Source organism: Cyanistes caeruleus, chromosome 2 (genome assembly GCF_971803275.1).
Source record: "Cyanistes caeruleus chromosome 2, bCyaCae1.hap1.1, whole genome shotgun sequence".
Taxonomy (NCBI): domain Eukaryota; kingdom Metazoa; phylum Chordata; class Aves; order Passeriformes; family Paridae; genus Cyanistes; species Cyanistes caeruleus.
The window spans coordinates 84,594,902-84,665,818 of NC_141702.1; positions in this window are offsets into that span (position 1 = coordinate 84,594,902).

Here is a 70,917-nt window from a genome sequence, read left to right on the forward strand (position 1 = left end):
GAATTTTGTGGAAATTGTTGGAGATTTTGTGAGATGTTGCAGGAGTTTGTTTGGGTTTTGAGAAGATGTAGGGAATTTTGTGGCATTTTTCTGGAATTTTGAGGGGCTTTCAAGAACTTTGTGAGAGTTTTCTTGAATTTAGTGGAAATTTGTTGAGATTTTGTGAGATGGTTCTGGAATTTGGTGGGATTTTTGTGGGATTTTGAGGATTTGTCTTGAATTTTGTGGGATTTGGAGGAGACTTGAAGAATTTTGCGTGATTTTTCTTGAAATGTTTGGAAATTGGTGGAGATTTTGTGAGATGTTGCAGGAATTTGTTTGGGTTTTGAGAAGATTTAGGGATTTTTGTGGGATATTCGTGGAATTTTCAGCAGCTTTCAAGTATTTTGTGAGAGTCTTCTTGAATTTTGTGGAAATTTCCGGAAATTTTGTGAGACGTTGCAGGAATTTTGTGGGATTTTTGTGGAATTTTGAGGAATTCTCTTGAATTTTGTGGGATTTGGAGGAGACTTGAAGAAGTTGGAGGGATTTTTCCTAAATGTTGTGGAAATTGGTGGAGATTTTGTGAGATGTTTCAGGAATTTGTTTGGATTTTGAGAAGATGTAGGGAATTTTGTTGGATTTTTGTGGAATTTTGAGGATTTCTCTTGAATTTTGTGGGATTTGGAGGAGACTTGAAGAATTTTGCGGGAATTTTCTTAGATTTTGTGGAAATGTGTGGAGATTTTGTGAGATGTCTGTAGAATTTTGTAATGTTTTGAGAAGATGTAGGGAATTTTGTGGCATTTTTCTGGAATTTTGAGGGGCTTTCAAGAACTTTGTGAGAGTTTTTTTGAATTTTTTGGAAATTTGTTGAGATTTTGTGAGATGGTTCTGGAGTTTGGTGGGATATTGAGGAAATTCAGTGAATTTGGAGGGAATTTTCTTGAATTTTGTGGTAATTGTTGGAGATTTTGTGGGATGTTGCAGGAATGTGGTTGGGTTCTGAGAAGATTTAGGGAATTGTGTGGGGCTTGTACAGAATTTGGTGGGATTTCTCTTGAATTTTGTGGGATTTCTATTGAATTTAATGGGATGTTTGTGGGATGTTTGTGAGATGTTTGTAGGATGTTTGTGGTATTTGGAGGAGACTTGAAGAATTTTGCGTGATTTTTCTTGAAATGTTTGGAAATTGGTGGAGATTTTGTGAGATGTTGCAGGAATTTGTTTAAGTTTTGAGAAGATGGAAGGAATTTTGTTGGATTTTTGTGGAATTTTGAGGATTTCTCTTGAATTTTGTGGGATTTGGAGGAGACTTGAAGAATTTGGAGGGAATTTTCTTAGATTTTGTGGAAATTTGTTGAGATTTTGTGAGATGGTTCTGGAATTTGGTGGGATATTGAGGAAATTCAGTGAATTTTGAGGGATTTTTCTTGAATTTTGTGGAAATTGTTGGAGATTTTGTGGGATGTTGCAGGAATTGGGTAGGGTTTTGAGAAGGTTTAGGGAATTTTGTGGCATTTTTCTGCAATTTTGTGAGGCTTTTCCAGAATGTTTGGTGATATTGAGGTGATTTGGTGGGATGTTTCTGGAATTTTGTGGGATTTTTCTGGGATTTGTACGAGACTTGAAGAATTTTGCGGGATTTTTCTTGAATTGTTTGGAAATTGTTGGAGATTTTGTGAGATGTTGCAGGAGTTTGTTTGGGTTTTGAGAAGATGTAGGTTATTTTGTGGCATTTTTCTGGAATTTTGAGGGGCTTTCAAGAACTTTGTGAGAGTTTTCTTGAATTTAGTGGAAATTTGTTGAGATTTTGTGAGATGGTTCTGGAATTTGTGGGATTTTTGTGGGATTTTGAGGATTTGTCTTGAATTTTGTGGGATTTGGAGGAGACTTGAAGAATTTGGGGGGAATTTTCTTGAATTTTTTGGATATTGGTGGAGATTTTGTGAGATGCTGCAGGAATGTGGTTGGGTTTTGAGAAGATTTAGGGATTTTTGTGGGATTTTCGTGGAATTTTCAGCAGCTTTCAAGTTTTTTGTGTGAGTCTTCTTGAAATTTGTGGAAATTTCCAGAGATTTTGTGGGATGTTGCAGGAGTTTGTTTGGGTTTTGAGAAGATGTAGGGAATTTTGTGGCATTTTTCTGGAATTTTGAGGGGCTTTCAAGAACTTTGTGAGAGTTTTTTTTGAATTTTTTGGAAATTTGTTGAGATTTTGTGAGATGGTTCTGGAGTTTGGTGGGATATTGAGGAAATTCAGTGAATTTGGAGGGAATTTTCTTGAATTTTGTGGAAATTGTTGGAGATTTTGTGAGATGTTGCAGGAATGTGGTTGGGTTCTGAGAAGATTTAGGGAATTGTGTGGGGCTTGTACAGAATTTGGTGGGATTTCTCTTGAATTTTGTGGGATTTCTATTGAATTTTATGGGATGTTTGTGGGATGTTTGTGAGATGTTTGTAGGATGTTTGTGGTATTTGGAGGAGACTTGAAGAATTTTGCGTGATTTTTCTTGAAATGTTTGGAAATTGGTGGAGATTTTGTGAGATGTTGCAGGAATTTGTTTGGGTTTTGAGAAGATGGAAGGAATTTTGTGGGATTTTTGTGGAATTTTGAGGATTTCTCTTGAATTTTGTGGGATTTGGAGGAGACTTGAAGAATTTGGAGGGAATTTTCTTAGATTTTGTGGAAATTTGTTGAGATTTTGTGAGATGGTTCTGGAATTTGGTGGGATATTGAGGAAATTCAGTGAATTTTGAGGGATTTTTCTTGAATTTTGTGGAAATTGTTGGAGATTTTGTGGGATGTTGCAGGAATTGGGTAGGGTTTTGAGAAGGTTTAGGGAATTTTGTGGCATTTTTCTGCAATTTTGTGAGGCTTTTCCAGAATTTTTGGTGATATTGAGGTGATTTGGTGGGATGTTTCTGGAATTTTGTGGGATTTTTCTGGGATTTGTACGAGACTTGAAGAATTTTGCGGGATTTTTCTTGAATTTTGTGGAAATTGTTGGAGATTTTGTGGGATGTTGCAGGAATGTGGTTGGGTTTTGAGAAGATGTAGGTTATTTTGTGGCATTTTTCTGGAATTTTGAGGGGCTTTCAAGAACTTTGTGAGAGTTTTTTTTGAATTTAGTGGAAATTTGTTGAGATTTTGTGAGATGGTTCTGGAATTTGGTGGGATTTTTGTGGGATTTTGAGGATTTGTCTTGAATTTTGTGGGATTTGGAGGGGACTTGAAGAATTTGGGGGGAATTTTCTTGAATTTTTTGGATATTGGTGGAGATTTTGTGAGATGCTGCAGGAATGTGGTTGGGTTTTGAGAAGATTTAGGGATTTTTGTGGGATTTTCGTGGAATTTTCAGCAGCTTTCAAGTTTTTTGTGTGAGTCTTCTTGAATTTTGTGGAAATTTCCAGAGATTTTGTGGGATGTTGCAGGAGTTTGTTTGGGTTTTGAGAAGATGTAGGGAATTTTGTGGCATTTTTCTGGAATTTTGAGGGGCTTTCAAGAACTTTGTGAGAGTTTTTTTTGAATTTTTTGGAAATTTGTTGAGATTTTGTGAGATGGTTCTGGAGTTTGGTGGGATATTGAGGAAATTCAGTGAATTTGGAGGGAATTTTCTTGAATTTTGTGGAAATTGTTGGAGATTTTGTGGGATGTTGCAGGAATGTGGTTGGGTTCTGAGAAGATTTAGGGAATTGTGTGGGGCTTGTACAGAATTTGGTGGGATTTCTCTTGAATTTTGTGGGATTTCTATTGAATTTTATGGGATGTTTGTGGGATGTTTGTGAGATGTTTGTAGGATGTTTGTGGTATTTGGAGGAGACTTGAAGAATTTTGCGTGATTTTTCTTGAAATGTTTGGAAATTGGTGGAGATTTTGTGAGATGTTGCAGGAATTTGTTTGGGTTTTGAGAAGATGGAAGGAATTTTGTGGGATTTTTGTGGAATTTTGAGGATTTCTCTTGAATTTTGTGGGATTTGGAGGAGACTTGAAGAATTTGGAGGGAATTTTCTTAGATTTTGTGGAAATTTGTTGAGATTTTGTGAGATGGTTCTGGAATTTGGTGGGATATTGAGGAAATTCAGTGAATTTTGAGGGATTTTTCTTGAATTTTGCGGAAATTGTTGGAGATTTTGTGGGATGTTGCAGGAATTGGGTAGGGTTTTGAGAAGGTTTAGGGAATTTTGTGGCATTTTTCTGCAATTTTGTGAGGCTTTTCCAGAATGTTTGGGGATATTGAGGTGATTTGGTGGGATGTTTCTGGAATTTTGTGGGATTTTTCTGGGATTTGTACGAGACTTGAAGAATTTTGCGGGATTTTTCTTGAATTTTGTGGAAATTGTTGGAGATTTTGTGGGATGTTGCAGGAATGTGGTTGGGTTTTGAGAAGATGTAGGTTATTTTGTGGCATTTTTCTGGAATTTTGAGGGGCTTTCAAGAACTTTGTGAGAGTTTTCTTGAATTTAGTGGAAATTTGTTGAGATTTTGTGAGATGGTTCTGGAATTTGGTGGGATTTTTGTGGGATTTTGAGGATTTGTCTTGAATTTTGTGGGATTTGGAGGAGACTTGAAGAATTTGGAGGGAATTTTCTTGAATTTTTTGGATATTGGTGGAGATTTTGTGAGATGCTGCAGGAATGTGGTTGGGTTTTGAGAAGATTTAGGGATTTTTGTGGGATATTCGTGGAATTTTCAGCAGCTTTCAAGTATTTTGTGAGAGTCTTCTTGAATTTTGTGGAAATTTCCGGAGATTTTGTGAGATGTTGCAGGAATTTTGTGGGATTTTTGTGGAATTTTGAGGAATTCTCTTGAATTTTGTGGGATTTGGAGGAGACTTGAAGAAGTTGGAGGGATTTTTCCTAAATGTTGTGGAAATTGGTGGAGATTTTGTGAGATGTTTCAGGAATTTGTTTGGATTTTGAGAAGATGTAGGGAATTTTGTTGGATTTTTGTGGAATTTTGAGGATTTCTCTTGAATTTTGTGGGATTTGGAGGAGACTTGAAGAATTTTGCGGGAATTTTCTTAGATTTTGTGGAAATGTGTGGAGATTTTGTGAGATGTCTGTAGAATTTTGTAATGTTTTGAGAAGATGTAGGGAATTTTGTGGCATTTTTCTGGAATTTTGAGGAGCTTTCAAGAACTTTGTGAGAGTTTTTTTGAATTTTTTGGAAATTTGTTGAGATTTTGTGAGATGGTTCTGGAGTTTGGTGGGATATTGAGGAAATTCAGTGAATTTGGAGGGAATTTTCTTGAATTTTGTGGAAATTGTTGGAGATTTTGTGGGATGTTGCAGGAATGTGGTTGGGTTCTGAGAAGATTTAGGGAATTGTGTGGGGCTTGTACAGAATTTGGTGGGATTTCTCTTGAATTTTGTGGGATTTCTATTGAATTTAATGGGATGTTTGTGGGATGTTTGTGAGATGTTTGTAGGATGTTTGTGGTATTTGGAGGAGACTTGAAGAATTTTGCGTGATTTTTCTTGAAATGTTTGGAAATTGGTGGAGATTTTGTGAGATGTTGCAGGAATTTGTTTGGGTTTTGAGAAGATGGCAGGAATTTTGTGGGATTTTTGTGGAATTTTGAGGATTTGTCTTGAATTTTGTGGGATTTGGAGGAGACTTGAAGAATTTGGAGGGAATTTTCTTAGATTTTGTGGAAATTTGTTGAGATTTTGTGAGATGGTTCTGGAATTTGGTGGGATATTGAGGAAATTCAGTGAATTTTGAGGGATTTTTCTTGAATTTTGTGGAAATTGTTGGAGATTTTGTGGGATGTTGCAGGAATTGGGTAGGGTTTTGAGAAGGTTTAGGGAATTTTGTGGCATTTTTCGGCAATTTTGTGAGGCTTTTCCAGAATTTTTGGTGATATTGAGGTGATTTGGTGGGATGTTTCTGGAATTTTGTGGGATTTTTCTGGGATTTGTACGAGACTTGAAGAATTTTGCGGGATTTTTCTTGAATTTTGTGGAAATTGTTGGAGATTTTGTGGGATGTTGCAGGAATGTGGTTGGGTTTTGAGAAGATGTAGGTTATTTTGTGGCATTTTTCTGGAATTTTGAGGGGCTTTCAAGAACTTTGTGAGAGTTTTTTTTGAATTTAGTGGAAATTTGTTGAGATTTTGTGAGATGGTTCTGGAATTTGGTGGGATTTTTGTGGGATTTTGAGGATTTGTCTTGAATTTTGTGGGATTTGGAGGGGACTTGAAGAATTTGGAGGGAATTTTCTTGAATTTTTTGGATATTGGTGGAGATTTTGTGAGATGCTGCAGGAATGTGGTTGGGTTTTGAGAAGATTTAGGGATTTTTGTGGGATATTCGTGGAATTTTCAGCAGCTTTCAAGTATTTTGTGAGAGTCTTCTTGAATTTTGTGGAAATTTCCGGAGATTTTGTGAGATGTTGCAGGAATTTTGTGGGATTTTTGTGGAATTTTGAGGATTTCTCTTGAATTTTGTGGGATTTGGAGGAGACTTGAAGAAGTTGGAGGGATTTTTCCTAAATGTTGTGGAAATTGGTGGAGATTTTGTGAGATGTTTCAGGAATTTGTTTGGATTTTGAGAAGATGTAGGGAATTTTGTTGGATTTTTGTGGAATTTTGAGGATTTCTCTTGAATTTTGTGGGATTTGGAGGAGACTTGAAGAATTTTGCGGGAATTTTCTTAGATTTTGTGGAAATGTGTGGAGATTTTGTGAGATGTCTGTAGAATTTTGTAATGTTTTGAGAAGATGTAGGGAATTTTGTGGCATTTTTCTGGAATTTTGAGGAGCTTTCAAGAACTTTGTGAGAGTTTTTTTGAATTTTTTGGAAATTTGTTGAGATTTTGTGAGATGGTTCTGGAGTTTGGTGGGATATTGAGGAAATTCAGTGAATTTGGAGGGAATTTTCTTGAATTTTGTGGAAATTGTTGGAGATTTTGTGGGATGTTGCAGGAATGTGGTTGGGTTCTGAGAAGATTTAGGGAATTGTGTGGGGCTTGTACAGAATTTGGTGGGATTTCTCTTGAATTTTGTGGGATTTCTATTGAATTTTATGGGATGTTTGTGGGATGTTTGTGAGATGTTTGTAGGATGTTTGTGGTATTTGGAGGAGACTTGAAGAATTTTGCGGGATTTTTCTTGAAATGTTTGGAAATTGGTGGAGATTTTGTGAGATGTTGCAGGAATTTGTTTGGGTTTTGAGAAGATGGAAGGAATTTTGTGGGATTTTTGTGGAATTTTGAGGATTTGTCTTGAATTTTGTGGGATTTGGAGGAGACTTGAAGAATTTGGAGGGAATTTTCTTAGATTTTGTGGAAATTTGTTGAGATTTTGTGAGATGGTTCTGGAATTTGGTGGGATATTGAGGAAATTCAGTGAATTTTGAGGGATTTTTCTTGAATTTTGTGGAAATTGTTGGAGATTTTGTGGGATGTTGCAGGAATGTGGTTGGGTTTTGAGAAGATGTAGGTTATTTTGTGGCATTTTTCTGGAATTTTGAGGGGCTTTCAAGAACTTTGTGAGAGTTTTCTTGAATTTAGTGGAAATTTGTTGAGATTTTGTGAGATGGTTCTGGAATTTGGTGGGATTTTTGTGGGATTTTGAGGATTTGTCTTGAATTTTGTGGGATTTGGAGGAGACTTGAAGAATTTGGAGGGAATTTTCTTGAATTTTTTGGATATTGGTGGAGATTTTGTGAGATGCTGCAGGAATGTGGTTGGGTTTTGAGAAGATTTAGGGATTTTTGTGGGATATTCGTGGAATTTTCAGCAGCTTTCAAGTATTTTGTGAGAGTCTTCTTGAATTTTGTGGAAATTTCCGGAGATTTTGTGAGATGTTGCAGGAATTTTGTTGGATTTTTGTGGAATTTTGAGGATTTCTCTTGAATTTTGTGGGATTTGGAGGAGACTTGAAGAAGTTGGAGGGATTTTTCCTAAATGTTGTGGAAATTGGTGGAGATTTTGTGAGATGTTTCAGGAATTTGTTTGGATTTTGAGAAGATGTAAAGAATTTTGTTGGATTTTTGTGGAATTTTGAGGATTTCTCTTGAATTTTGTGGGATTTGGAGGAGACTTGAAGAATTTTGCGGGAATTTTCTTAGATTTTGTGGAAATGTGTGGAGATTTTGTGAGATGTCTGTAGAATTTTGTAATGTTTTGAGAAGATGTAGGGAATTTTGTGGCATTTTTCTGGAATTTTGAGGGGCTTTCAAGAACTTTGTGAGAGTTTTTTTGAATTTTTTGGAAATTTGTTGAGATTTTGTGAGATGGTTCTGGAGTTTGGTGGGATATTGAGGAAATTCAGTGAATTTGGAGGGATTTTTCTTGAATTTTGTGGAAATTGTTGGAGATTTTGTGGGATGTTGCAGGAATGTGGTTGGGTTCTGAGAAGATTTAGGGAATTGTGTGGGGCTTGTACAGAATTTGGTGGGATTTCTCTTGAATTTTGTGGGATTTCTATTGAATTTTATGGGATGTTTGTGGGATGTTTGTGAGATGTTTGTAGGATGTTTGTGGTATTTGGAGGAGACTTGAAGAATTTTGCGGGATTTTTCTTGAAATGTTTGGAAATTGGTGGAGATTTTGTGAGATGTTGCAGGAATTTGTTTGGGTTTTGAGAAGATGGAAGGAATTTTGTGGGATTTTTGTGGAATTTTGAGGATTTGTCTTGAATTTTGTGGGATTTGGAGGAGACTTGAAGAATTTGGAGGGAATTTTCTTAGATTTTGTGGAAATTTGTTGAGATTTTGTGAGATGGTTCTGGAATTTGGTGGGATATTGAGGAAATTCAGTGAATTTTGAGGGATTTTTCTTGAATTTTGTGGAAATTGTTGGAGATTTTGTGGGATGTTGCAGGAATTGGGTAGGGTTTTGAGAAGGTTTAGGGAATTTTGTGGCATTTTTCTGCAATTTTGTGAGGCTTTTCCAGAATTTTTGGTGATATTGAGGTGATTTGGTGGGATGTTTCTGGAATTTTGTGGGATTTTTCTGGGATTTGTACGAGACTTGAAGAATTTTGCGGGATTTTTCTTGAATTTTGTGGAAATTGTTGGAGATTTTGTGGGATGTTGCAGGAATGTGGTTGGGTTTTGAGAAGATGTAGGTTATTTTGTGGCATTTTTCTGGAATTTTGAGGGGCTTTCAAGAACTTTGTGAGAGTTTTTTTTGAATTTAGTGGAAATTTGTTGAGATTTTGTGAGATGGTTCTGGAATTTGGTGGGATTTTTGTGGGATTTTGAGGATTTGTCTTGAATTTTGTGGGATTTGGAGGGGACTTGAAGAATTTGGAGGGAATTTTCTTGAATTTTTTGGATATTGGTGGAGATTTTGTGAGATGCTGCAGGAATGTGGTTGGGTTTTGAGAAGATTTAGGGATTTTTGTGGGATATTCGTGGAATTTTCAGCAGCTTTCAAGTATTTTGTGAGAGTCTTCTTGAATTTTGTGGAAATTTCCGGAGATTTTGTGAGATGTTGCAGGAATTTTGTGGGATTTTTGTGGAATTTTGAGGATTTCTCTTGAATTTTGTGGGATTTGGAGGAGACTTGAAGAAGTTGGAGGGATTTTTCCTAAATGTTGTGGAAATTGGTGGAGATTTTGTGAGATGTTTCAGGAATTTGTTTGGATTTTGAGAAGATGTAGGGAATTTTGTTGGATTTTTGTGGAATTTTGAGGATTTCTCTTGAATTTTGTGGGATTTGGAGGAGACTTGAAGAATTTTGCGGGAATTTTCTTAGATTTTGTGGAAATGTGTGGAGATTTTGTGAGATGTCTGTAGAATTTTGTAATGTTTTGAGAAGATGTAGGGAATTTTGTGGCATTTTTCTGGAATTTTGAGGGGCTTTCAAGAACTTTGTGAGAGTTTTTTTTGAATTTTTTGGAAATTTGTTGAGATTTTGTGAGATGGTTCTGGAGTTTGGTGGGATATTGAGGAAATTCAGTGAATTTGGAGGGAATTTTCTTGAATTTTGTGGAAATTGTTGGAGATTTTGTGGGATGTTGCAGGAATGTGGTTGGGTTCTGAGAAGATTTAGGGAATTGTGTGGGGCTTGTACAGAATTTGGTGGGATTTCTCTTGAATTTTGTGGGATTTCTATTGAATTTTATGGGATGTTTGTGGGATGTTTGTGAGATGTTTGTAGGATGTTTGTGGTATTTGGAGGAGACTTGAAGAATTTTGCGTGATTTTTCTTGAAATGTTTGGAAATTGGTGGAGATTTTGTGAGATGTTGCAGGAATTTGTTTGGGTTTTGAGAAGATGGAAGGAATTTTGTGGGATTTTTGTGGAATTTTGAGGATTTGTCTTGAATTTTGTGGGATTTGGAGGAGACTTGAAGAATTTTGCGGGAATTTTCTTAGATTTTGTGGAAATTTGTTGAGATTTTGTGAGATGGTTCTGGAATTTGGTGGGATATTGAGGAAATTCAGTGAATTTTGAGGGATTTTTCTTGAATTTTGTGGAAATTGTTGGAGATTTTGTGGGATGTTGCAGGAATGTGGTTGGGTTTTGAGAAGATGTAGGTTATTTTGTGGCATTTTTCTGGAATTTTGAGGGGCTTTCAAGAACTTTGTGAGAGTTTTCTTGAATTTAGTGGAAATTTGTTGAGATTTTGTGAGATGGTTCTGGAATTTGGTGGGATTTTTGTGGGATTTTGAGGATTTGTCTTGAATTTTGTGGGATTTGGAGGAGACTTGAAGAATTTGGAGGGAATTTTCTTGAATTTTTTGGATATTGGTGGAGATTTTGTGAGATGCTGCAGGAATGTGGTTGGGTTTTGAGAAGATTTAGGGATTTTTGTGGGATATTCGTAGAATTTTCAGCAGCTTTCAAGTATTTTGTGAGAGTCTTCTTTAATTTTGTGGAAATTTCCGGAGATTTTGTGAGATGTTGCAGGAATTTTGTGGGATTTTTGTGGAATTTTGAGGATTTCTCTTGAATTTTGTGGGATTTGGAGGAGACTTGAAGAAGTTGGAGGGATTTTTCCTAAATGTTGTGGAAATTGGTGGAGATTTTGTGAGATGTTTCAGGAATTTGTTTGGATTTTGAGAAGATGTAGGGAATTTTGTTGGATTTTTGTGGAATTTTGAGGATTTCTCTTGAATTTTGTGGGATTTGGAGGAGACTTGAAGAATTTTGCGGGAATTTTCTTAGATTTTGTGGAAATGTGTGGAGATTTTGTGAGATGTCTGTAGAATTTTGTAATGTTTTGAGAAGATGTAGGGAATTTTGTGGCATTTTTCTGGAATTTTGAGGGGCTTTCAAGAACTTTGTGAGAGTTTTTTTGAATTTTTTGGAAATTTGTTGAGATTTTGTGAGATGGTTCTGGAGTTTGGTGGGATATTGAGGAAATTCAGTGAATTTGGAGGGATTTTTCTTGAATTTTGTGGAAATTGTTGGAGATTTTGTGGGATGTTGCAGGAATGTGGTTGGGTTCTGAGAAGATTTAGGGAATTGTGTGGGGCTTGTACAGAATTTGGTGGGATTTCTCTTGAATTTTGTGGGATTTCTATTGAATTTTATGGGATGTTTGTGGGATGTTTGTGAGATGTTTGTAGGATGTTTGTGGTATTTGGAGGAGACTTGAAGAATTTTGCGGGATTTTTCTTGAAATGTTTGGAAATTGGTGGAGATTTTGTGAGATGTTGCAGGAATTTGTTTGGGTTTTGAGAAGATGGAAGGAATTTTGTTGGATTTTTGTGGAATTTTGAGGATTTCTCTTGAATTTTGTGGGATTTGGAGGAGACTTGAAGAATTTGGAGGGAATTTTCTTAGATTTTGTGGAAATTTGTTGAGATTTTGTGAGATGGTTCTGGAATTTGGTGGGATATTGAGGAAATTCAGTGAATTTTGAGGGATTTTTCTTGAATTTTGTGGAAATTGTTGGAGATTTTGTGGGATGTTGCAGGAATTGGGTAGGGTTTTGAGAAGGTTTAGGGAATTTTGTGGCATTTTTCTGCAATTTTGTGAGGCTTTTCCAGAATTTTTGGTGATATTGAGGTGATTTGGTGGGATGTTTCTGGAATTTTGTGGGATTTTTCTGGGATTTGTACGAGACTTGAAGAATTTTGCGGGATTTTTCTTGAATTTTGTGGAAATTGTTGGAGATTTTGTGGGATGTTGCAGGAATGTGGTTGGGTTTTGAGAAGATGTAGGTTATTTTGTGGCATTTTTCTGGAATTTTGAGGGGCTTTCAAGAACTTTGTGAGAGTTTTTTTTGAATTTAGTGGAAATTTGTTGAGATTTTGTGAGATGGTTCTGGAATTTGGTGGGATTTTTGTGGGATTTTGAGGATTTGTCTTGAATTTTGTGGGATTTGGAGGGGACTTGAAGAATTTGGAGGGAATTTTCTTGAATTTTTTGGATATTGGTGGAGATTTTGTGAGATGCTGCAGGAATGTGGTTGGGTTTTGAGAAGATTTAGGGATTTTTGTGGGATATTCGTGGAATTTTCAGCAGCTTTCAAGTATTTTGTGAGAGTCTTCTTGAATTTTGTGGAAATTTCCGGAGATTTTGTGAGATGTTGCAGGAATTTTGTGGGATTTTTGTGGAATTTTGAGGATTTCTCTTGAATTTTGTGGGATTTGGAGGAGACTTGAAGAAGTTGGAGGGATTTTTCCTAAATGTTGTGGAAATTGGTGGAGATTTTGTGAGATGTTTCAGGAATTTGTTTGGATTTTGAGAAGATGTAGGGAATTTTGTTGGATTTTTGTGGAATTTTGAGGATTTCTCTTGAATTTTGTGGGATTTGGAGGAGACTTGAAGAATTTTGCGGGAATTTTCTTAGATTTTGTGGAAATGTGTGGAGATTTTGTGAGATGTCTGTAGAATTTTGTAATGTTTTGAGAAGATGTAGGGAATTTTGTGGCATTTTTCTTGAATTTTGAGGGGCTTTCAAGAACTTTGTGAGAGTTTTTTTGAATTTTTTGGAAATTTGTTGAGATTTTGTGAGATGGTTCTGGAGTTTGGTGGGATATTGAGGAAATTCAGTGAATTTGGAGGGATTTTTCTTGAATTTTGTGGAAATTGTTGGAGATTTTGTGGGATGTTGCAGGAATGTGGTTGGGTTCTGAGAAGATTTAGGGAATTGTGTGGGGCTTGTACAGAATTTGGTGGGATTTCTCTTGAATTTTGTGGGATTTCTATTGAATTTAATGGGATGTTTGTGGGATGTTTGTGAGATGTTTGTAGGATGTTTGTGGTATTTGGAGGAGACTTGAAGAATTTTGCGGGATTTTTCTTGAAATGTTTGGAAATTGGTGGAGATTTTGTGAGATGTTGCAGGAATTTGTTTGGGTTTTGAGAAGATGGAAGGAATTTTGTTGGATTTTTGTGGAATTTTGAGGATTTCTCTTGAATTTTGTGGGATTTGGAGGAGACTTGAAGAATTTTGCGGGAATTTTCTTAGATTTAGTGGAAATTTGTTGAGATTTTGTGAGATGGTTCTGGAATTTGGTGGGATATTGAGGAAATTCAGTGAATTTTGAGGGATTTTTCTTGAATTTTGTGGAAATTGTTGGAGATTTTGTGGGATGTTGCAGGAATTGGGTAGGGTTTTGAGAAGGTTTAGGGAATTTTGTGGCATTTTTCTGCAATTTTGTGAGGCTTTTCCAGAATTTTTGGTGATATTGAGGTGATTTGGTGGGATGTTTCTGGAATTTTGTGGGATTTTTCTGGGATTTGTACGAGACTTGAAGAATTTTGCGGGATTTTTCTTGAATTTTGTGGAAATTGTTGGAGATTTTGTGGGATGTTGCAGGAATGTGGTTGGGTTTTGAGAAGATGTAGGTTATTTTGTGGCATTTTTCTGGAATTTTGAGGGGCTTTCAAGAACTTTGTGAGAGTATTTTTTGAATTTAGTGGAAATTTGTTGAGATTTTGTGAGATGGTTCTGGAATTTGGTGGGATTTTTATGGGATTTTGAGGATTTGTCTTGAATTTTGTGGGATTTGGAGGGGACTTGAAGAATTTGGAGGGAATTTTCTTGAATTTTTTGGATATTGGTGGAGATTTTGTGAGATGCTGCAGGAATGTGGTTGGGTTTTGAGAAGATTTAGGGATTTTTGTGGGATATTCGTGGAATTTTCAGCAGCTTTCAAGTATTTTGTGAGAGTCTTCTTGAATTTTGTGGAAATTTCCGGAGATTTTGTGAGATGTTGCAGGAATTTTGTGGGATTTTTGTGGAATTTTGAGGATTTCTCTTGAATTTTGTGGGATTTGGAGGAGACTTGAAGAAGTTGGAGGGATTTTTCCTAAATGTTGTGGAAATTGGTGGAGATTTTGTGAGATGTTTCAGGAATTTGTTTGGATTTTGAGAAGATGTAGGGAATTTTGTTGGATTTTTGTGGAATTTTGAGGATTTCTCTTGAATTTTGTGGGATTTGGAGGAGACTTGAAGAATTTTGCGGGAATTTTCTTAGATTTTGTGGAAATGTGTGGAGATTTTGTGAGATGTCTGTAGAATTTTGTAATGTTTTGAGAAGATGTAGGGAATTTTGTGGCATTTTTCTGGAATTTTGAGGGGCTTTCAAGAACTTTGTGAGAGTTTTTTTGAATTTTTTTGAAATTTGTTGAGATTTTGTGAGATGGTTCTGGAGTTTGGTGGGATATTGAGGAAATTCAGTGAATTTGGAGGGAATTTTCTTGAATTTTGTGGAAATTGTTGGAGATTTTGTGGGATGTTGCAGGAATGTGGTTGGGTTCTGAGAAGATTTAGGGAATTGTGTGGGGCTTGTACAGAATTTGGTGGGATTTCTCTTGAATTTTGTGGGATTTCTATTGAATTTTATGGGATGTTTGTGGGATGTTTGTGAGATGTTTGTAGGATGTTTGTGGTATTTGGAGGAGACTTGAAGAATTTTGCGGGATTTTTCTTGAAATGTTTGGAAATTGGTGGAGATTTTGTGAGATGTTGCAGGAATTTGATTGGGTTTTGAGAAGATGGAAGGAATTTTGTGGGATTTTTGTGGAATTTTGAGGATTTGTCTTGAATTTTGGGGGATTTGGAGGAGACTTGAAGAATTTTGCGGGAATTTTCTTAGATTTAGTGGAAATTTGTTGAGATTTTGTGAGATGGTTCTGGAATTTGGTGGGATATTGAGGAAATTCAGTGAATTTTGAGGGATTTTTCTTGAATTTTGTGGAAATTGTTGGAGATTTTGTGGGATGTTGCAGGAATTGGGTAGGGTTTTGAGAAGGTTTAGGGAATTTTGTGGCATTTTTCTGCAATTTTGTGAGGCTTTTCCAGAATTTTTGGTGATATTGAGGTGATTTGGTGGGATGTTTCTGGAATTTTGTGGGATTTTTCTGGGATTTGTACGAGACTTGAAGAATTTTGCGGGATTTTTCTTGAATTTTGTGGAAATTGTTGGAGATTTTGTGGGATGTTGCAGGAATGTGGTTGGGTTTTGAGAAGATGTAGGTTATTTTGTGGCATTTTTCTGGAATTTTGAGGGGCTTTCAAGAACTTTGTGAGAGTTTTTTTTGAATTTAGTGGAAATTTGTTGAGATTTTGTGAGATGGTTCTGGAATTTGGTGGGATTTTTGTGGGATTTTGAGGATTTGTCTTGAATTTTGTGGGATTTGGAGGAGACTTGAAGAATTTGGAGGGAATTTTCTTGAATTTTTTGGATATTGGTGGAGATTTTGTGAGATGCTGCAGGAATGTGGTTGGGTTTTGAGAAGATTTAGGGATTTTTGTGGGATATTCGTGGAATTTTCAGCAGCTTTCAAGTATTTTGTGAGAGTCTTCTTGAATTTTGTGGAAATTTCCGGAGATTTTGTGAGATGTTGCAGGAATTTTGTGGGATTTTTGTGGAATTTTGAGGATTTCTCTTGAATTTTGTGGGATTTGGAGGAGACTTGAAGAAGTTGGAGGGATTTTTCCTAAATGTTGTGGAAATTGGTGGAGATTTTGTGAGATGTTTCAGGAATTTGTTTGGATTTTGAGAAGATGTAGGGAATTTTGTTGGATTTTTGTGGAATTTTGAGGATTTCTCTTGAATTTTGTGGGATTTGGAGGAGACTTGAAGAATTTTGCGGGAATTTTCTTAGATTTTGTGGAAATGTGTGGAGATTTTGTGAGATGTCTGTAGAATTTTGTAATGTTTTGAGAAGATGTAGGGAATTTTGTGGCATTTTTCTTGAATTTTGAGGGGCTTTCAAGAACTTTGTGAGAGTTTTTTTGAATTTTTTGGAAATTTGTTGAGATTTTGTGAGATGGTTCTGGAGTTTGGTGGGATATTGAGGAAATTCAGTGAATTTGGAGGGAATTTTCTTGAATTTTGTGGAAATTGTTGGAGATTTTGTGGGATGTTGCAGGAATGTGGTTGGGTTCTGAGAAGATTTAGGGAATTGTGTGGGGCTTGTACAGAATTTGGTGGGATTTCTCTTGAATTTTGTGGGATTTCTATTGAATTTTATGGGATGTTTGTGGGATGTTTGTGAGATGTTTGTAGGATGTTTGTGGTATTTGGAGGAGACTTGAAGAATTTTGCGGGATTTTTCTTGAAATGTTTGGAAATTGGTGGAGATTTTGTGAGATGTTGCAGGAATTGGGTAGGGTTTTGAGAAGGTTTAGGGAATTTTGTGGCATTTTTCGGCAATTTTGTGAGGCTTTTCCAGAATTTTTGGTGATATTGAGGTGATTTGGTGGGATGTTTCTGGAATTTTGTGGGATTTTTCTGGGATTTGTACGAGACTTGAAGAATTTTGCGGGATTTTTCTTGAATTTTGTGGAAATTGTTGGAGATTTTGTGGGATGTTGCAGGAATGTGGTTGGGTTTTGAGAAGATGTAGGTTATTTTGTGGCATTTTTCTGGAATTTTGAGGGGCTTTCAAGAACTTTGTGAGAGTTTTTTTTGAATTTAGTGGAAATTTGTTGAGATTTTGTGAGATGGTTCTGGAATTTGGTGGGATTTTTGTGGGATTTTGAGGATTTGTCTTGAATTTTGTGGGATTTGGAGGGGACTTGAAGAATTTGGAGGGAATTTTCTTGAATTTTTTGGATATTGGTGGAGATTTTGTGAGATGCTGCAGGAATGTGGTTGGGTTTTGAGAAGATTTAGGGATTTTTGTGGGATATTCGTGGAATTTTCAGCAGCTTTCAAGTATTTTGTGAGAGTCTTCTTGAATTTTGTGGAAATTTCCGGAGATTTTGTGAGATGTTGCAGGAATTTTGTGGGATTTTTGTGGAATTTTGAGGATTTCTCTTGAATTTTGTGGGATTTGGAGGAGACTTGAAGAAGTTGGAGGGATTTTTCCTAAATGTTGTGGAAATTGGTGGAGATTTTGTGAGATGTTGCAGGAATTTGTTTGGATTTTGAGAAGATGTAGGGAATTTTGTTGGATTTTTGTGGAATTTTGAGGATTTCTCTTGAATTTTGTGGGATTTGGAGGAGACTTGAAGAATTTTGCGGGAATTTTCTTAGATTTTGTGGAAATTTGTTGAGATTTTGTGAGATGGTTCTGGAATTTGGTGGGATATTGAGGAAATTCAGTGAATTTTGAGGGATTTTTCTTGAATTTTGTGGAAATTGTTGGAGATTTTGTGGGATGTTGCAGGAATGTGGTTGGGTTCTGAGAAGATTTAGGGAATTGTGTGGGGCTTGTACAGAATTTGGTGGGATTTCTCTTGAATTTTGTGGGATTTCTATTGAATTTTATGGGATGTTTGTGGGATGTTTGTGAGATGTTTGTAGGATGTTTGTGGTATTTGGAGGAGACTTGAAGAATTTTGCGGGATTTTTCTTGAAATGTTTGGAAATTGGTGGAGATTTTGTGAGATGTTGCAGGAATTGGGTAGGGTTTTGAGAAGGTTTAGGGAATTTTGTGGCATTTTTCGGCAATTTTGTGAGGCTTTTCCAGAATTTTTGGTGATATTGAGGTGATTTGGTGGGATGTTTCTGGAATTTTGTGGGATTTTTCTGGGATTTGTACGAGACTTGAAGAATTTTGCGGGATTTTTCTTGAATTTTGTGGAAATTGTTGGAGATTTTGTGGGATGTTGCAGGAATGTGGTTGGGTTTTGAGAAGATGTAGGTTATTTTGTGGCATTTTTCTGGAATTTTGAGGGGCTTTCAAGAACTTTGTGAGAGTTTTTTTTGAATTTAGTGGAAATTTGTTGAGATTTTGTGAGATGGTTCTGGAATTTGGTGGGATTTTTGTGGGATTTTGAGGATTTGTCTTGAATTTTGTGGGATTTGGAGGGGACTTGAAGAATTTGGAGGGAATTTTCTTGAATTTTTTGGATATTGGTGGAGATTTTGTGAGATGCTGCAGGAATGTGGTTGGGTTTTGAGAAGATTTAGGGATTTTTGTGGGATATTCGTGGAATTTTCAGCAGCTTTCAAGTATTTTGTGAGAGTCTTCTTGAATTTTGTGGAAATTTCCGGAGATTTTGTGAGATGTTGCAGGAATTTTGTGGGATTTTTGTGGAATTTTGAGGATTTCTCTTGAATTTTGTGGGATTTGGAGGAGACTTGAAGAAGTTGGAGGGATTTTTCCTAAATGTTGTGGAAATTGGTGGAGATTTTGTGAGATGTTGCAGGAATTTGTTTGGATTTTGAGAAGATGTAGGGAATTTTGTTGGATTTTTGTGGAATTTTGAGGATTTCTCTTGAATTTTGTGGGATTTGGAGGAGACTTGAAGAATTTTGCGGGAATTTTCTTAGATTTTGTGGAAATGTGTGGAGATTTTGTGAGATGTCTGTAGAATTTTGTAATGTTTTGAGAAGATGTAGGGAATTTTGTGGCATTTTTCTTGAATTTTGAGGGGCTTTCAAGAACTTTGTGAGAGTTTTTTTGAATTTAGTGGAAATTTGTTGAGATTTTGTGAGATGGTTCTGGAGTTTGGTGGGATATTGAGGAAATTCAGTGAATTTGGAGGGAATTTTCTTGAATTTTGTGGAAATTGTTGGAGATTTTGTGGGATGTTGCAGGAATGTGGTTGGGTTCTGAGAAGATTTAGGGAATTGTGTGGGGCTTGTACAGAATTTGGTGGGATTTCTCTTGAATTTTGTGGGTTTTCTATTGAATTTTATGGGATGTTTGTGGGATGTTTGTGAGATGTTTGTAGGATGTTTGTGGTATTTGGAGGAGACTTGAAGAATTTTGCGGGATTTTTCTTGAAATGTTGTGGAAATTGGTGGAGATTTTGTGAGATGTTGCAGGAATTTGATTGGGTTTTGAGAAGATGGAAGGAATTTTGTGGGATTTTTGTGGAATTTTGAGGATTTGTCTTGAATTTTGTGGGATTTGGAGGAGACTTGAAGAATTTTGCGGGAATTTTCTTAGATTTAGTGGAAATTTGTTGAGATTTTGTGAGATGGTTCTGGAATTTGGTGGGATATTGAGGAAATTCAGTGAAATTTGAGGGATTTTTCTTGAATTTTGTGGAAATTGTTGGAGATTTTGTGGGATGTTGCAGGAATTGGGTAGGGTTTTGAGAAGGTTCAGGGAATTTTGTGGCATTTTTTGCAATTTTGTGAGGCTTTTCCAGAATTTTTGGTGATATTGAGGTGATTTGGTGGGATGTTTCTGGAATTTTGTGGGATTTTTCTGGGATTTGTACGAGACTTGAAGAATTTTGCGGGATTTTTCTTGAATTGTTTGGAAATTGGTGGAGATTTTGTGAGATGTTGCAGGAGTTTGTTTGGGTTTTGAGAAGATGTAGGTTATTTTGTGGCATTTTTCTGGAATTTTGAGGGGCTTTCAAGAACTTTGTGAGAGTTTTCTTGAATTTAGTGGAAATTTGTTGAGATTTTGTGAGATGGTTCTGGAATTTGGTGGGATTTTTGTGGGATTTTGAGGATTTGTCTTGAATTTTGTGGGATTTGGAGGAGACTTGAAGAATTTGGAGGGAATTTTCTTGAATTTTTTGGATATTGGTGGAGATTTTGTGAGATGCTGCAGGAATGTGGCTGGGTTTTGAGATTTAGGGATTTTTGTGGGATTTTCGTGGAACTTTCAGCAGCTTTCAAGTATTTTGTGAGAGTCTTCTTGAATTTTGTGGAAATTTCCGGAGATTTTGTGGGATGTTGCAGGAGTTTGTTTGGGTTTTGAGAAGATGTAGGGAATTTTGTGGCATTTTCCTGGAATTTTGAGGGGCTTTCAAGAAATTTGTGAGAGTTTTTTTTTAATTTTTTTGAAATTTGTTGAGATTTTGTGAGATGGTTCTGGAGTTTGGTGGGATATTGAGGAAATTCAGTGAATTTGGAGGGAATTTTCTTGAATTTTGTGGAAATTGTTGGAGATTTTGTGGGATGTTGCAGGAATGTGGTTGGGTTCTGAGAAGATTTAGGGAATTGTGTGGGGCTTGTACAGGATTTTGTGCGATTTCTTTTGAATTTTGTGGGATTTCTCTTGAATTTTGTGGGATGTTTGTGGGATGTTTGTGGGATGTTTGTGGTATTTGGAGGAGACTTGAAGAATTTTGCGGGATTTTTCTTGAATTGTTTGAAAATTGGTGGAGATTTTGTGAGATGTTGCAGGAGTTTGTTTGGGTTCTGAGAAGATGGAAGGAATTTTGTGGGATTTTTGTGGAATTTTGAGGATTTGTCTTGAATTTTGTGGGATTTGGAGGAGACTTGAAGAATTTGGAGGGAATTTTCTTAGATTTAGTGGAAATTTGTTGAGATTTTGTGAGATGGTTCTGGAATTTGGTGGGATATTGAGGAAATTCAGTGAATTTTGAGGGATTTTTCTTGAATTTTGTGGAAATTGTTGGAGATTTTGTGGGATGTTGCAGGAATTGGGTAGGGTTTTGAGAAGGTTTAGGGAATTTTGTGGCGTTTTTCTGCAATTTTGTGAGGCTTTTCCAGAATTTTTGGTGATATTGAGGTGATTTGGTGGGATGTTTCTGGAATTTTGTGGGATTTTTCTGGGATTTGTACGAGACTTGAAGAATTTTGCGGGATTTTTCTTGAATTTTGTGGAAATTGTTGGAGATTTTGTGGGATGTTGCAGGAATGTGGTTGGGTTTTGAGAAGATGTAGGTTATTTTGTGGCATTTTTCTGGAATTTTGAGGGGCTTTCAAGAACTTTGTGAGAGTTTTCTTGAATTTAGTGGAAATTTGTTGAGATTTTGTGAGATGGTTCTGGAATTTGGTGGGATTTTTGTGGGATTTTGAGGATTTGTCTTGAATTTTGTGGGATTTGGAGGAGACTTGAAGAATTTGGAGGGAATTTTCTTGAATTTTTTGGATATTGGTGGAGATTTTGTGAGATGCTGCAGGAATGTGGTTGGGTTTTGAGAAGATGTAGGGAATTTTGTTGGATTTTTGTGGAATTTTGAGGATTTCTCTTGAATTTTGTGGGATTTGGAGGAGACTTGAAGAATTTTGCGGGAATTTTCTTAGATTTTGTGGAAATGTGTGGAGATTTTGTGAGATGTCTGTAGAATTTTGTAATGTTTTGAGAAGATGTAGGGAATTTTGTGGCATTTTTCTGGAATTTTGAGGGGCTTTCAAGAACTTTGTGAGAGTTTTTTTGAATTTTTTGGAAATTTGTTGAGATTTTGTGAGATGGTTCTGGAGTTTGGTGGGATATTGAGGAAATTCAGTGAATTTGGAGGGAATTTTCTTGAATTTTGTGGAAATTGTTGGAGATTTTGTGGGATGTTGCAGGAATGTGGTTGGGTTCTGAGAAGATTTAGGGAATTGTGTGGGGCTTGTACAGAATTTGGTGGGATTTCTCTTGAATTTTGTGGGATTTCTATTGAATTTTATGGGATGTTTGTGGGATGTTTGTGAGATGTTTGTAGGATGTTTGTGGTATTTGGAGGAGACTTGAAGAATTTTGCGGGATTTTTCTTGAAATGTTGTGGAAATTGGTGGAGATTTTGTGAGATGTTGCAGGAATTTGTTTGGGTTTTGAGAAGATGGAAGGAATTTTGTGGGATTTTTGTGGAATTTTGAGGATTTGTCTTGAATTTTGTGGGATTTGGAGGAGACTTGAAGAATTTTGCGGGAATTTTCTTAGATTTAGTGGAAATTTGTTGAGATTTTGTGAGATGGTTCTGGAATTTGGTGGGATATTGAGGAAATTCAGTGAAATTTGAGGGATTTTTCTTGAATTTTGTGGAAATTGTTGGAGATTTTGTGGGATGTTGCAGGAATTTGGTAGGGTTTTGAGAAGATTTATGGAATTTTGTGGCATTTTTCTGCAATTTTGTGAGGCTTTTCCAGAATGTTTGGTGATATTGAGGTGATTTGGTGGGATGTTTCTGGAATTTTGTGGGATTTTTCTGGGATTTGTACGAGACTTGAAGAATTTTGCGGGATTTTTCTTTAATTGTTTGGAAATTGTTGGAGATTTTTTGAGATGTTGCAGGAGTTTGTTTGGGTTCTGAGAATATGGAAGGAATTTTGTGGGATTTTTGTGGAATTTTGAGGATTTGTCTTGAATTTTGTGGGATTTGGAGGAGACTTGAAGAATTTTGCGGAATTTTTCTTGAATTTTTTGGAAATTGGTGGAGATTTTGTGAGATGTTGCAGGAGTTTGTTTGGGTTTTGAGAAGATGTAGGGAAGTTTGTGGCATTTTTCTGGAATTTTGAGGGGCTTTCAAGAACTTTGTGAGAGTTTTCTTGAATTTAGTGGAAATTTGTTGAGATTTTGTGAGATGGTTCTGGAATTTGGTGGGATTTTTGTGGGATTTTGAGGATTTGTCTTGAATTTTGTGGGATTTGGAGGAGACTTGAAGAATTTGGAGGGAATTTTCTTGAATTTTTTGGATATTGGTGGAGATTTTGTGAGATGCTGCAGGAATGTGGTTGGGTTTTGAGAAGATTTACGGATTTTTGTGGGATATTCGTGGAATTTTCAGCAGTTTTCAAGTATTTTGTGAGAGTCTTCTTGAATTTTGTGGAAATTTCCGGAGATTTTGTGAGACGTTGCAGGAATTTTGTGGGATTTTTGTGGAATTTTGAGGAATTCTCTTGAATTTTGTGGGATTTGGAGGAGACTAGAAGAAGTTGGAGGGATTTTTCCTAAATGTTGTGGAAATTGGTGGAGATTTTGTGAGATGTTTCAGGAATTTGTTTGGATTTTGAGAAGATGTAGGGAATTTTGTTGGATTTTTGTGGAATTTTGAGGATTTCTCTTGAATTTTGTGGGATTTGGAGGAGACTTGAAGAATTTTGCGGGAATTTTCTTAGATTTTGTGGAAATGTGTGGAGATTTTGTGAGATGTCTGTAGAATTTTGTAATGTTTTGAGAAGATGTAGGGAATTTTGTGGCATTTTTCTTGAATTTTGAGGGGCTTTCAAGAACTTTGTGAGAGTTTTTTTGAATTTTTTGGAAATTTGTTGAGATTTTGTGAGATGGTTCTGGAGTTTGGTGGGATATTGAGGAAATTCAGTGAATTTGGAGGGAATTTTCTTGAATTTTGTGGAAATTGTTGGAGATTTTGTGGGATGTTGCAGGAATGTGGTTGGGTTCTGAGAAGATTTAGGGAATTGTGTGGGGCTTGTACAGAATTTGGTGGGATTTCTCTTGAATTTTGTGGGATTTCTATTGAATTTTATGGGATGTTTGTGGGATGTTTGTGAGATGTTTGTAGGATGTTTGTGGTATTTGGAGGAGACTTGAAGAATTTTGCGGGATTTTTCTTGAAATGTTTGGAAATTGGTGGAGATTTTGTGAGATGTTGCAGGAATTGGGTAGGGTTTTGAGAAGGTTTAGGGAATTTTGTGGCATTTTTCGGCAATTTTGTGAGGCTTTTCCAGAATTTTTGGTGATATTGAGGTGATTTGGTGGGATGTTTCTGGAATTTTGTGGGATTTTTCTGGGATTTGTACGAGACTTGAAGAATTTTGCGGGATTTTTCTTGAATTTTGTGGAAATTGTTGGAGATTTTGTGGGATGTTGCAGGAATGTGGTTGGGTTTTGAGAAGATGTAGGTTATTTTGTGGCATTTTTCTGGAATTTTGAGGGGCTTTCAAGAACTTTGTGAGAGTTTTTTTTGAATTTAGTGGAAATTTGTTGAGATTTTGTGAGATGGTTCTGGAATTTGGTGGGATTTTTGTGGGATTTTGAGGATTTGTCTTGAATTTTGTGGGATTTGGAGGGGACTTGAAGAATTTGGAGGGAATTTTCTTGAATTTTTTGGATATTGGTGGAGATTTTGTGAGATGCTGCAGGAATGTGGTTGGGTTTTGAGAAGATTTAGGGATTTTTGTGGGATATTCGTGGAATTTTCAGCAGCTTTCAAGTATTTTGTGAGAGTCTTCTTGAATTTTGTGGAAATTTCCGGAGATTTTGTGAGATGTTGCAGGAATTTTGTGGGATTTTTGTGGAATTTTGAGGATTTCTCTTGAATTTTGTGGGATTTGGAGGAGACTTGAAGAAGTTGGAGGGATTTTTCCTAAATGTTGTGGAAATTGGTGGAGATTTTGTGAGATGTTGCAGGAATTTGTTTGGATTTTGAGAAGATGTAGGGAATTTTGTTGGATTTTTGTGGAATTTTGAGGATTTCTCTTGAATTTTGTGGGATTTGGAGGAGACTTGAAGAATTTTGCGGGAATTTTCTTAGATTTTGTGGAAATGTGTGGAGATTTTGTGAGATGTCTGTAGAATTTTGTAATGTTTTGAGAAGATGTAGGGAATTTTGTGGCATTTTTCTTGAATTTTGAGGGGCTTTCAAGAACTTTGTGAGAGTTTTTTTGAATTTTTTGGAAATTTGTTGAGATTTTGTGAGATGGTTCTGGAGTTTGGTGGGATATTGAGGAAATTCAGTGAATTTGGAGGGAATTTTCTTGAATTTTGTGGAAATTGTTGGAGATTTTGTGGGATGTTGCAGGAATGTGGTTGGGTTCTGAGAAGATTTAGGGAATTGTGTGGGGCTTGTACAGAATTTGGTGGGATTTCTCTTGAATTTTGTGGGATTTCTATTGAATTTTATGGGATGTTTGTGGGATGTTTGTGAGATGTTTGTAGGATGTTTGTGGTATTTGGAGGAGACTTGAAGAATTTTGCGGGATTTTTCTTGAAATGTTGTGGAAATTGGTGGAGATTTTGTGAGATGTTGCAGGAATTTGATTGGGTTTTGAGAAGATGGAAGGAATTTTGTGGGATTTTTGTGGAATTTTGAGGATTTGTCTTGAATTTTGTGGGATTTGGAGGAGACTTGAAGAATTTTGCGGGAATTTTCTTAGATTTAGTGGAAATTTGTTGAGATTTTGTGAGATGGTTCTGGAATTTGGTGGGATATTGAGGAAATTCAGTGAAATTTGAGGGATTTTTCTTGAATTTTGTGGAAATTGTTGGAGATTTTGTGGGATGTTGCAGGAATTGGGTAGGGTTTTGAGAAGGTTCAGGGAATTTTGTGGCATTTTTTGCAATTTTGTGAGGCTTTTCCAGAATTTTTGGTGATATTGAGGTGATTTGGTGGGATGTTTCTGGAATTTTGTGGGATTTTTCTGGGATTTGTACGAGACTTGAAGAATTTTGCGGGATTTTTCTTGAATTGTTTGGAAATTGGTGGAGATTTTGTGAGATGTTGCAGGAGTTTGTTTGGGTTTTGAGAAGATGTAGGTTATTTTGTGGCATTTTTCTGGAATTTTGAGGGGCTTTCAAGAACTTTGTGAGAGTTTTCTTGAATTTAGTGGAAATTTGTTGAGATTTTGTGAGATGGTTCTGGAATTTGGTGGGATTTTTGTGGGATTTTGAGGATTTGTCTTGAATTTTGTGGGATTTGGAGGAGACTTGAAGAATTTGGAGGGAATTTTCTTGAATTTTTTGGATATTGGTGGAGATTTTGTGAGATGCTGCAGGAATGTGGCTGGGTTTTGAGATTTAGGGATTTTTGTGGGATTTTCGTGGAACTTTCAGCAGCTTTCAAGTATTTTGTGAGAGTCTTCTTGAATTTTGTGGAAATTTCCGGAGATTTTGTGGGATGTTGCAGGAGTTTGTTTGGGTTTTGAGAAGATGTAGGGAATTTTGTGGCATTTTCCTGGAATTTTGAGGGGCTTTCAAGAACTTTGTGAGAGTTTTTTTTTAATTTTTTTGAAATTTGTTGAGATTTTGTGAGATGGTTCTGGAGTTTGGTGGGATATTGAGGAAATTCAGTGAATTTGGAGGGAATTTTCTTGAATTTTGTGGAAATTGTTGGAGATTTTGTGGGATGTTGCAGGAATGTGGTTGGGTTCTGAGAAGATTTAGGGAATTGTGTGGGGCTTGTACAGGATTTTGTGCGATTTCTTTTGAATTTTGTGGGATTTCTCTTGAATTTTGTGGGATGTTTGTGGGATGTTTGTGGGATGTTTGTGGTATTTGGAGGAGACTTGAAGAATTTTGCGGGATTTTTCTTGAATTGTTTGGAAATTGGTGGAGATTTTGTGAGATGTTGCAGGAGTTTGTTTGGGTTCTGAGAAGATGGAAGGAATTTTGTGGGATTTTTGTGGAATTTTGAGGATTTGTCTTGAATTTTGTGGGATTTGGAGGAGACTTGAAGAATTTGGAGGGAATTTTCTTAGATTTTGTGGAAATTTGTTGAGATTTTGTGAGATGGTTCTGGAATTTGGTGGGATATTGAGGAAATTCAGTGAATTTTGAGGGATTTTTCTTGAATTTTGTGGAAATTGTTGGAGATTTTGTGGGATGTTGCAGGAATTTGGTAGGGTTTTGAGAAGATTTATGGAATTTTGTGGCATTTTTCTGCAATTTTGTGAGGCTTTTCCAGAATGTTTGGTGATATTGAGGTGATTTGGTGGGATGTTTCTGGAATTTTGTGGGATTTTTCTGGGATTTGTACGAGACTTGAAGAATTTTGCGGGATTTTTCTTGAATTGTTTGGAAATTGGTGGAGATTTTGTGAGATGTTGCAGGAGTTTGTTTGGGTTCTGAGAAGATGGAAGGAATTTTGTGGGATTTTTGTGGAATTTTGAGGATTTGTCTTGAATTTTGTGGGATTTGGAGGAGACTTGAAGAATTTGGAGGGAATTTTCTTAGATTTTGTGGAAATTTGTTGAGATTTTGTGAGATGGTTCTGGAATTTGGTGGGATATTGAGGAAATTCAGTGAATTTGGAGGGAATTTTCTTGAATTTTGTGGAAATTGTTGGAGATTTTGTGGGATGCTGCAGGAATGTGGTTGGGTTCTGAGAAGATTTAGGGAATTGTGTGGGATTTTCGTGGAACTTTCAGCAGCTTTCAAGTTTTTTGTGTGAGTCTTCTTGAATTTTGTGGAAATTTCCAGAGATTTTGTGGGATGTTGCAGGAGTTTGTTTGGGTTTTGAGAAGATGTAGGGAATTTTGTGGCATTTTTCTGGAATTTTGAGGGGCTTTCAAGAACTTTGTGAGAGTTTTTTTTTAATTTTTTTGAAATTTGTTGAGATTTTGTGAGATGGTTCTGGAGTTTGGTGGGATATTGAGGAAATTCAGTGAATTTGGAGGGAATTTTCTTGAATTTTGTGGAAATTGTTGGAGATTTTGTGGGATGTTGCAGGAATGTGGTTGGGTTCTGAGAAGATTTAGGGAATTGTGTGGGGCTTGTACAGGATTTTGTGCGATTTCTTTTGAATTTTGTGGGATTTCTCTTGAATTTTGTGGGATGTTTGTGGGATGTTTGTGGGATGTTTGTGGTATTTGGAGGAGACTTGAAGAATTTTGCGGGATTTTTCTTGAATTGTTTGGAAATTGGTGGAGATTTTGTGAGATGTTGCAGGAGTTTGTTTGGGTTCTGAGAAGATGGAAGGAATTTTGTGGGATTTTTGTGGAATTTTGAGGATTTGTCTTGAATTTTGTGGGATTTGGAGGAGACTTGAAGAATTTGGAGGGAATTTTCTTAGATTTTGTGGAAATTTGTTGAGATTTTGTGAGATGGTTCTGGAATTTGGTGGGATATTGAGGAAATTCAGTGAATTTTGAGGGATTTTTCTTGAATTTTGTGGAAATTGTTGGAGATTTTGTGGGATGTTGCAGGAATTGGGTAGGGTTTTGAGAAGGTTTAGGGAATTTTGTGGCATTTTTCTGCAATTTTGTGAGGCTTTTCCAGAATGTTTGGTGATATTGAGGTGATTTGGTGGGATGTTTCTGGAATTTTGTGGGATTTTTCTGGGATTTGTACGAGACTTGAAGAATTTTGCGGGATTTTTCTTGAATTGTTTGGAAATTGTTGGAGATTTTGTGAGATGTTGCAGGAATGTGGTTGGGTTTTGAGAAGATGTAGGTTATTTTGTGGCATTTTTCTGGAATTTTGAGGGGCTTTCAAGAACTTTGTGAGAGTTTTCTTGAATTTAGTGGAAATTTGTTGAGATTTTGTGAGATGGTTCTGGAATTTGGTGGGATTTTTGTGGGATTTTGAGGATTTGTTTTGAATTTTGTGGGATTTGGAGGAGACTTGAAGAATTTGGAGGGAATTTTCTTGAATTTTTTGGATATTGGTGGAGATTTTGTGAGATGCTGCAGGAATGTGGTTGGGTTTTGAGAAGATTTAGGGATTTTTGTGGGATATTCGTGGAATTTTCAGCAGCTTTCAAGTATTTAGTGAGAGTCTTCTTGAATTTTGTGGAAATTTCCGGAGATTTTGTGAGATGTTGCAGGAATTTTGTGGGATTTTTGTGGAATTTTGAGGATTTCTCTTGAATTTTGTGGGATTTGGAGGAGACTTGAAGAAGTTGGAGGGATTTTTCCTAAATGTTGTGGAAATTTCCGGAGATTTTGTGAGATGTTTCAGGAATTTGTTTGGATTTTGAGAAGATGTAGGGAATTTTGTTGGATTTTTGTGGAATTTTGAGGATTTCTCTTGAATTTTGTGGGATTTGGAGGAGACTTGAAGAATTTTGCGGGAATTTTCTTGAATTTTGTGGAAATGTGTGGAGATTTTGTGAGATGTCTGTAGAATTTTGTAATGTTTTGAGAAGATGTAGGGAATTTTGTGGCATTTTTCTTGAATTTTGAGGGGCTTTCAAGAACTTTGTGAGAGTTTTTTTGAATTTTTTGGAAATTTGTTGAGATTTTGTGAGATGGTTCTGGAGTTTGGTGGGATATTGAGGAAATTCAGTGAATTTGGAGGGAATTTTCTTGAATTTTGTGGAAATTGTTGGAGATTTTGTGGGATGTTGCAGGAATGTGGTTGGGTTCTGAGAAGATTTAGGGAATTGTGTGGGGCTTGTACAGAATTTGGTGCGATTTCTCTTGAATTTTGTGGGATTTCTATTGAATTTTATGGGATGTTTGTGGGATGTTTGTGAGATGTTTGTAGGATGTTTGTTGTATTTGGAGGAGACTTGAAGAAGTTGGAGGGATTTTTCCTAAATGTTGTGGAAATTGGTGGAGATTTTGTGAGATGCTGCAGGAATGTGGTTGGGTTTTGAGAAGATTTAGGGATTTTTGTGGGATTTTCGTGGAATTTTCAGCAGCTTTCAAGTTTTTTGTGTGAGTCTTCTTGAATTTTGTGGAAATTTCCAAAGATTTTGTGGGATGTTGCAGGAGTTTGTTTGGGTTTTGAGAAGATGTAGGGAATTTTGTGGCATTTTTCTGGAATTTTGAGGGGCTTTCAAGAACTTTGTGAGAGTTTTTTTGAATTTTTTGGAAATTTGTTGAGATTTTGTGAGATGGTTCTGGAGTTTGGTGGGATATTGAGGAAATTCAGTGAATTTGGAGGGAATGTTGTTGAATTTTGTGGAAATTGTTGGAGATTTTGTGAGATGCTGCAGGAATGTGGTTGGGTTTTGAGAAGATTTAGGGATTTTTGTGGTATATTCGTGGAATTTTCAGCAGCTTTCAAGTATTTTGTGAGAGTCTTCTTGAATTTTGTGGAAATTTCCGGAGATTTTGTGAGATGTTGCAGGAATTTTGTGGGATTTTTGTGGAATTTTGAGGAATTCTCTTGAATTTTGTAGGATTTGGAGGAGACTTGAAGAAGTTGGAGGGATTTTTCCTAAATGTTGTGGAAATTGGTGGAGATTTTGTGAGATGTTTCAGGAATTTGTTTGGATTTTGAGAAGATGTAGGGAATTTTGTTGGATTTTTGTGGAATTTTGAGGATTTCTCTTGAATTTTGTGGGATTTGGAGGAGACTTGAAGAATTTTGCGGGAATTTTCTTAGATTTAGTGGAAATTTGTTGAGATTTTGTGAGATGGTTCTGGAATTTGGTGGGATATTGAGGAAATTCAGTGAATTTTGAGGGATTTTTCTTGAATTTTGTGGAAATTGTTGGAGATTTTGTGGGATGTTGCAGGAATTGGGTAGGGTTTTGAGAAGATTTATGGAATTTTGTGGCATTTTTCTGCAATTTTGTGAGGCTTTTCCAGAATGTTTGGTGATATTGAGGTGATTTGGTGGGATGTTTCTGGAATTTTGTGGGATTTTTCTGGGATTTGTACGAGACTTGAAGAATTTTGCGGGATTTTTCTTGAATTTTGTGGAAATTGGTGGAGATTTTGTGGGATGTTGCAGGAATGTGGTTGGGTTTTGAGAAGATGTAGGTTATTTTGTGGCATTTTTCTGGAATTTTGAGGGGCTTTCAAGAACTTTGTGAGAGTTTTCTTGAATTTAGTGGAAATTTGTTGAGATTTTGTGAGATGGTTCTGGAATTTGTGGGATTTTTGTGGGATTTTGAGGATTTGTCTTGAATTTTGTGGGATTTGGAGGAGACTTGAAGAATTTGGAGGGAATTTTCTTGAATTTTTTGGATATTGGTGGAGATTTTGTGAGATGCTGCAGGAATGTGGTTGGGTTTTGAGAAGATTTAGGGATTTTTGTGGGATTTTCGTGGAACTTTCAGCAGCTTTCAAGTTTTTTGTGTGAGTCTTCTTGAATTTTGTGGAAATTTCCAGAGATTTTGTGGGATGTTGCAGGAGTTTGTTTGGGTTTTGAGAAGATGTAGGGAATTTTGTGGCATTTTTCTGGAATTTTGAGGGGCTTTCAAGAACTTTGTGAGAGTTTTTTTTTAATTTTTTTGAAATTTGTTGAGATTTTGTGAGATGGTTCTGGAGTTTGGTGGGATATTGAGGAAATTCAGTGAATTTGGAGGGAATTTTCTTGAATTTTGTGGAAATTGTTGGAGATTTTGTGGGATGTTGCAGGAATGTGGTTGGGTTCTGAGAAGATTTAGGGAATTGTGTGGGGCTTGTACAGGATTTTGTGCGATTTCTTTTGAATTTTGTGGGATTTCTCTTGAATTTTGTGGGATGTTTGTGGGATGTTTGTGGGATGTTTGTGGTATTTGGAGGAGACTTGAAGAATTTTGCGGGATTTTTCTTGAATTGTTTGGAAATTGGTGGAGATTTTGTGAGATGTTGCAGGAGTTTGTTTGGGTTCTGAGAAGATGGAAGGAATTTTGTGGGATTTTTGTGGAATTTTGAGGATTTGTCTTGAATTTTGTGGGATTTGGAGGAGACTTGAAGAATTTGGAGGGAATTTTCTTAGATTTTGTGGAAATTTGTTGAGATTTTGTGAGATGGTTCTGGAATTTGGTGGGATATTGAGGAAATTCAGTGAATTTTGAGGGATTTTTCCTGAATTTTGTGGAAATTGTTGGAGATTTTGTGGGATGTTGCAGGAATTTGGTAGGGTTTTGAGAAGATTTATGGAATTTTGTGGCATTTTTCTGCAATTTTGTGAGGCTTTTCCAGAATGTTTGGTGATATTGAGGTGATTTGGTGGGATGTTTCTGGAATTTTGTGGGATTTTTCTGGGATTTGTACGAGACTTGAAGAATTTTGCGGGATTTTTCTTGAATTGTTTGGAAATTGGTGGAGATTTTGTGAGATGTTGCAGGAGTTTGTTTGGGTTCTGAGAAGATGGAAGGAATTTTGTGGGATTTTTGTGGAATTTTGAGGATTTGTCTTGAATTTTGTGGGATTTGGAGGAGACTTGAAGAATTTGGAGGGAATTTTCTTAGATTTTGTGGAAATTTGTTGAGATTTTGTGAGATGGTTCTGGAATTTGGTGGGATATTGAGGAAATTCAGTGAATTTTGAGGGATTTTTCTTGAATTTTGTGGAAATTGTTGGAGATTTTGTGGGATGTTGCAGGAATTTGGTAGGGTTTTGAGAAGATTTATGGAATTTTGTGGCATTTTTCTGCAATTTTGTGAGGCTTTTCCAGAATGTTTGGTGATATTGAGGTGATTTGGTGGGATGTTTCTGGAATTTTGTGGGATTTTTCTGGGATTTGTACGAGACTTGAAGAATTTTGCGGGATTTTTCTTGAATTTTGTGGAAATTGGTGGAGATTTTGTGGGATGTTGCAGGAATGTGGTTGGGTTTTGAGAAGATGTAGGTTATTTTGTGGCATTTTTCTGGAATTTTGAGGGGCTTTCAAGAACTTTGTGAGAGTTTTCTTGAATTTAGTGGAAATTTGTTGAGATTTTGTGAGATGGTTCTGGAATTTGGTGGGATTTTTGTGGGATTTTGAGGATTTGTCTTGAATTTTGTGGGATTTGGAGGAGACTTGAAGAATTTGGAGGGAATTTTCTTGAATTTTTTGGATATTGGTGGAGATTTTGTGAGATGCTGCAGGAATGTGGTTGGGTTTTGAGAAGATTTAGGGATTTTTGTGGGATATTCGTGGAATTTTCAGCAGCTTTCAAGTATTTTGTGAGAGTCTTCTTGAATTTTGTGGAAATTTCCGGAGATTTTGTGAGATGTTGCAGGAATTTTGTGGGATTTTTGTGGAATTTTGAGGAATTCTCTTGAATTTTGTGGGATTTGGAGGAGACTTGAAGAAGTTGGAGGGATTTTTCCTAAATGTTGTGGAAATTGGTGGAGATTTTGTGAGATGTTTCAGGAATTTGTTTGGATTTTGAGAAGATGTAGGGAATTTTGTTGGATTTTTGTGGAATTTTGAGGATTTCTCTTGAATTTTGTGGGATTTGGAGGAGACTTGAAGAATTTTGCGGGAATTTTCTTAGATTTTGTGGAAATGTGTGGAGATTTTGTGAGATGTCTGTAGAATTTTGTAATATTTTGAGAAGATGTAGGGAATTTTGTGGCATTTTTCTTGAATTTTGAGGGGCTTTTCAAGAACTTTGTGAGAGTTTTTTTGAATTTTTTGGAAATTTGTTGAGATTTTGTGAGATGGTTCTGGAGTTTGGTGGGATATTGAGGAAATTCAGTGAATTTGGAGGGAATTTTCTTGAATTTTGTGGAAATTGTTGGAGATTTTGTGGGATGTTGCAGGAATGTGGTTGGGTTCTGAGAAGATTTAGGGAATTGTGTGGGGCTTGTACAGAATTTGGTGGGATTTCTCTTGAATTTTGTGGGATTTCTATTGAATTTAATGGGATGTTTGTGGGATGTTTGTGAGATGTTTGTAGGATGTTTGTGGTATTTGGAGGAGACTTGAAGAATTTTGCGGGATTTTTCTTGAAATGTTTGGAAATTGGTGGAGATTTTGTGAGATGTTGCAGGAATTTGGGTTTTGAGAAGATGGAAGGAATTTTGTGGGATTTTTGTGGGATTTTGAGGATTTGTCTTGAATTTTGTGGGATTTGGAGGAGACTTGAAGAATTTTGCGGGAATTTTCTTAGATTTAGTGGAAATTTGTTGAGATTTTGTGAGATGGTTCTGGAATTTGGTGGGATATTGAGGAAATTCAGTGAATTTTGAGGGATTTTTCTTGAATTTTGTGGAAATTGTTGGAGATTTTGTGGGATTTTGCAGGAATTGGGTAGGGTTTTGAGAAGGTTTAGGGAATTTTGTGGCGTTTTTCTGCAATTTTGTGAGGCTTTTCCAGAATTTTTGGTGATATTGAGGTGATTTGGTGGGATGTTTCTGGAATTTTGTGGGATTTTTCTGGGATTTGTACGAGACGTGAAGAATTTTGCGGGATTTTTCTTGAATTTTGTGGAAATTGTTGGAGATTTTGTGGGATGTTGCAGGAATGTGGTTGGGTTTTGAGAAGATGTAGGTTATTTTGTGGCATTTTTCTGGAATTTTGAGGGGCTTTCAAGAACTTTGTGAGAGTTTTCTTGAATTTAGTGGAAATTTGTTGAGATTTTGTGAGATGGTTCTGGAATTTGTGGGATTTTTGTGGGATTTTGAGGATTTGTCTTGAATTTTGTGGGATTTGGAGGAGACTTGAAGAATTTGGAGGGAATTTTCTTGAATTTTTTGGATATTGGTGGAGATTTTGTGAGATGCTGCAGGAATGTGGTTGGGTTTTGAGAAGATTTAGGGATTTTTGTGGGATTTTCGTGGAACTTTCAGCAGCTTTCAAGTTTTTTGTGTGAGTCTTCTTGAATTTTGTGGAAATTTCCAGAGATTTTGTGGGATGTTGCAGGAGTTTGTTTGGGTTTTGAGAAGATGTAGGGAATTTTGTGGCATTTTTCTGGAATTTTGAGGGGCTTTCAAGAAATTTGTGAGAGTTTTTTTTTAATTTTTTTGAAATTTGTTGAGATTTTGTGAGATGGTTCTGGAGTTTGGTGGGATATTGAGGAAATTCAGTGAATTTGGAGGGAATTTTCTTGAATTTTGTGGAAATTGTTGGAGATTTTGTGGGATGTTGCAGGAATGTGGTTGGGTTCTGAGAAGATTTAGGGAATTGTGTGGGGCTTGTACAGGATTTTGTGCGATTTCTTTTGAATTTTGTGGGATTTCTCTTGAATTTTGTGGGATGTTTGTGGGATGTTTGTGGGATGTTTGTGGTATTTGGAGGAGACTTGAAGAATTTTGCGGGATTTTTCTTGAATTGTTTGAAAATTGGTTGAGATTTTGTGAGATGTTGCAGGAGTTTGTTTGGGTTCTGAGAAGATGGAAGGAATTTTGTGGGATTTTTGTGGAATTTTGAGGATTTGTCTTGAATTTTGTGGGATTTGGAGGAGACTTGAAGAATTTGGAGGGAATTTTCTTAGATTTTGTGGAAATTTGTTAAGATTTTGTGAGATGGTTCTGGAATTTGGTGGGATATTGAGGAAATTCAGTGAATTTTGAGGGATTTTTCTTGAATTTTGTGGAAATTGTTGGAGATTTTGTGGGATGTTGCAGGAATTTGGTAGGGTTTTGAGAAGATTTATGGAATTTTGTGGCATTTTTCTGCAATTTTGTGAGGCTTTTCCAGAATGTTTGGTGATATTGTGGTGATTTGGTGGGATGTTTCTGGAATTTTGTGGGATTTTTCTGGGATTTGTACGAGACTTGAAGAATTTTGCGGGATTTTTCTTGAATTTTGTGGAAATTGTTGGAGATTTTGTGAGATGTTGCAGGAGTTTGTTTGGGTTTTGAGAAGATGGAAGGAATTTTGTTGGATTTTTGTGGAATTTTGAGGATTTCTCTTGAATTTTGTGGGATTTGGAGGAGACTTGAAGAATTTTGCGGGAATTTTCTTAGATTTAGTGGAAATTTGTTGAGATTTTGTGAGATGGTTCTGGAATTTGGTGGGATATTGAGGAAATTCAGTGAATTTTGAGGGATTTTTCTTGAATTTTGTGGAAATTGTTGGAGATTTTGTGGGATGTTGCAGGAATTGGGTAGGGTTTTGAGAAGGTTTAGGGAATTTTGTGGCGTTTTTCTGCAATTTTGTGAGGCTTTTCCAGAATTTTTGGTGATATTGAGGTGATTTGGTGGGATGTTTCTGGAATTTTGTGGGATTTTTCTGGGATTTGTACGAGACTTGAAGAATTTTGCGGGATTTTTCTTGAATTTTGTGGAAATTGTTGGAGATTTTGTGGGATGTTGCAGGAATGTGGTTGGGTTTTGAGAAGATGTAGGTTATTTTGTGGCATTTTTCTGGAATTTTGAGGGGCTTTCAAGAACTTTGTGAGAGTTTTCTTGAATTTAGTGGAAATTTGTTGAGATTTTGTGAGATGGTTCTGGAATTTGGTGGGATTTTTGTGGGATTTTGAGGATTTGTCTTGAATTTTGTGGGATTTGGAGGAGACTTGAAGAATTTGGAGGGAATTTTCTTGAATTTTTTGGATATTGGTGGAGATTTTGTGAGATGCTGCAGGAATGTGGTTGGGTTTTGAGAAGATGTAGGGAATTTTGTTGGATTTTTGTGGAATTTTGAGGATTTCTCTTGAATTTTGTGGGATTTGGAGGAGACTTGAAGAATTTTGCGGGAATTTTCTTAGATTTTGTGGAAATGTGTGGAGATTTTGTGAGATGTCTGTAGAATTTTGTAATGTTTTGTGAAGATGTAGGGAATTTTGTGGCATTTTTCTGGAATTTTGAGGGGCTTTCAAGAACTTTGTGAGAGTTTTTTTGAATTTTTTGGAAATTTGTTGAGATTTTGTGAGATGGTTCTGGAGTTTGGTGGGATATTGAGGAAATTCAGTGAATTTGGAGGGAATTTTCTTGAATTTTGTGGAAATTGTTGGAGATTTTGTGGGATGTTGCAGGAATGTGGTTGGGTTCTGAGAAGATTTAGGGAATTGTGTGGGGCTTGTACAGAATTTGGTGGGATTTCTCTTGAATTTTGTGGGATTTCTATTGAATTTAATGGGATGTTTGTGGGATGTTTGTGAGATGTTTGTAGGATGTTTGTGGTATTTGGAGGAGACTTGAAGAATTTTGCGGGATTTTTCTTGAAATGTTTGGAAATTGGTGGAGATTTTGTGAGATGTTGCAGGAATTTGTTTGGGTTTTGAGAAGATGGAAGGAATTTTGTTGGATTTTTGTGGAATTTTGAGGATTTCTCTTGAATTTTGTGGGATTTGGAGGAGACTTGAAGAATTTTGCGGGAATTTTCTTAGATTTAGTGGAAATTTGTTGAGATTTTGTGAGATGGTTCTGGAATTTGGTGGGATATTGAGGAAATTCAGTGAATTTTGAGGGATTTTTCTTGAATTTTGTGGAAATTGTTGGAGATTTTGTGGGATGTTGCAGGAATTGGGTAGGGTTTTGAGAAGGTTTAGGGAATTTTGTGGCGTTTTTCTGCAATTTTGTGAGGCTTTTCCAGAATTTTTGGTGATATTGAGGTGATTTGGTGGGATGTTTCTGGAATTTTGTGGGATTTTTCTGGGATTTGTACGAGACGTGAAGAATTTTGCGGGATTTTTCTTGAATTTTGTGGAAATTGTTGGAGATTTTGTGGGATGTTGCAGGAATGTGGTTGGGTTTTGAGAAGATGTAGGTTATTTTGTGGCATTTTTCTGGAATTTTGAGGGGCTTTCAAGAACTTTGTGAGAGTTTTCTTGAATTTAGTGGAAATTTGTTGAGATTTTGTGAGATGGTTCTGGAATTTGTGGGATTTTTGTGGGATTTTGAGGATTTGTCTTGAATTTTGTGGGATTTGGAGGAGACTTGAAGAATTTGGAGGGAATTTTCTTGAATTTTTTGGATATTGGTGGAGATTTTGTGAGATGCTGCAGGAATGTGGTTGGGTTTTGAGAAGATTTAGGGATTTTTGTGGGATATTTGTGGAATTTTCAGCAGCTTTCAAGTATTTTGTGAGAGTCTTCTTGAATTTTGTGGAAATTTCCGGAGATTTTGTGAGATGTTGCAGGAATTTTGTGGGATTTTTGTGGAATTTTGAGGATTTCTCTTGAATTTTGTGGGATTTGGAGGAGACTTGAAGAAGTTGGAGGGATTTTTCCTAAATGTTGTGGAAATTGGTGGAGATTTTGTGAGATGTTTCAGGAATTTGTTTGGATTTTGAGAAGATGTAGGGAATTTTGTTGGATTTTTGTGGAATTTTGAGGATTTCTCTTGAATTTTGTGGGATTTGGAGGAGACTTGAAGAATTTTGCGGGAATTTTCTTAGATTTTGTGGAAATGTGTGGAGATTTTGTGAGATGTCTGTAGAATTTTGTAATGTTTTGAGAAGATGTAGGTTATTTTGTGGCATTTTTCTGGAATTTTGAGGGGCTTTCAAGAACTTTGTGAGAGTTTTTTTGAATTTTTTGGAAATTTGTTGAGATTTTGTGAGATGGTTCTGGAGTTTGGTGGGATATTGAGGAAATTCAGTGAATTTGGAGGGAATTTTCTTGAATTTTGTGGAAATTGTTGGAGATTTTGTGGGATGTTGCAGGAATGTGGTTGGGTTTTGAGAAGATTTAGGGAATTGTGTGGGGCTTGTACAGAATTTGGTGGGATTTCTCTTGAATTTTGTGGGATTTCTATTGAATTTAATGGGATGTTTGTGGGATGTTTGTGAGATGTTTGTAGGATGTTTGTGGTATTTGGAGGAGACTTGAAGAATTTTGCGGGATTTTTCTTGAAATGTTTGGAAATTGGTGGAGATTTTGTGAGATGTTGCAGGAATTTGTTTGGGTTTTGAGAAGATGGAAGGAATTTTGTATGATTTTTGTGGAATTTTGAGGATTTCTCTTGAATTTTGTGGGATTTGGAGGAGACTTGAAGAATTTTGCGGGAATATTCTTAGATTTAGTGGAAATTTGTTGAGATTTTGTGAGATGGTTCTGGAATTTGGTGGGATATTGAGGAAATTCAGTGAATTTTGAGGGATTTTTCTTGAATTTTGTGGAAATTGTTGGAGATTTTGTGGGATGTTGCAGGAATTGGGTAGGGTTTTGAGAAGGTTTAGGGAATTTTGTGGCGTTTTTCTGCAATTTTGTGAGGCTTTTCCAGAATTTTTGGTGATATTGAGGTGATTTGGTGGGATGTTTCTGGAATTTTGTGGGATTTTTCTGGGATTTGTACGAGACGTGAAGAATTTTGCGGGATTTTTCTTGAATTTTGTGGAAATTGTTGGAGATTTTGTGGGATGTTGCAGGAATGTGGTTGGGTTTTGAGAAGATGTAGGTTATTTTGTGGCATTTTTCTGGAATTTTGAGGGGCTTTCAAGAACTTTGTGAGAGTTTTCTTGAATTTAGTGGAAATTTGTTGAGATTTTGTGAGATGGTTCTGGAATTTGTGGGATTTTTGTGGGATTTTGAGGATTTGTCTTGAATTTTGTGGGATTTGGAGGAGACTTGAAGAATTTGGAGGGAATTTTCTTGAATTTTTTGGATATTGGTGGAGATTTTGTGAGATGCTGCAGGAATGTGGTTGGGTTTTGAGAAGATTTAGGGATTTTTGTGGGATTTTCGTGGAACTTTCAGCAGCTTTCAAGTTTTTTGTGTGAGTCTTCTTGAATTTTGTGGAAATTTCCAGAGATTTTGTGGGATGTTGCAGGAGTTTGTTTGGGTTTTGAGAAGATGTAGGGAATTTTGTGGCATTTTTCTGGAATTTTGAGGGGCTTTCAAGAAATTTGTGAGAGTTTTTTTTTAATTTTTTTGAAATTTGTTGAGATTTTGTGAGATGGTTCTGGAGTTTGGTGGGATATTGAGGAAATTCAGTGAATTTGGAGGGAATTTTCTTGAATTTTGTGGAAATTGTTGGAGATTTTGTGGGATGTTGCAGGAATGTGGTTGGGTTCTGAGAAGATTTAGGGAATTGTGTGGGGCTTGTACAGGATTTTGTGCGATTTCTTTTGAATTTTGTGGGATTTCTCTTGAATTTTGTGGGATGTTTGTGGGATGTTTGTGGGATGTTTGTGGTATTTGGAGGAGACTTGAAGAATTTTGCGGGATTTTTCTTGAATTGTTTGAAAATTGGTGGAGATTTTGTGAGATGTTGCAGGAGTTTGTTTGGGTTCTGAGAAGATGGAAGGAATTTTGTGGGATTTTTGTGGAATTTTGAGGATTTGTCTTGAATTTTGTGGGATTTGGAGGAGACTTGAAGAATTTGGAGGGAATTTTCTTAGATTTAGTGGAAATTTGTTGAGATTTTGTGAGATGGTTCTGGAATTTGGTGGGATATTGAGGAAATTCAGTGAATTTTGAGGGATTTTTCTTGAATTTTGTGGAAATTGTTGGAGATTTTGTGGGATGTTGCAGGAATTGGGTAGGGTTTTGAGAAGGTTTAGGGAATTTTGTGGCGTTTTTCTGCAATTTTGTGAGGCTTTTCCAGAATTTTTGGTGATATTGAGGTGATTTGGTGGGATGTTTCTGGAATTTTGTGGGATTTTTCTGGGATTTGTACGAGACTTGAAGAATTTTGCGGGATTTTTCTTGAATTTTGTGGAAATTGTTGGAGATTTTGTGGGATGTTGCAGGAATGTGGTTGGGTTTTGAGAAGATGTAGGTTATTTTGTGGCATTTTTCTGGAATTTTGAGGGGCTTTCAAGAACTTTGTGAGAGTTTTCTTGAATTTAGTGGAAATTTGTTGAGATTTTGTGAGATGGTTCTGGAATTTGGTGGGATTTTTGTGGGATTTTGAGGATTTGTCTTGAATTTTGTGGGATTTGGAGGAGACTTGAAGAATTTGGAGGGAATTTTCTTGAATTTTTTGGATATTGGTGGAGATTTTGTGAGATGCTGCAGGAATGTGGTTGGGTTTTGAGAAGATGTAGGGAATTTTGTTGGATTTTTGTGGAATTTTGAGGATTTCTCTTGAATTTTGTGGGATTTGGAGGAGACTTGAAGAATTTTGCGGGAATTTTCTTAGATTTTGTGGAAATGTGTGGAGATTTTGTGAGATGTCTGTAGAATTTTGTAATGTTTTGAGAAGATGTAGGGAATTTTGTGGCATTTTTCTGGAATTTTGAGGGGCTTTCAAGAACTTTGTGAGAGTTTTTTTGAATTTTTTGGAAATTTGTTGAGATTTTGTGAGATGGTTCTGGAGTTTGGTGGGATATTGAGGAAATTCAGTGAATTTGGAGGGAATTTTCTTGAATTTTGTGGAAATTGTTGGAGATTTTGTGGGATGTTGCAGGAATGTGGTTGGGTTCTGAGAAGATTTAGGGAATTGTGTGGGGCTTGTACAGAATTTGGTGGGATTTCTCTTGAATTTTGTGGGATTTCTATTGAATTTTATGGGATGTTTGTGGGATGTTTGTGAGATGTTTGTAGGATGTTTGTGGTATTTGGAGGAGACTTGAAGAATTTTCGGGATTTTTCTTGAAATGTTGTGGAAATTGGTGGAGATTTTGTGAGATGTTGCAGGAATTTGTTTGGGTTTTGAGAAGATGGAAGGAATTTTGTGGGATTTTTGTGGAATTTTGAGGATTTGTCTTGAATTTTGTGGGATTTGGAGGAGACTTGAAGAATTTTGCGGGAATTTTCTTAGATTTAGTGGAAATTTGTTGAGATTTTGTGAGATGGTTCTGGAATTTGGTGGGATATTGAGGAAATTCAGTGAAATTTGAGGGATTTTTCTTGAATTTTGTGGAAATTGTTGGAGATTTTGTGGGATGTTGCAGGAATTGGGTAGGGTTTTGAGAAGGTTTAGGGAATTTTGTGGCATTTTTCTGCAATTTTGTGAGGCTTTTCCAGAATTTTTGGTGATATTGAGGTGATTTGGTGGGATGTTTCTGGAATTTTGTGGGATTTTTCTGGGATTTGTACGAGACTTGAAGAATTTTGCGGGATTTTTCTTGAATTGTTTGGAAATTGGTGGAGATTTTGTGAGATGTTGCAGGAGTTTGTTTGGGTTTTGAGAAGATGTAGGTTATTTTGTGGCATTTTTCTGGAATTTTGAGGGGCTTTCAAGAACTTTGTGAGAGTTTTCTTGAATTTAGTGGAAATTTGTTGAGATTTTGTGAGATGGTTCTGGAATTTGGTGGGATTTTTGTGGGATTTTGAGGATTTGTCTTGAATTTTGTGGGATTTGGAGGAGACTTGAAGAATTTGGAGGGAATTTTCTTGAATTTTTTGGATATTGGTGGAGATTTTGTGAGATGCTGCAGGAATGTGGTTGGGTTTTGAGAAGATTTAGGGATTTTTGTGGGATATTCGTGGAATTTTCAGCAGCTTTCAAGTATTTTGTGAGAGTCTTCTTGAATTTTGTGGAAATTTCCGGAGATTTTGTGAGATGTTGCAGGAATTTTGTGGGATTTTTGTGGAATTTTGAGGATTTCTCTTGAATTTTGTGGGATTTGGAGGAGACTTGAAGAAGTTGGAGGGATTTTTCCTAAATGTTGTGGAAATTGGTGGAGATTTTGTGAGATGTTTCAGGAATTTGTTTGGATTTTGAGAAGATGTAGGGAATTTTGTTGGATTTTTGTGGAATTTTGAGGATTTCTCTTGAATTTTGTGGGATTTGGAGGAGACTTGAAGAATTTTGCGGGAATTTTCTTAGATTTTGTGGAAATGTGTGGAGATTTTGTGAGATGTCTGTAGAATTTTGTAATGTTTTGAGAAGATGTAGGGAAATTTGTGGCATTTTTCTTGAATTTTGAGGGGCTTTCAAGAACTTTGTGAGAGTTTTTTTGAATTTTTTGGAAATTTGTTGAGATTTTGTGAGATGGTTCTGGAGTTTGGTGGGATATTGAGGAAATTCAGTGAATTTGGAGGGAATTTTCTTGAATTTTGTGGAAATTGTTGGAGATTTTGTGGGATGTTGCAGGAATGTGGTTGGGTTCTGAGAAGATTTAGGGAATTGTGTGGGGCTTGTACAGAATTTGGTGGGATTTCTCTTGAATTTTGTGGGATTTCTATTGAATTTAATGGGATGTTTGTGGGATGTTTGTGAGATGTTTGTAGGATGTTTGTGGTATTTGGAGGAGACTTGAAGAATTTTGCGGGATTTTTCTTGAAATGTTTGGAAATTGGTGGAGATTTTGTGAGATGTTGCAGGAATTTGGGTTTTGAGAAGATGGAAGGAATTTTGTGGGATTTTTGTGGGATTTTGAGGATTTGTCTTGAATTTTGTGGGATTTGGAGGAGACTTGAAGAATTTTGCGGGAATTTTCTTAGATTTAGTGGAAATTTGTTGAGATTTTGTGAGATGGTTCTGGAATTTGGTGGGATATTGAGGAAATTCAGTGAATTTTGAGGGATTTTTCTTGAATTTTGTGGAAATTGTTGGAGATTTTGTGGGATTTTGCAGGAATTGGGTAGGGTTTTGAGAAGGTTTAGGGAATTTTGTGGCGTTTTTCTGCAATTTTGTGAGGCTTTTCCAGAATTTTTGGTGATATTGAGGTGATTTGGTGGGATGTTTCTGGAATTTTGTGGGATTTTTCTGGGATTTGTACGAGACTTGAAGAATTTTGCGGGATTTTTCTTGAATTTTGTGGAAATTGTTGGAGATTTTGTGGGATGTTGCAGGAATGTGGTTGGGTTTTGAGAAGATGTAGGTTATTTTGTGGCATTTTTCTGGAATTTTGAGGGGCTTTCAAGAACTTTGTGAGAGTTTTCTTGAATTTAGTGGAAATTTGTTGAGATTTTGTGAGATGGTTCTGGAATTTGGTGGGATTTTTGTAGGATTTTGAGGATTTGTCTTGAATTTTGTGGGATTTGGAGGAGACTTGAAGAATTTGGAGGGAATTTTCTTGAATTTTTTGGATATTGGTGGAGATTTTGTGAGATGCTGCAGGAATGTGGTTGGGTTTTGAGAAGATTTAGGGATTTTTGTGGGATATTCGTGGAATTTTCAGCAGCTTTCAAGTATTTTGTGAGAGTCTTCTTGAATTTTGTGGAAATTTCCGGAGATTTTGTGAGATGTTGCAGGAATTTTGTGGGATTTTTGTGGAATTTTGAGGATTTCTCTTGAATTTTAGTGGGATTTGGAGGAGACTTGAAGAAGTTGGAGGGATTTTTCCTAAATGTTGTGGAAATTGGTGGAGATTTTGTGAGATGTTTCAGGAATTTGTTTGGATTTTGAGAAGATGTAGGGAATTTTGTTGGATTTTTGTGGAATTTTGAGGATTTCTCTTGAATTTTGTGGGATTTGGAGGAGACTTGAAGAATTTTGCGGGAATTTTCTTAGATTTTGTGGAAATGTGTGGAGATTTTGTGAGATGTCTGTAGAATTTTGTAATGTTTTGAGAAGATGTAGGGAATTTTGTGGCATTTTTCTTGAATTTTGAGGGGCTTTCAAGAACTTTGTGAGAGTTTTTTTGAATTTTTTGGAAATTTGTTGAGATTTTGTGAGATGGTTCTGGAGTTTGGTGGGATATTGAGGAAATTCAGTGAATTTGGAGGGAATTTTCTTGAATTTTGTGGAAATTGTTGGAGATTTTGTGGGATGTTGCAGGAATGTGGTTGGGTTCTGAGAAGATTTAGGGAATTGTGTGGGGCTTGTACAGAATTTGGTGGGATTTCTCTTGAATTTTGTGGGATTTCTATTGAATTTAATGGGATGTTTGTGGGATGTTTGTGAGATGTTTGTAGGATGTTTGTGGTATTTGGAGGAGACTTGAAGAATTTTGCGGGATTTTTCTTGAAATGTTTGGAAATTGGTGGAGATTTTGTGAGATGTTGCAGGAATTTGTTTGGGTTTTGAGAAGATGGAAGGAATTTTGTGGGATTTTTGTGGAATTTTGAGGATTTGTCTTGAATTTTGTGGGATTTGGAGGAGACTTGAAGAATTTTGCGGGAATTTTCTTAGATTTAGTGGAAATTTGTTGAGATTTTGTGAGATGGTTCTGGAATTTGGTGGGATATTGAGGAAATTCAGTGAATTTTGAGGGATTTTTCTTGAATTTTGTGGAAATTGTTGGAGATTTTGTGGGATGTTGCAGGAATTGGGTAGGGTTTTGAGAAGGTTTAGGGAATTTTGTGGCGTTTTTCTGCAATTTTGTGAGGCTTTTCCAGAATTTTTGGTGATATTGAGGTGATTTGGTGGGATGTTTCTGGAATTTTGTGGGATTTTTCTGGGATTTGTACGAGACGTGAAGAATTTTGCGGGATTTTTCTTGAATTTTGTGGAAATTGTTGGAGATTTTGTGGGATGTTGCAGGAATGTGGTTGGGTTTTGAGAAGATGTAGGTTATTTTGTGGCATTTTTCTGGAATTTTGAGGGGCTTTCAAGAACTTTGTGAGAGTTTTCTTGAATTTAGTGGAAATTTGTTGAGATTTTGTGAGATGGTTCTGGAATTTGTGGGATTTTTGTGGGATTTTGAGGATTTGTCTTGAATTTTGTGGGATTTGGAGGAGACTTGAAGAATTTGGAGGGAATTTTCTTGAATTTTTTGGATATTGGTGGAGATTTTGTGAGATGCTGCAGGAATGTGGTTGGGTTTTGAGAAGATTTAGGGATTTTTGTGGGATTTTCGTGGAACTTTCAGCAGCTTTCAAGTTTTTTGTGTGAGTCTTCTTGAATTTTGTGGAAATTTCCAGAGATTTTGTGGGATGTTGCAGGAGTTTGTTTGGGTTTTGAGAAGATGTAGGGAATTTTGTGGCATTTTTCTGGAATTTTGAGGGGCTTTCAAGAACTTTGTGAGAGTTTTTTTTTAATTTTTTTGAAATTTGTTGAGATTTTGTGAGATGGTTCTGGAGTTTGGTGGGATATTGAGGAAATTCAGTGAATTTGGAGGGAATTTTCTTGAATTTTGTGGAAATTGTTGGAGATTTTGTGGGATGTTGCAGGAATGTGGTTGGGTTCTGAGAAGATTTAGGGAATTGTGTGGGGCTTGTACAGGATTTTGTGCGATTTCTTTTGAATTTTGTGGGATTTCTCTTGAATTTTGTGGGATGTTTGTGGGATGTTTGTGAGATGTTTGTGGTATTTGGAGGAGACTTGAAGAATTTTGCGGGATTTTTCTTGAATTGTTTGGAAATTGGTGGAGATTTTGTGAGATGTTGCAGGAGTTTGTTTGGGTTCTGAGAAGATGGAAGGAATTTTGTGGGATTTTTGTGGAATTTTGAGGATTTGTCTTGAATTTTGTGGGATTTGGAGGAGACTTGAAGAATTTGGAGGGAATTTTCTTAGATTTTGTGGAAATTTGTTGAGATTTTGTGAGATGGTTCTGGAATTTGGTGGGATATTGAGGAAATTCAGTGAATTTTGAGGGATTTTTCCTGAATTTTGTGGAAATTGTTGGAGATTTTGTGGGATGTTGCAGGAATTTGGTAGGGTTTTGAGAAGATTTAGGGAATTTTGTGGCATTTTTCTGCAATTTTGTGAGGCTTTTCCAGAATGTTTGGTGATATTGAGGTGATTTGGTGGGATGTTTCTGGAATTTTGTGGGATTTTTCTGGGATTTGTACGAGACTTGAAGAATTTTGCGGGATTTTTCTTGAATTGTTTGGAAATTGGTGGAGATTTTGTGAGATGTTGCAGGAGTTTGTTTGGGTTCTGAGAAGATGGAAGGAATTTTGTGGGATTTTTGTGGAATTTTGAGGATTTGTCTTGAATTTTGTGGGATTTGGAGGAGACTTGAAGAATTTTGCGGGAATTTTCTTAGATTTAGTGGAAATTTGTTGAGATTTTGTGAGATGGTTCTGGAATTTGGTGGGATATTGAGGAAATTCAGTGAATTTTGAGGGATTTTTCTTGAATTTTGTGGAAATTGTTGGAGATTTTGTGGGATGTTGCAGGAATTGGGTAGGGTTTTGAGAAGGTTTAGGGAATTTTGTGGCGTTTTTCTGCAATTTTGTGAGGCTTTTCCAGAATTTTTGGTGATATTGAGGTGATTTGGTGGGATGTTTCTGGAATTTTGTGGGATTTTTCTGGGATTTGTACGAGACGTGAAGAATTTTGCGGGATTTTTCTTGAATTTTGTGGAAATTGTTGGAGATTTTGTGGGATGTTGCAGGAATGTGGTTGGGTTTTGAGAAGATGTAGGTTATTTTGTGGCATTTTTCTGGAATTTTGAGGGGCTTTCAAGAACTTTGTGAGAGTTTTCTTGAATTTAGTGGAAATTTGTTGAGATTTTGTGAGATGGTTCTGGAATTTGTGGGATTTTTGTGGGATTTTGAGGATTTGTCTTGAATTTTGTGGGATTTGGAGGAGACTTGAAGAATTTGGAGGGAATTTTCTTGAATTTTTTGGATATTGGTGGAGATTTTGTGAGATGCTGCAGGAATGTGGTTGGGTTTTGAGAAGATTTAGGGATTTTTGTGGGATTTTCGTGGAACTTTCAGCAGCTTTCAAGTTTTTTGTGTGAGTCTTCTTGAATTTTGTGGAAATTTCCAGAGATTTTGTGGGATGTTGCAGGAGTTTGTTTGGGTTTTGAGAAGATGTAGGGAATTTTGTGGCATTTTTCTGGAATTTTGAGGGGCTTTCAAGAACTTTGTGAGAGTTTTTTTTTAATTTTTTTGAAATTTGTTGAGATTTTGTGAGATGGTTCTGGAGTTTGGTGGGATATTGAGGAAATTCAGTGAATTTGGAGGGAATTTTCTTGAATTTTGTGGAAATTGTTGGAGATTTTGTGGGATGTTGCAGGAATGTGGTTGGGTTCTGAGAAGATTTAGGGAATTGTGTGGGGCTTGTACAGGATTTTGTGCGATTTCTTTTGAATTTTGTGGGATTTCTCTTGAATTTTGTGGGATGTTTGTGGGATGTTTGTGAGATGTTTGTGGTATTTGGAGGAGACTTGAAGAATTTTGCGGGATTTTTCTTGAATTGTTTGGAAATTGGTGGAGATTTTGTGAGATGTTGCAGGAGTTTGTTTGGGTTCTGAGAAGATGGAAGGAATTTTGTGGGATTTTTGTGGAATTTTGAGGATTTGTCTTGAATTTTGTGGGATTTGGAGGAGACTTGAAGAATTTTGCGGGAATTTTCTTAGATTTAGTGGAAATTTGTTGAGATTTTGTGAGATGGTTCTGGAATTTGGTGGGATATTGAGGAAATTCAGTGAATTTTGAGGGATTTTTCCTGAATTTTGTGGAAATTGTTGGAGATTTTGTGGGATGTTGCAGGAATTTGGTAGGGTTTTGAGAAGATTTAGGGAATTTTGTGGCATTTTTCTGCAATTTTGTGAGGCTTTTCCAGAATGTTTGGTGATATTGAGGTGATTTGGTGGGATGTTTCTGGAATTTTGTGGGATTTTTCTGGGATTTGTACGAGACTTGAAGAATTTTGCGGGATTTTTCTTGAATTGTTTGGAAATTGGTGGAGATTTTGTGAGATGTTGCAGGAGTTTGTTTGGGTTCTGAGAAGATGGAAGGAATTTTGTGGGATTTTTGTGGAATTTTGAGGATTTGTCTTGAATTTTGTGGGATTTGGAGGAGACTTGAAGAATTTGGAGGGAATTTTCTTAGATTTTGTGGAAATTTGTTGAGATTTTGTGAGATGGTTCTGGAATTTGGTGGGATATTGAGGAAATTCAGTGAATTTTGAGGGATTTTTCTTGAATTTTGTGGAAATTGTTGGAGATTTTGTGGGATGTTGCAGGAATTTGGTAGGGTTTTGAGAAGATTTATGGAATTTTGTGGCATTTTTCTGCAATTTTGTGAGGCTTTTCCAGAATGTTTGGTGATATTGAGGTGATTTGGTGGGATGTTTCTGGAATTTTGTGGGATTTTTCTGGGATTTGTACGAGACTTGAAGAATTTTGCGGGATTTTTCTTGAATTTTGTGGAAATTGTTGGAGATTTTGTGGGATGTTGCAGGAATGTGGTTGGGTTTTGAGAAGATGTAGGTTATTTTGTGGCATTTTTCTGGAATTTTGAGGGGCTTTCAAGAACTTTGTGAGAGTTTTCTTGAATTTAGTGGAAATTTGTTGAGATTTTGTGAGATGGTTCTGGAATTTGTGGGATTTTTGTGGGATTTTGAGGATTTGTCTTGAATTTTGTGGGATTTGGAGGAGACTTGAAGAATTTGGGGGGAATTTTCTTGAATTTTTTGGATATTGGTGGAGATTTTGTGAGATGCTGCAGGAATGTGGTTGGGTTTTGAGAAGATTTAGGGATTTTTGTGGGATTTTCGTGGAACTTTCAGCAGCTTTCAAGTTTTTTGTGTGAGTCTTCTTGAATTTTGTGGAAATTTCCAGAGATTTTGTGGGATGTTGCAGGAGTTTGTTTGGGTTTTGAGAAGATGTAGGGAATTTTGTGGCATTTTTCTGGAATTTTGAGGGGCTTTCAAGAAATTTGTGAGAGTTTTTTTTTAATTTTTTTGAAATTTGTTGAGATTTTGTGAGATGGTTCTGGAGTTTGGTGGGATATTGAGGAAATTCAGTGAATTTGGAGGGAATTTTCTTGAATTTTGTGGAAATTGTTGGAGATTTTGTGGGATGTTGCAGGAATGTGGTTGGGTTCTGAGAAGATTTAGGGAATTGTGTGGGGCTTGTACAGGATTTTGTGCGATTTCTTTTGAATTTTGTGGGATTTCTCTTGAATTTTATGGGATGTTTGTGGGATGTTTGTGAGATGTTTGTGGTATTTGGAGGAGACTTGAAGAATTTTGCGGGATTTTTCTTGAATTGTTTGGAAATTGGTGGAGATTTTGTGAGATGTTGCAGGAGTTTGTTTGGGTTCTGAGAAGATGGAAGGAATTTTGTGGGATTTTTGTGGAATTTTGAGGATTTGTCTTGAATTTTGTGGGATTTGGAGGAGACTTGAAGAATTTGGAGGGAATTTTCTTAGATTTTGTGGAAATTTGTTGAGATTTTGTGAGATGGTTCTGGAATTTGGTGGGATATTGAGGAAATTCAGTGAATTTTGAGGGATTTTTCTTGAATTTTGTGGAAATTGTTGGAGATTTTGTGGGATGTTGCAGGAATTTGGTAGGGTTTTGAGAAGATTTATGGAATTTTGTGGCATTTTTCTGCAATTTTGTGAGGCTTTTCCAGAATGTTTGGTGATATTGAGGTGATTTGGTGGGATGTTTCTGGAATTTTGTGGGATTTTTCTGGGATTTGTACGAGACTTGAAGAATTTTGCGGGATTTTTCTTGAATTTTGTGGAAATTGTTGGAGATTTTGTGGGATGTTGCAGGAATGTGGTTGGGTTTTGAGAAGATGTAGGTTATTTTGTGGCATTTTTCTGGAATTTTGAGGGGCTTTCAAGAACTTTGTGAGAGTTTTCTTGAATTTAGTGGAAATTTGTTGAGATTTTGTGAGATGGTTCTGGAATTTGGTGGGATTTTTGTGGGATTTTGAGGATTTGTCTTGAATTTTGTGGGATTTGGAGGAGACTTGAAGAATTTGGAGGGAATTTTCTTGAATTTTTTGGATATTGGTGGAGATTTTGTGAGATGCTGCAGGAATGTGGTTGGGTTTTGAGAAGATTTAGGGATTTTTGTGGTATATTCGTGGAATTTTCAGCAGCTTTCAAGTATTTTGTGAGAGTCTTCTTGAATTTTGTGGAAATTTCCGGAGATTTTGTGAGATGTTGCAGGAATTTTGTGGGATTTTTGTGGAATTTTGAGGATTTCTCTTGAATTTTGTGGGATTTGGAGGAGACTTGAAGAAGTTGGAGGGATTTTTCCTAAATGTTGTGGAAATTGGTGGAGATTTTGTGAGATGTTTCAGGAATTTGTTTGGATTTTGAGAAGATGTAGGGAATTTTGTTGGATTTTTGTGGAATTTTGAGGATTTCTCTTGAATTTTGTGGGATTTGGAGGAGACTTGAAGAATTTTGCGGGAATTTTCTTAGATTTTGTGGAAATGTGTGGAGATTTTGTGAGATGTCTGTAGAATTTTGTAATGTTTTGAGAAGATGTAGGGAAATTTGTGGCATTTTTCTTGAATTTTGAGGGGCTTTCAAGAACTTTGTGAGAGTTTTTTTGAATTTTTTGGAAATTTGTTGAGATTTTGTGAGATGGTTCTGGAGTTTGGTGGGATATTGAGGAAATTCAGTGAATTTGGAGGGAATTTTCTTGAATTTTGTGGAAATTGTTGGAGATTTTGTGGGATGTTGCAGGAATGTGGTTGGGTTCTGAGAAGATTTAGGGAATTGTGTGGGGCTTGTACAGAATTTGGTGGGATTTCTCTTGAATTTTGTGGGATTTCTATTGAATTTTATGGGATGTTTGTGGGATGTTTGTGAGATGTTTGTAGGATGTTTGTGGTATTTGGAGGAGACTTGAAGAATTTTGCGGGATTTTTCTTGAAATGTTTGGAAATTGGTGGAGATTTTGTGAGATGTTGCAGGAATTTGTTTGGGTTTTGAGAAGATGGAAGGAATTTTGTTGGATTTTTGTGGAATTTTGAGGATTTCTCTTGAATTTTGTGGGATTTGGAGGAGACTTGAAGAATTTTGCGGGAATTTTCTTAGATTTAGTGGAAATTTGTTGAGATTTTGTGAGATGGTTCTGGAATTTGGTGGGATATTGAGGAAATTCAGTGAATTTTGAGGGATTTTTCTTGAATTTTGTGGAAATTGTTGGAGATTTTGTGGGATGTTGCAGGAATTGGGTAGGGTTTTGAGAAGGTTTAGGGAATTTTGTGGCGTTTTTCTGCAATTTTGTGAGGCTTTTCCAGAATTTTTGGTGATATTGAGGTGATTTGGTGGGATGTTTCTGGAATTTTGTGGGATTTTTCTGGGATTTGTACGAGACGTGAAGAATTTTGCGGGATTTTTCTTGAATTTTGTGGAAATTGTTGGAGATTTTGTGGGATGTTGCAGGAATGTGGTTGGGTTTTGAGAAGATGTAGGTTATTTTGTGGCATTTTTCTGGAATTTTGAGGGGCTTTCAAGAACTTTGTGAGAGTTTTCTTGAATTTAGTGGAAATTTGTTGAGATTTTGTGAGATGGTTCTGGAATTTGTGGGATTTTTGTGGGATTTTGAGGATTTGTCTTGAATTTTGTGGGATTTGGAGGAGACTTGAAGAATTTGGAGGGAATTTTCTTGAATTTTTTGGATATTGGTGGAGATTTTGTGAGATGCTGCAGGAATGTGGTTGGGTTTTGAGAAGATTTAGGGATTTTTGTGGGATTTTCGTGGAACTTTCAGCAGCTTTCAAGTTTTTTGTGTGAGTCTTCTTGAATTTTGTGGAAATTTCCAGAGATTTTGTGGGATGTTGCAGGAGTTTGTTTGGGTTTTGAGAAGATGTAGGGAATTTTGTGGCATTTTTCTGGAATTTTGAGGGGCTTTCAAGAACTTTGTGAGAGTTTTTTTTTAATTTTTTTGAAATTTGTTGAGATTTTGTGAGATGGTTCTGGAGTTTGGTGGGATATTGAGGAAATTCAGTGAATTTGGAGGGAATTTTCTTGAATTTTGTGGAAATTGTTGGAGATTTTGTGGGATGTTGCAGGAATGTGGTTGGGTTCTGAGAAGATTTAGGGAATTGTGTGGGGCTTGTACAGGATTTTGTGCGATTTCTTTTGAATTTTGTGGGATTTCTCTTGAATTTTGTGGGATGTTTGTGGGATGTTTGTGAGATGTTTGTGGTATTTGGAGGAGACTTGAAGAATTTTGCGGGATTTTTCTTGAATTGTTTGGAAATTGGTGGAGATTTTGTGAGATGTTGCAGGAGTTTGTTTGGGTTCTGAGAAGATGGAAGGAATTTTGTGGGATTTTTGTGGAATTTTGAGGATTTGTCTTGAATTTTGTGGGATTTGGAGGAGACTTGAAGAATTTTGCGGGAATTTTCTTAGATTTAGTGGAAATTTGTTGAGATTTTGTGAGATGGTTCTGGAATTTGGTGGGATATTGAGGAAATTCAGTGAATTTTGAGGGATTTTTCCTGAATTTTGTGGAAATTGTTGGAGATTTTGTGGGATGTTGCAGGAATTTGGTAGGGTTTTGAGAAGATTTAGGGAATTTTGTGGCATTTTTCTGCAATTTTGTGAGGCTTTTCCAGAATGTTTGGTGATATTGAGGTGATTTGGTGGGATGTTTCTGGAATTTTGTGGGATTTTTCTGGGATTTGTACGAGACTTGAAGAATTTTGCGGGATTTTTCTTGAATTGTTTGGAAATTGGTGGAGATTTTGTGAGATGTTGCAGGAGTTTGTTTGGGTTCTGAGAAGATGGAAGGAATTTTGTGGGATTTTTGTGGAATTTTGAGGATTTGTCTTGAATTTTGTGGGATTTGGAGGAGACTTGAAGAATTTGGAGGGAATTTTCTTAGATTTTGTGGAAATTTGTTGAGATTTTGTGAGATGGTTCTGGAATTTGGTGGGATATTGAGGAAATTCAGTGAATTTTGAGGGATTTTTCTTGAATTTTGTGGAAATTGTTGGAGATTTTGTGGGATGTTGCAGGAATTTGGTAGGGTTTTGAGAAGATTTATGGAATTTTGTGGCATTTTTCTGCAATTTTGTGAGGCTTTTCCAGAATGTTTGGTGATATTGAGGTGATTTGGTGGGATGTTTCTGGAATTTTGTGGGATTTTTCTGGGATTTGTACGAGACTTGAAGAATTTTGCGGGATTTTTCTTGAATTTTGTGGAAATTGTTGGAGATTTTGTGGGATGTTGCAGGAATGTGGTTGGGTTTTGAGAAGATGTAGGTTATTTTGTGGCATTTTTCTGGAATTTTGAGGGGCTTTCAAGAACTTTGTGAGAGTTTTCTTGAATTTAGTGGAAATTTGTTGAGATTTTGTGAGATGGTTCTGGAATTTGTGGGATTTTTGTGGGATTTTGAGGATTTGTCTTGAATTTTGTGGGATTTGGAGGAGACTTGAAGAATTTGGGGGGAATTTTCTTGAATTTTTTGGATATTGGTGGAGATTTTGTGAGATGCTGCAGGAATGTGGTTGGGTTTTGAGAAGATTTAGGGATTTTTGTGGGATTTTCGTGGAACTTTCAGCAGCTTTCAAGTTTTTTGTGTGAGTCTTCTTGAATTTTGTGGAAATTTCCAGAGATTTTGTGGGATGTTGCAGGAGTTTGTTTGGGTTTTGAGAAGATGTAGGGAATTTTGTGGCATTTTTCTGGAATTTTGAGGGGCTTTCAAGAAATTTGTGAGAGTTTTTTTTTAATTTTTTTGAAATTTGTTGAGATTTTGTGAGATGGTTCTGGAGTTTGGTGGGATATTGAGGAAATTCAGTGAATTTGGAGGGAATTTTCTTGAATTTTGTGGAAATTGTTGGAGATTTTGTGGGATGTTGCAGGAATGTGGTTGGGTTCTGAGAAGATTTAGGGAATTGTGTGGGGCTTGTACAGGATTTTGTGCGATTTCTTTTGAATTTTGTGGGATTTCTCTTGAATTTTATGGGATGTTTGTGGGATGTTTGTGAGATGTTTGTGGTATTTGGAGGAGACTTGAAGAATTTTGCGGGATTTTTCTTGAATTGTTTGGAAATTGGTGGAGATTTTGTGAGATGTTGCAGGAGTTTGTTTGGGTTCTGAGAAGATGGAAGGAATTTTGTGGGATTTTTGTGGAATTTTGAGGATTTGTCTTGAATTTTGTGGGATTTGGAGGAGACTTGAAGAATTTGGAGGGAATTTTCTTAGATTTTGTGGAAATTTGTTGAGATTTTGTGAGATGGTTCTGGAATTTGGTGGGATATTGAGGAAATTCAGTGAATTTTGAGGGATTTTTCCTGAATTTTGTGGAAATTGTTGGAGATTTTGTGGGATGTTGCAGGAATTTGGTAGGGTTTTGAGAAGATTTATGGAATTTTGTGGCATATTTCTGCAATTTTGTGAGGCTTTTCCAGAATGTTTGGTGATATTGAGGTGATTTGGTGGGATGTTTCTGGAATTTTGTGGGATTTTTCTGGGATTTGTACGAGACTTGAAGAATTTTGCGGGATTTTTCTTGAATTGTTTGGAAATTGGTGGAGATTTTGTGAGATGTTGCAGGAGTTTGTTTGGGTTCTGAGAAGATGGAAGGAATTTTGTGGGATTTTTGTGGAATTTTGAGGATTTGTCTTGAATTTTGTGGGATTTGGAGGAGACTTGAAGAATTTGGAGGGAATTTTCTTAGATTTTGTGGAAATTTGTTGAGATTTTGTGAGATGGTTCTGGAATTTGGTGGGATATTGAGGAAATTCAGTGAATTTTGAGGGATTTTTCTTGAATTTTGTGGAAATTGTTGGAGATTTTGTGGGATGTTGCAGGAATTTGGTAGGGTTTTGAGAAGATTTATGGAATTTTGTGGCATTTTTCTGCAATTTTGTGAGGCTTTTCCAGAATGTTTGGTGATATTGAGGTGATTTGGTGGGATGTTTCTGGAATTTTGTGGGATTTTTCTGGGATTTGTACGAGACTTGAAGAATTTTGCGGGATTTTTCTTGAATTTTGTGGAAATTGTTGGAGATTTTGTGGGATGTTGCAGGAATGTGGTTGGGTTTTGAGAAGATGTAGGTTATTTTGTGGCATTTTTCTGGAATTTTGAGGGGCTTTCAAGAACTTTGTGAGAGTTTTCTTGAATTTAGTGGAAATTTGTTGAGATTTTGTGAGATGGTTCTGGAATTTGGTGGGATTTTTGTGGGATTTTGAGGATTTGTCTTGAATTTTGTGGGATTTGGAGGAGACTTGAAGAATTTGGAGGGAATTTTCTTGAATTTTTTGGATATTGGTGGAGATTTTGTGAGATGCTGCAGGAATGTGGTTGGGTTTTGAGAAGATTTAGGGATTTTTGTGGTATATTCGTGGAATTTTCAGCAGCTTTCAAGTATTTTGTGAGAGTCTTCTTGAATTTTGTGGAAATTTCCGGAGATTTTGTGAGATGTTGCAGGAATTTTGTGGGATTTTTGTGGAATTTTGAGGATTTCTCTTGAATTTTGTGGGATTTGGAGGAGACTTGAAGAAGTTGGAGGGATTTTTCCTAAATGTTGTGGAAATTGGTGGAGATTTTGTGAGATGTTTCAGGAATTTGTTTGGATTTTGAGAAGATGTAGGGAATTTTGTTGGATTTTTGTGGAATTTTGAGGATTTCTCTTGAATTTTGTGGGATTTGGAGGAGACTTGAAGAATTTTGCGGGAATTTTCTTAGATTTTGTGGAAATGTGTGGAGATTTTGTGAGATGTCTGTAGAATTTTGTAATGTTTTGAGAAGATGTAGGGAAATTTGTGGCATTTTTCTTGAATTTTGAGGGGCTTTCAAGAACTTTGTGAGAGTTTTTTTGAATTTTTTGGAAATTTGTTGAGATTTTGTGAGATGGTTCTGGAGTTTGGTGGGATATTGAGGAAATTCAGTGAATTTGGAGGGAATTTTCTTGAATTTTGTGGAAATTGTTGGAGATTTTGTGGGATGTTGCAGGAATGTGGTTGGGTTCTGAGAAGATTTAGGGAATTGTGTGGGGCTTGTACAGAATTTGGTGGGATTTCTCTTGAATTTTGTGGGATTTCTATTGAATTTTATGGGATGTTTGTGGGATGTTTGTGAGATGTTTGTAGGATGTTTGTGGTATTTGGAGGAGACTTGAAGAATTTTGCGGGATTTTTCTTGAAATGTTTGGAAATTGGTGGAGATTTTGTGAGATGTTGCAGGAATTTGTTTGGGTTTTGAGAAGATGGAAGGAATTTTGTTGGATTTTTGTGGAATTTTGAGGATTTCTCTTGAATTTTGTGGGATTTGGAGGAGACTTGAAGAATTTTGCGGGAATTTTCTTAGATTTAGTGGAAATTTGTTGAGATTTTGTGAGATGGTTCTGGAATTTGGTGGGATATTGAGGAAATTCAGTGAATTTTGAGGGATTTTTCTTGAATTTTGTGGAAATTGTTGGAGATTTTGTGGGATGTTGCAGGAATTGGGTAGGGTTTTGAGAAGGTTTAGGGAATTTTGTGGCGTTTTTCTGCAATTTTGTGAGGCTTTTCCAGAATTTTTGGTGATATTGAGGTGATTTGGTGGGATGTTTCTGGAATTTTGTGGGATTTTTCTGGGATTTGTACGAGACGTGAAGAATTTTGCGGGATTTTTCTTGAATTTTGTGGAAATTGTTGGAGATTTTGTGGGATGTTGCAGGAATGTGGTTGGGTTTTGAGAAGATGTAGGTTATTTTGTGGCATTTTTCTGGAATTTTGAGGGGCTTTCAAGAACTTTGTGAGAGTTTTCTTGAATTTAGTGGAAATTTGTTGAGATTTTGTGAGATGGTTCTGGAATTTGTGGGATTTTTGTGGGATTTTGAGGATTTGTCTTGAATTTTGTGGGATTTGGAGGAGACTTGAAGAATTTGGAGGGAATTTTCTTGAATTTTTTGGATATTGGTGGAGATTTTGTGAGATGCTGCAGGAATGTGGTTGGGTTTTGAGAAGATTTAGGGATTTTTGTGGGATTTTCGTGGAACTTTCAGCAGCTTTCAAGTTTTTTGTGTGAGTCTTCTTGAATTTTGTGGAAATTTCCAGAGATTTTGTGGGATGTTGCAGGAGTTTGTTTGGGTTTTGAGAAGATGTAGGGAATTTTGTGGCATTTTTCTGGAATTTTGAGGGGCTTTCAAGAACTTTGTGAGAGTTTTTTTTTAATTTTTTTGAAATTTGTTGAGATTTTGTGAGATGGTTCTGGAGTTTGGTGGGATATTGAGGAAATTCAGTGAATTTGGAGGGAATTTTCTTGAATTTTGTGGAAATTGTTGGAGATTTTGTGGGATGTTGCAGGAATGTGGTTGGGTTCTGAGAAGATTTAGGGAATTGTGTGGGGCTTGTACAGGATTTTGTGCGATTTCTTTTGAATTTTGTGGGATTTCTCTTGAATTTTGTGGGATGTTTGTGGGATGTTTGTGAGATGTTTGTGGTATTTGGAGGAGACTTGAAGAATTTTGCGGGATTTTTCTTGAAATGTTTGGAAATTGGTGGAGATTTTGTGAGATGTTGCAGGAATTTGTTTGGGTTTTGAGAAGATGGAAGGAATTTTGTTGGATTTTTGTGGAATTTTGAGGATTTGTCTTGAATTTTGTGGGATTTGGAGGAGACTTGAAGAATTTTGCGGGAATTTTCTTAGATTTAGTGGAAATTTGTTGAGATTTTGTGAGATGGTTCTGGAATTTGGTGGGATATTGAGGAAATTCAGTGAATTTTGAGGGATTTTTCTTGAATTTTGTGGAAATTGTTGGAGATTTTGTGGGATGTTGCAGGAATTGGGTAGGGTTTTTAGAAGGTTTAGGGAATTTTGTGGCATTTTTCTGCAATTTTGTGAGGCTTTTCCAGAATTTTTGGTGATATTGAGGTGATTTGGTGGGATGTTTCTGGAATTTTGTGGGATTTTTCTGGGATTTGTACGAGACGTGAAGAATTTTGCGGGATTTTTCTTGAATTTTGTGGAAATTGTTGGAGATTTTGTGGGATGTTGCAGGAATGTGGTTGGGTTTTGAGAAGATGTAGGTTATTTTGTGGCATTTTTCTGGAATTTTGAGGGGCTTTCAAGAACTTTGTGAGAGTTTTCTTGAATTTAGTGGAAATTTGTTGAGATTTTGTGAGATGGTTCTGGAATTTGGTGGGATTTTTGTGGGATTTTGAGGATTTGTCTTGAATTTTGTGGGATTTGGAGGAGACTTGAAGAATTTGGAGGGAATTTTCTTGAATTTTTTGGATATTGGTGGAGATTTTGTGAGATGCTGCAGGAATGTGGTTGGGTTTTGAGAAGATTTAGGGATTTTTGTGGGATTTTCGTGGAACTTTCAGCAGCTTTCAAGTTTTTTGTGTGAGTCTTCTTGAATTTTGTGGAAATTTCCAGAGATTTTGTGGGATGTTGCAGGAGTTTGTTTGGGTTTTGAGAAGATGTAGGGAATTTTGTGGCATTTTTCTGGAATTTTGAGGGGCTTTCAAGAAATTTGTGAGAGTTTTTTTTTAATTTTTTTGAAATTTGTTGAGATTTTGTGAGATGGTTCTGGAGTTTGGTGGGATATTGAGGAAATTCAGTGAATTTGGAGGGAATTTTCTTGAATTTTGTGGAAATTGTTGGAGATTTTGTGGGATGTTGCAGGAATGTGGTTGGGTTCTGAGAAGATTTAGGGAATTGTGTGGGGCTTGTACAGGATTTTGTGCGATTTCTTTTGAATTTTGTGGGATTTCTCTTGAATTTTGTGGGATGTTTGTGGGATGTTTGTGGGATGTTTGTGGTATTTGGAGGAGACTTGAAGAATTTTGCGGGATTTTTCTTGAATTGTTTGGAAATTGGTGGAGATTTTGTGAGATGTTGCAGGAGTTTGTTTGGGTTCTGAGAAGATGGAAGGAATTTTGTGGGATTTTTGTGGAATTTTGAGGATTTGTCTTGAATTTTGTGAGATTTGGAGGAGACTTGAAGAATTTGGAGGGAATTTTCTTAGATTTTGTGGAAATTTGTTGAGATTTTGTGAGATGGTTCTGGAATTTGGTGGGATATTGAGGAAATTGAGTGAATTTTGAGGGATTTTTCTTGAATTTTGTGGAAATTGTTGGAGATTTTGTGGGATGTTGCAGGAATTGGGTAGGGTTTTGAGAAGGTTTAGGGAATTTTGTGGCATTTTTCTGCAATTTTGTGAGGCTTTTCCAGAATTTTTGGTGATATTGAGGTGATTTGGTGGGATGTTTCTGGAATTTTGTGGGATTTTTCTGGGATTTGTACGAGACGTGAAGAATTTTGCGGGATATTTCTTGAATTTTGTGGAAATTGTTGGAGATTTTGTGGGATGTTGCAGGAATGTGGTTGGGTTTTGAGAAGATGTAGGTTATTTTGTGGCATTTTTCTGGAATTTTGAGGGGCTTTCAAGAACTTTGTGAGAGTTTTCTTGAATTTTTTGGAAATTTGTTGAGATTTTGTGAGATGGTTCTGGAGTTTGGTGGGATATTGAGGAAATTCAGTGAATTTGGAGGGAATTTTCTTGAATTTTGTGGAAATTGTTGGAGATTTTGTGGGATGTTGCAGGAATGTGGTTGGGTTCTGAGAAGATTTAGGGAATTGTGTGGGGCTTGTACAGAATTTGGTGGGATTTCTCTTGAATTTTGTGGGATTTCTATTGAATTTAATGGGATGTTTGTGGGATGTTTGTGAGATGTTTGTGGGATGTTTGTGGTATTTGGAGGAGACTTGAAGAATTTGGGGGGAATTTTCTTGAATTTTTTGGATATTGGTGGAGATTTTGTGAGATGCTGCAGGAATGTGGTTGGGTTTTGAGAAGATTTAGGGATTTTTGTGGGATTTTCGTGGAACTTTCAGCAGCTTTCAAGTTTTTTGTGTGAGTCTTCTTGAATTTTGTGGAAATTTCCAGAGATTTTGTGGGATGTTGCAGGAGTTTGTTTGGGTTTTGAGAAGATGTAGGGAATTTTGTGGCATTTTTCTGGAATTTTGAGGGGCTTTTAAGAAATTTGTGAGAGTTTTTTTTTAATTTTTTTGAAATTTGTTGAGATTTTGTGAGATGGTTCTGGAGTTTGGTGGGATATTGAGGAAATTCAGTGAATTTGGAGGGAATTTTCTTGAATTTTGTGGAAATTGTTGGAGATTTTGTGGGATGTTGCAGGAATGTGGTTGGGTTCTGAGAAGATTTAGGGAATTGTGTGGGGCTTGTACAGGATTTTGTGCGATTTCTTTTGAATTTTGTGGGATTTCTCTTGAATTTTGTGGGATGTTTGTGGGATGTTTGTGGGATGTTTGTGGTATTTGGAGGAGACTTGAAGAATTTTGCGGGATTTTTCTTGAATTGTTTGGAAATTGGTGGAGATTTTGTGAGATGTTGCAGGAGTTTGTTTGGGTTTTGAGAAGATGGAAGGAATTTTGTTGGATTTTTGTGGAATTTTGAGGATTTGTCTTGAATTTTGTGGGATTTGGAGGAGACTTGAAGAATTTTGCGGGAATTTTCTTAGATTTAGTGGAAATTTGTTGAGATTTTGTGAGATGGTTCTGGAATTTGGTGGGATATTGAGGAAATTCAGTGAATTTTGAGGGATTTTTCTTGAATTTTGTGGAAATTGTTGGAGATTTTGTGGGATGTTGCAGGAATTGGGTAGGGTTTTGAGAAGGTTTAGGGAATTTTGTGGCGTTTTTCTGCAATTTTGTGAGGCTTTTCCAGAATTTTTGGTGATATTGAGGTGATTTGGTGGGATGTTTCTGGAATTTTGTGGGATTTTTCTGGGATTTGTACGAGACGTGAAGAATTTTGCGGGATTTTTCTTGAATTTTGTGGAAATTGTTGGAGATTTTGTGGGATGTTGCAGGAATGTGGTTGGGTTTTGAGAAGATGTAGGTTATTTTGTGGCATTTTTCTGGAATTTTGAGGGGATTTCAAGAACTTTGTGAGAGTTTTCTTGAATTTAGTGGAAATTTGTTGAGATTTTGTGAGATGGTTCTGGAATTTGTGGGATTTTTGTGGGATTTTGAGGATTTGTCTTGAATTTTGTGGGATTTGGAGGAGACTTGAAGAATTTGGAGGGAATTTTCTTGAATTTTTTGGATATTGGTGGAGATTTTGTGAGATGCTGCAGGAATGTGGTTGGGTTTTGAGAAGATTTAGGGATTTTTGTGGGATTTTCGTGGAACTTTCAGCAGCTTTCAAGTTTTTTGTGTGAGTCTTCTTGAATTTTGTGGAAATTTCCAGAGATTTTGTGGGATGTTGCAGGAGTTTGTTTGGGTTTTGAGAAGATGTAGGGAATTTTGTGGCATTTTTCTGGAATTTTGAGGGGCTTTCAAGAACTTTGTGAGAGTTTTTTTTTAATTTTTTTGAAATTTGTTGAGATTTTGTGAGATGGTTCTGGAGTTTGGTGGGATATTGAGGAAATTCAGTGAATTTGGAGGGAATTTTCTTGAATTTTGTGGAAATTGTTGGAGATTTTGTGGGATGTTGCAGGAATGTGGTTGGGTTCTGAGAAGATTTAGGGAATTGTGTGGGGCTTGTACAGGATTTTGTGCGATTTCTTTTGAATTTTGTGGGATTTCTCTTGAATTTTGTGGGATGTTTGTGGGATGTTTGTGGGATGTTTGTGGTATTTGGAGGAGACTTGAAGAATTTTGCGGGATTTTTCTTGAATTGTTTGGAAATTGGTGGAGATTTTGTGAGATGTTGCAGGAGTTTGTTTGGGTTCTGAGAAGATGGAAGGAATTTTGTGGGATTTTTGTGGAATTTTGAGGATTTGTCTTGAATTTTGTGGGATTTGGAGGAGACTTGAAGAATTTGGAGGGAATTTTCTTAGATTTTGTGGAAATTTGTTGAGATTTTGTGAGATGGTTCTGGAATTTGGTGGGATATTGAGGAAATTCAGTGAATTTTGAGGGATTTTTCTTGAATTTTGTGGAAATTGTTGGAGATTTTGTGGGATGTTGCAGGAATTTGGTAGGGTTTTGAGAAGATTTATGGAATTTTGTGGCATTTTTCTGCAATTTTGTGAGGCTTTTCCAGAATGTTTGGTGATATTGTGGTGATTTGGTGGGATGTTTCTGGAATTTTGTGGGATTTTTCTGGGATTTGTACGAGACTTGAAGAATTTTGCGGGATTTTTCTTGAATTTTGTGGAAATTGTTGGAGATTTTGTGAGATGTTGCAGGAGTTTGTTTGGGTTTTGAGAAGATGGAAGGAATTTTGTTGGATTTTTGTGGAATTTTGAGGATTTCTCTTGAATTTTGTGGGATTTGGAGGAGACTTGAAGAATTTGGAGGGAATTTTCTTAGATTTTGTGGAAATTTGTTGAGATTTTGTGAGATGGTTCTGGAATTTGGTGGGATATTGAGGAAATTCAGTGAATTTTGAGGGATTTTTCTTGAATTTTGTGGAAATTGTTGGAGATTTTGTGGGATGTTGCAGGAATTGGGTAGGGTTTTGAGAAGGTTTAGGGAATTTTGTGGCGTTTTTCTGCAATTTTGTGAGGCTTTTCCAGAATTTTTGGTGATATTGAGGTGATTTGGTGGGATGTTTCTGGAATTTTGTGGGATTTTTCTGGGATTTGTACGAGACGTGAAGAATTTTGCGGGATTTTTCTTGAATTTTGTGGAAATTGTTGGAGATTTTGTGGGATGTTGCAGGAATGTGGTTGGGTTTTGAGAAGATGTAGGTTATTTTGTGGCATTTTTCTGGAATTTTGAGGGGCTTTCAAGAACTTTGTGAGAGTTTTCTTGAATTTAGTGGAAATTTGTTGAGATTTTGTGAGATGGTTCTGGAATTTGGTGGGATTTTTGTGGGATTTTGAGGATTTGTCTTGAATTTTGTGGGATTTGGAGGAGACTTGAAGAATTTGGAGGGAATTTTCTTGAATTTTTTGGATATTGGTGGAGATTTTGTGAGATGCTGCAGGAATGTGGTTGGGTTTTGAGAAGATGTAGGGAATTTTGTTGGATTTTTGTGGAATTTTGAGGATTTCTCTTGAATTTTGTGGGATTTGGAGGAGACTTGAAGAATTTTGCGGGAATTTTCTTAGATTTTGTGGAAATGTGTGGAGATTTTGTGAGATGTCTGTAGAATTTTGTAATGTTTTGAGAAGATGTAGGGAATTTTGTGGCATTTTTCTGGAATTTTGAGGGGCTTTCAAGAACTTTGTGAGAGTTTTTTTGAATTTTTTGGAAATTTGTTGAGATTTTGTGAGATGGTTCTGGAGTTTGGTGGGATATTGAGGAAATTCAGTGAATTTGGAGGGAATTTTCTTGAATTTTGTGGAAATTGTTGGAGATTTTGTGGGATGTTGCAGGAATGTGGTTGGGTTCTGAGAAGATTTAGGGAATTGTGTGGGGCTTGTACAGAATTTGGTGGGATTTCTCTTGAATTTTGTGGGATTTCTATTGAATTTAATGGGATGTTTGTGGGATGTTTGTGAGATGTTTGTAGGATGTTTGTGGTATTTGGAGGAGACTTGAAGAATTTTGCGGGATTTTTCTTGAAATGTTTGGAAATTGGTGGAGATTTTGTGAGATGTTGCAGGAATTTGTTTGGGTTTTGAGAAGATGGAAGGAATTTTGTTGGATTTTTGTGGAATTTTGAGGATTTCTCTTGAATTTTGTGGGATTTGGAGGAGACTTGAAGAATTTTGCGGGAATTTTCTTAGATTTAGTGGAAATTTGTTGAGATTTTGTGAGATGGTTCTGGAATTTGGTGGGATATTGAGGAAATTCAGTGAATTTTGAGGGATTTTTCTTGAAATTTGTGGAAATTGTTGGAGATTTTGTGGGATGTTGCAGGAATTGGGTAGGGTTTTGAGAAGGTTTAGGGAATTTTGTGGCGTTTTTCTGCAATTTTGTGAGGCTTTTCCAGAATTTTTGGTGATATTGAGGTGATTTGGTGGGATGTTTCTGGAATTTTGTGGGATTTTTCTGGGATTTGTACGAGACGTGAAGAATTTTGCGGGATTTTTCTTGAATTTTGTGGAAATTGTTGGAGATTTTGTGGGATGTTGCAGGAATGTGGTTGGGTTTTGAGAAGATGTAGGTTATTTTGTGGCATTTTTCTGGAATTTTGAGGGGCTTTCAAGAACTTTGTGAGAGTTTTCTTGAATTTAGTGGAAATTTGTTGAGATTTTGTGAGATGGTTCTGGAATTTGGTGGGATTTTTGTGGGATTTTGAGGATTTGTCTTGAATTTTGTGGGATTTGGAGGAGACTTGAAGAATTTGGAGGGAATTTTCTTGAATTTTTTGGATATTGGTGGAGATTTTGTGAGATGCTTCAGGAATGTGGTTGGGTTTTGAGAAGATTTAGGGATTTTTGTGGGATATCCGTGGAATTTTCAGCAGCTTTCAAGTATTTTGTGAGAGTCTTCTTGAATTTTGTGGAAATTTCCGGAGATTTTGTGAGATGTTGCAGGAATTTTGTGGGATTTTTGTGGAATTTTGAGGATTTCTCTTGAATTTTGTGGGATTTGGAGGAGACTTGAAGAAGTTGGAGGGATTTTTCCTAAATGTTGTGGAAATTGGTGGAGATTTTGTGAGATGTTTCAGGAATTTGTTTGGATTTTGAGAAGATGTAGGGAATTTTGTTGGATTTTTGTGGAATTTTGAGGATTTCTCTTGAATTTTGTGGGATTTGGAGGAGACTTGAAGAATTTTGCGGGAATTTTCTTAGATTTTGTGGAAATGTGTGGAGATTTTGTGAGATGTCTGTAGAATTTTGTAATGTTTTGAGAAGATGTAGGGAATTTTGTGGCATTTTTCTGGAATTTTGAGGGGCTTTCAAGAACTTTGTGAGAGTTTTTTTGAATTTTTTGGAAATTTGTTGAGATTTTGTGAGATGGTTCTGGAGTTTGGTGGGATATTGAGGAAATTCAGTGAATTTTGAGGGAATTTTCTTGAATTTTGTGGAAATTGTTGGAGATTTTGTGGGATGTTGCAGGAATGTGGTTGGGTTCTGAGAAGATTTAGGGAATTGTGTGGGGCTTGTACAGAATTTGGTGGGATTTCTCTTGAATTTTGTGGGATTTCTATTGAATTTTATGGGATGTTTGTGGGATGTTTGTGAGATGTTTGTAGGATGTTTGTGGTATTTGGAGGAGACTTGAAGAATTTTGCGGGATTTTTCTTGAAATGTTTGGAAATTGGTGGAGATTTTGTGAGATGTTGCAGGAATTTGGGTTTTGAGAAGATGGAAGGAATTTTGTGGGATTTTTGTGGAATTTTGAGGATTTCTCTTGAATTTTGTGGGATTTGGAGGAGACTTGAAGAATTTGGAGGGAATTTTCTTAGATTTAGTGGAAATTTGTTGAGATTTTGTGAGATGGTTCTGGAATTTGGTGGGATATTGAGGAAATTCAGTGAATTTTGAGGGATTTTTCTTGAATTTTGTGGAAATTGTTGGAGATTTTGTGGGATTTTGCAGGAATTGGGTAGGGTTTTGAGAAGGTTTAGGGAATTTTGTGGCGTTTTTCTGCAATTTTGTGAGGCTTTTCCAGAATTTTTGGTGATATTGAGGTGATTTGGTGGGATGTTTCTGGAATTTTGTGGGATTTTTCTGGGATTTGTACGAGACTTGAAGAATTTTGCGGGATTTTTCTTGAATTTTGTGGAAATTGTTGGAGATTTTGTGGGATGTTGCAGGAATGTGGTTGGGTTTTGAGAAGATGTAGGTTATTTTGTGGCATTTTTCTGGAATTTTGAGGGGCTTTCAAGAACTTTGTGAGAGTTTTCTTGAATTTTTTGGAAATTTGTTGAGATTTTGTGAGATGGTTCTGGAATTTGGTGGGATTTTTGTAGGATTTTGAGGATTTGTCTTGAATTTTGTGGGATTTGGAGGAGACTTGAAGAATTTGGAGGGAATTTTCTTGAATTTTTTGGATATTGGTGGAGATTTTGTGAGATGCTGCAGGAATGTGGTTGGGTTTTGAGAAGATTTAGGGATTTTTGTGGGATTTTCGTGGAATTTTCAGCAGCTTTCAAGTATTTTGTGAGAGTCTTCTTGAATTTTGTGGAAATTTCCGGAGATTTTGTGGGATGTTGCAGGAATTTTGTGGAATTTTTGTGGAATTTTGAGGAATTCTCTTGAATTTTGTGGGATTTGGAGGAGACTTGAAGAAGTTAGAGGGATTTTTCCTAAATGTTGTGGAAATTGGTGGAGATTTTGTGAGATGTTTCAGGAATTTGTTTGGATTTTGAGAAGATGTAGGGAATTTTGTTGGATTTTTGTGGAATTTTGAGGATTTCTCTTGAATTTTGTGGGATTTGGAGGAGACTTGAAGAATTTTGCGGGAATTTTCTTAGATTTTGTGGAAATGTGTGGAGATTTTGTGAGATGTCTGTAGAATTTTGTAATGTTTTGAGAAGATGTAGGGAATTTTGTGGCATTTTTCTTGAATTTTGAGGGGCTTTCAAGAACTTTGTGAGAGTTTTTTTGAATTTTTTGGAAATTTGTTGAGATTTTGTGAGATGGTTCTGGAGTTTGGTGGGATATTGAGGAAATTCAGTGAATTTGGAGGGAATTTTCTTGAATTTTGTGGAAATTGTTGGAGATTTTGTGGGATGTTGCAGGAATGTGGTTGGGTTCTGAGAAGATTTAGGGAATTGTGTGGGGCTTGTACAGAATTTGGTGGGATTTCTCTTGAATTTTGTGGGATTTCTATTGAATTTTATGGGATGTTTGTGGGATGTTTGTGAGATGTTTGTAGGATGTTTGTTGTATTTGGAGGAGACTTGAAGAAGTTGGAGGGATTTTTCCTAAATGTTGTGGAAATTGGTGGAGATTTTGTGAGATGCTGCAGGAATGTGGTTGGGTTTTGAGAAGATTTAGGGATTTTTGTGGGATTTTCGTGGAATTTTCAGCAGCTTTCAAGTTTTTTGTGTGAGTCTTCTTGAATTTTGTGGAAATTTCCAAAGATTTTGTGGGATGTTGCAGGAGTTTGTTTGGGTTTTGAGAAGATGTAGGGAATTTTGTGGCATTTTTCTGGAATTTTGAGGGGCTTTCAAGAACTTTGTGAGAGTTTTTTTTGAATTTTTTGGAAATTTGTTGAGATTTTGTGAGATGGTTCTGGAGTTTGGTGGGATATTGAGGAAATTCAGTGAATTAGGAGGAAATTTTCTTGAATTTTGTGGAAATTGTTGGAGATTTTGTGAGATGCTGCAGGAATGTGGTTGGGTTTTGAGATGATTTAGGGATTTTTGTGGTATATTCGTGGAATTTTCAGCAGCTTTCAAGTATTTTGTGAGAGTCTTCTTGAATTTTGTGGAAATTTCCGGAGATTTTGTGAGATGTTGCAGGAATTTTGTGGGATTTTTGTGGAATTTTGAGGAATTGTCTTGAATTTTGTGGGATTTGGAGGAGACTTGAAGAAGTTGGAGGGATTTTTCCTAAATGTTGTGGAAATTGGTGGAGATTTTGTGAGATGTTTCAGGAATTTGTTTGGATTTTGAGAAGATGTAGGGAATTTTGTTGGATTTTTGTGGAATTTTGAGGATTTCTCTTGAATTTTGTGGGATTTGGAGGAGACTTGAAGAATTTTGCGGGAATTTTCTTAGATTTTGTGGAAATGTGTGGAGATTTTGTGAGATGTCTGTAGAATTTTGTAATGTTTTGAGAAGATGTAGGGAATTTTGTGGCATTTTTCTTGAATTTTGAGGGGCTTTCAAGAACTTTGTGAGAGTTTTTTTGAATTTTTTGGAAATTTGTTGAGATTTTGTGAGATGGTTCTGGAGTTTGGTGGGATATTGAGGAAATTCAGTGAATTTGGAGGGAATTTTCTTGAATTTTGTGGAAATTGTTGGAGATTTTGTGGGATGTTGCAGGAATGTGGTTGGGTTCTGAGAAGATTTAGGGAATTGTGTGGGGCTTGTACAGAATTTGGTGGGATTTCTCTTGAATTTTGTGGGATTTCTATTGAATTTAATGGGATGTTTGTGGGATGTTTGTGAGATGTTTGTAGGATGTTTGTGGTATTTGGAGGAGACTTGAAGAATTTTGCGGGATTTTTCTTGAATTGTTTGGAAATTGGTGGAGATTTTGTGAGATGTTGCAGGAATTTGGGTTTTGAGAAGATGGAAGGAATTTTGTGGGATTTTTGTGGAATTTTGAGGATTTCTCTTGAATTTTGTGGGATTTGGAGGAGACTTGAAGAATTTTGCGGGAATTTTCTTAGATTTAGTGGAAATTTGTTGAGATTTTGTGAGATGGTTCTGGAATTTGGTGGGATATTGAGGAAATTCAGTGAATTTTGAGGGATTTTTCTTGAATTTTGTGGAAATTGTTGGAGATTTTGTGGGATGTTGCAGGAATTGGGTAGGGTTTTGAGAAGGTTTAGGGAATTTTGTGGCGTTTTTCTGCAATTTTGTGAGGCTTTTCCAGAATTTTTGGTGATATTGAGGTGATTTGGTGGGATGTTTCTGGAATTTTGTGGGATTTTTCTGGGATTTGTACGAGACTTGAAGAATTTTGCGGGATTTTTCTTGAATTTTTTGGAAATTGGTGGAGATTTTGTGGGATGTTGCAGGAATGTGGTTGGGTTTTGAGAAGATGTAGGTTATTTTGTGGCATTTTTCTGGAATTTTGAGGGGCTTTCAAGAACTTTGTGAGAGTTTTCTTGAATTTAGTGGAAATTTGTTGAGATTTTGTGAGATGGTTCTGGAATTTGGTGGGATTTTTGTGGGATTTTGAGGATTTGTCTTGAATTTTGTGGGATTTGGAGGTAGACTTGAAGAATTTGGAGGGAATTTTCTTGAATTTTTTGGATATTGGTGGAGATTTTGTGAGATGCTGCAGGAATGTGGTTGGGTTTTGAGAAGATTTAGGGATTTTTGTGGTATATTCGTGGAATTTTCAGCAGCTTTCAAGTATTTTGTGAGAGTCTTCTTGAATTTTGTGGAAATTTCCGGAGATTTTGTGGGATGTTGCAGGAATTTTGTGGAATTTTTGTGGAATTTTGAGGAATTCTCTTGAATTTTGTGGGATTTGGAGGAGACTTGAAGAAGTTAGAGGGATTTTTCCTAAATGTTGTGGAAATTGGTGGAGATTTTGTGAGATGTTTCAGGAATTTGTTTGGATTTTGAGAAGATGTAGGGAATTTTGTTGGATTTTTGTGGAATTTTGAGGATTTCTCTTGAATTTTGTGGGATTTGGAGGAGACTTGAAGAATTTTGCGGGAATTTTCTTAGATTTTGTGGAAATGTGTGGAGATTTTGTGAGATGTCTGTAGAATTTTGTAATGTTTTGAGAAGATGTAGGGAATTTTGTGGCATTTTTCTGGAATTTTGAGGGGCTTTCAAGAACTTTGTGAGAGTTTTTTTGAATTTTTTGGAAATTTGTTGAGATTTTGTGAGATGGTTCTGGAGTTTGGTGGGATATTGAGGAAATTCAGTGAATTTGGAGGGAATTTTCTTGAATTTTGTGGAAATTGTTGGAGATTTTGTGGGATGTTGCAGGAATGTGGTTGGGTTCTGAGAAGATTTAGGGAATTGTGTGGGGCTTGTACAGAATTTGGTGGGATTTCTCTTGAATTTTGTGGGATTTCTATTGAATTTTATGGGATGTTTGTGGGATGTTTGTGAGATGTTTGTAGGATGTTTGTTGTATTTGGAGGAGACTTGAAGAAGTTGGAGGGATTTTTCCTAAATGTTGTGGAAATTGGTGGAGATTTTGTGAGATGCTGCAGGAATGTGGTTGGGTTTTGAGAAGATTTAGGGATTTTTGTGGGATTTTCGTGGAATTTTCAGCAGCTTTCAAGTTTTTTGTGTGAGTCTTCTTGAATTTTGTGGAAATTTCCAAAGATTTTGTGGGATGTTGCAGGAGTTTGTTTGGGTTTTGAGAAGATGTAGGGAATTTTGTGGCATTTTTCTGGAATTTTGAGGGGCTTTCAAGAACTTTGTGAGAGTTTTTTTTGAATTTTTTGGAAATTTGTTGAGATTTTGTGAGATGGTTCTGGAGTTTGGTGGGATATTGAGGAAATTCAGTGAATTTGGAGGAAATTTTCTTGAATTTTGTGGAAATTGTTGGAGATTTTGTGAGATGCTGCAGGAATGTGGTTGGGTTTTGAGAAGATTTAGGGATTTTTGTGGTATATTCGTGGAATTTTCAGCAGCTTTCAAGTATTTTGTGAGAGTCTTCTTGAATTTTGTGGAAATTTCCGGAGATTTTGTGAGATGTTGCAGGAATTTTGTGGGATTTTTGTGGAATTTTGAGGAATTCTCTTGAATTTTGTGGGATTTGGAGGAGACTTGAAGAAGTTGGAGGGATTTTTCCTAAATGTTGTGGAAATTGGTGGAGATTTTGTGAGATGTTTCAGGAATTTGTTTGGATTTTGAGAAGATGTAGGGAATTTTGTTGGATTTTTGTGGAATTTTGAGGATTTCTCTTGAATTTTGTGGGATTTGGAGGAGACTTGAAGAATTTTGCGGGAATTTTCTTAGATTTTGTGGAAATGTGTGTAGATTTTGTGAGATGTCTGTAGAATTTTGTAATGTTTTGAGAAGATGTAGGGAATTTTGTGGCATTTTTCTTGAATTTTGAGGGGCTTTCAAGAACTTTGTGAGAGTTTTTTTGAATTTTTTGGAAATTTGTTGAGATTTTGTGAGATGGTTCTGGAGTTTGGTGGGATATTGAGGAAATTCAGTGAATTTGGAGGGAATTTTCTTGAATTTTGTGGAAATTGTTGGAGATTTTGTGGGATGTTGCAGGAATGTGGTTGGGTTCTGAGAAGATTTAGGGAATTTTGTGGCATTTTTCTGCAATTTTGTGAGGCTTTTCCAGAATTTTTGGTGATATGGAGGTGATTTGGTGGGATGTTTCTGGAATTTTGTGGGATTTTTCTGGGATTTGTACGAGACTTGAAGACTTTTGCGGGATTTTTCTTGAATTGTTTGGAAATTGGTGGAGATTTTGTGAGATGTTGCAGGAGTTTGTTTGGGTTTTGAGAAGATGTAGGTTGTTTTGTGGCATTTTTCTGGAATTTTGAGGGGCTTTCAAGAACTTTGTGAGAGTTTTCTTGAATTTAGTGGAAATTTGTTGAGATTTTGTGAGATGGTTCTGGAATTTGGTGGGATTTTTGTGGGATTTTGAGGATTTGTCTTGAATTTTGTGGGATTTGGAGGAGACTTGAAGAATTTGGAGGGAATTTTCTTGAATTTTTTGGATATTGGTGGAGATTTTGTGAGATGCTGCAGGAATGTGGTTGGGTTTTGAGAAGATTTAGGGATTTTTGTGGGATATTCGTGGAATTTTCAGCAGCTTTCAAGTATTTTGTGAGAGTCTTCTTGAATTTTGTGGAAATTTCCGGAGATTTTGTGAGATGTTGCAGG